Source organism: Amblyomma americanum, chromosome 1, assembly GCF_052857255.1.
Source record: "Amblyomma americanum isolate KBUSLIRL-KWMA chromosome 1, ASM5285725v1, whole genome shotgun sequence".
Lineage (NCBI taxonomy): Eukaryota > Metazoa > Arthropoda > Arachnida > Ixodida > Ixodidae > Amblyomma > Amblyomma americanum.
Window position 1 is genome coordinate 183799159 of NC_135497.1, and position 71516 is coordinate 183870674.

At 47.6% G+C, this 71516-nt stretch overlaps 1 protein-coding gene, 2 long non-coding RNA genes and 1 pseudogene across 3 annotated transcripts in view; 3 read left to right on the top strand and 1 right to left on the bottom strand.

Annotated features, from left to right (window-relative positions):
- Positions 1-14371, top strand: part of LOC144094052 (uncharacterized) — a 15691-nt gene extending 1320 nt beyond the window's left edge. The window contains exons 2-3 of the long non-coding RNA XR_013306395.1: positions 7195-7330; positions 14287-14371. This is a non-coding gene — a long non-coding RNA (uncharacterized LOC144094052). The remainder of the gene's footprint in view (positions 1-7194; positions 7331-14286) is intronic.
- Positions 14372-32560: 18189 nt separating this feature from the next.
- Positions 32561-54077, bottom strand: LOC144094056 (uncharacterized). The gene is made up of 4 exons (XM_077627925.1): positions 53859-54077; positions 47900-48035; positions 36515-36562; positions 32561-34491 (listed from the first exon to the last, which is right to left on the bottom strand). The coding sequence occupies exons 2-4, from the start codon at positions 48009-48011 to the stop codon at positions 32681-32683; spliced, it is 1971 nt and encodes a 656-aa protein (XP_077484051.1). The 5' UTR covers positions 48012-48035; positions 53859-54077; the 3' UTR covers positions 32561-32680.
- Positions 54078-59585: 5508 nt separating this feature from the next.
- Positions 59586-59683, top strand: LOC144116703 (U2 spliceosomal RNA; annotated as a pseudogene).
- Positions 59684-61178: 1495 nt separating this feature from the next.
- LOC144114325 (uncharacterized) overlaps positions 61179-71516 on the top strand; it is a 13017-nt gene continuing 2679 nt past the window's right edge. The window contains exons 1-3 of the long non-coding RNA XR_013311015.1: positions 61179-61247; positions 61363-61441; positions 61836-61958. This is a non-coding gene — a long non-coding RNA (uncharacterized LOC144114325). The remainder of the gene's footprint in view (positions 61248-61362; positions 61442-61835; positions 61959-71516) is intronic.

A 71516-nucleotide genomic window follows, 5' to 3' on the forward strand; every position in this document is an offset into this window, starting at 1 on the left:
TTGGTCAGTAAGCAAGCGTTTTGTTACATTTTTTCAACCACCACTAGTCGCGAATTGCTATGCGCGCCGTGCACAGCCGGACACAGCGTTTCGGTGGCGGGCAAAAGCGATGAAGCGCCCAAAGGCGCTACGCCATGCAGGGCCGGATTGAGAAAAATGGAGGCCCTGGGCTAATGCGCATGCAGGCCCCCTTTCCCTATACTGACCCCCCCTCCCCCATATCTGCTACGCTACTGGAAATATGCCATGTTTCATTTTAATTCCACGAAATTAAAAATAACGAAGTGCGATCAACGTGATTATTATTATTATTATCATGATTATTATTATAAGGGAAACAACAAAACTTGCTTGAAACGCGATTTTTAGGAGCCCTGCACTACGGCACCCCTTTCTTCCTTTCTACTTTCACTCCCTCTTTCATCCCATCCCTTAAGGCGCGGTTCAGGTGTCCGCCAATATGTGAGACAAATACTGCGCCATTTCCTTTCCCGAAAAAACCAACCAACCAACCTTGCTTGAAACGCGTGATGTTGTAAACACCAACACACATGTTCAGTTTGCGATTAATCTGCATTCTGTTTTCAGTAAAAGCTAGGCTTTAACGAAAAGTTTAGTGCACTCAAGACGGATAAGAACGTAGAAAAGACAACACAGCTCAGATATCGATCCTTCTGAAGCTAGGCTTTGTTTGCATCACTAAGTGTAATCCAGTGAGGAGACGCATGGTTGTATCCAAAACATTCTTTAATAAAATTCAGTATCAGACTCCAGTAATCGTGATACACGTTACTCTATAAATATGCAATAGATATATACTATACTTAAGGCAATACAAACACCATAAAATGCACTAGAATACAGATGAAAATTACCAACTGTAATTACAAAACTTTATTTCAAAATGTTTTCGTTAAAGGTAAGACATGCAAGGACGACACCAAATAAACGTGGCACTATCAAAAACAAGAAGCATACAGTTCTTTATAAGCACGCTAAATATCACATGAACAAACAAGAGACGAACAACGAAGATTTGTATATCTTACACTGCTCAGCGTTTCATTGGCAACGTGGCGGCTGGGAGGCGACACAACGAATTTATTGGAACTATTCACGTATAGCGCAAACAGTCCTCTTTTAAAATGGCATCTTTAATAAATAATAGTAATAAATTGGTTTTGAGGGAAAGGAAATGGCGCAGTATCTGTCTCGCATATCCTTGGACACCTGAACCGCGCCGTAAGGGAAGGGATGAAGGAGGGAGTGAAAGAAGAAAGGGAGAGGTGCCGTAGTGGAGGGCTCCGAAATAATTTCGACCACCTGGGGATCTTTAACGTCCACTGACATCGCACAGCACACGGGCGCCTTAGCGTTTTTCCTCCATAAAAACGCAGCCGCCGCGGTCGGGTTCGAACCCGGGAACTCCGGATCAGTAGTCGAGCGCCCTAACCACTGAGCCACCGCGGCGGGTCAGTGGCATGTTTCGCGCCTTCGCTTTGGCGAAATCAGATATAGTCTGTTCGAAGGATAGATCGCGGAGGAGGTCACTTTCAATGGACATGATAGCAAGCGAGTTCACCTTGTCGTCAAGGAGGATCGAACGAAGGCTGATTTTTTTTATCAGCGACAGCTTGGAAAACGATCGTTCGGTCTCACGGTTGGCCACGGGTATGCTAAGCGCATTCGCAAAGCAATAGAAAGGTTCGGAAACACATCAATCGGCTTTCTTTCATGCAGCAACTTCATTATTTTCAGGGGCTGGCGTCCTGGCACACAGAGTTGTGCAGAAAGTTCGCAAACCGAATGATTTCAGCGGAAAATGCTGGCTACAAATCACTTTTGTAGGTTTTCACCAGCTTCCTGCTTTGCCAGAGAGGCCTCGCTCCCAACTTCTGTCAGAAATTTTAAGAATCCGAACCTTTCGCAGGGTTCAGTGTAGGCAGCCTTTCGCACTCGCGAAGCAGAGACTAGACTGTTAAGTTTAACATTGTAGGTCTCTACGACAAACTTTTTTCTACCTTGTAGCGCGCTATCGCTTTTTCCGTCCGGGTGCTTACTCAAAACGATGCGTTTGCCCTCATCCTCATAACATTGATAGGTACTTAGCGTGCGTGCTCTCTTCGAAGACATCAACGAGAGGTCGCAAAGAATTAGCCTTCTAGAGAGCTCAGCAGGTCTACAGCAGTTGAAATGTCTAGGCCATGTTTCTGAAGTGCTACGCTCGTTTTATCAAAGCGCTCCAAGATTTCTCTCCAGAAAATCGCCATGAAAGCAGTCTCTAGTTTCTTCATTTTCTTGAAGAGAGTGCGCTTCGTTCCTAGTGTCACCGTTTTCTTCCTAGTTCTATGATATAGCTTCAAGGCAACACAAGACTACATTGAAATTTTTCAGAATGGCCTTATATGATTCAGCGTGTCTTGACCACCTGGTCTCAGATACTTTTCAAAACAAGCTGCTGGCCAGTTCCGCCCATGCTGTCCAAACGATACCTCCATCGCTTAGGTGAGGCAGCAAAGGACACATAGTCTCTGAATTACAGTGAAAAAATTTGACTGCCTCAAGGCAACTGTCAACGCTACACATGCCAACTAAGTTTAGTGAATGACCAGCACACGGGACGTAGACTGCCAATTCGTTCAGGTGTTTCATTTTAGCTTGCAGTCCTTCGTATTTTCTTCACATATTACTCGCATTATCATAAGCTTGGCCCCTACAATCATCACTTGAAATGCCATTGGTCGTCAAGAGGGACATCGCGGTATCGAAACGATACAAGCCGGTATGCGATTAGATTGGAACATATCCAAGAAAGCGTTCGTACACTTTCTCATTTAAATAGTATCGTAAAACAACTGACAGCTGATCAACGTGAGTAACGTCTGGAGTCGAATTAACAATTAGAGAATAATTTTTTTTGCGCGTTTCACTTCAACGAGATGTTCCTTGGCAGCCTTTGCCATATGCTCTATAAATTCATCACAAATGGTTTTTGACAGATACGATGGGTGACCTTTTCCTTTGTTCCCGTAGCGTTCGATGTGCTCCTCTAGAAAGGGATTAAACTTGGCAATGGCCTCAGGCACTCCCATATAATTGCCATTTCTCGGTGAACCAAAAATCTCACTGCCCCTAAACACTAAGTTGCGCTCAGCTAGAAGTTTAACTACAACGACTACGCGCTTCAACACCTCTGTCCAGTGAGCGGTCTCTGTGACAAGATGCTTAACCAGCTCCTTGTCAATTGTGCTGCTCGAGTTAGAGCTGGCGAGCCTTGCTGCCACGCAGTTCAGCTGCTCGACGCTATTTTCATGTGCTCAAACCTTTTCTTCTGCTCTTTTCCAATCAGAAAAGCCTTGCGGGGTGAGAGCACTGGTGTTGCTTGAAATAGAAAATAGTTTGCCCATGAAACAGTAAACGGAATCTTTGGACTCGAAGTACATTAACCAGTGCCGCTCGTACGCCTCCACATTTACAGCCTTTTGCACGAAAAGATGAGGTGGCATATAGCGTTTCTGAGTTTTGTACTGCCTTTCGGAAGACGGAAAATTTTCTGCCCAATTTTGAAAATAAAATGGCCCTTTCTCAAGGCGTACACTCCGAATGCTGTCAGTAATAACGTCCGGCCACTTAGCAGGGCCACTTCGGAGAATCTCGCAACGTACCTCTTGCTGCGGGGGTGTCTCTACTTCTCTGTTTCCGCAACGAGAAGCCGTCTCATTCGTCCTCACGAGGTACACATGTGGGTGGGAACATGATTATTTGAAGCCAAACTAACAGGAGACAAGTGAGTCGGTTCTTGGAGTGGTGTTTCCTGGCGCTCGTCAGTAGAAGGAGGCTCATCGGGGAGGTTTGGCACCTGTTGATCAGCAGTAGTAGAAATCTGGCGTGGCGGACCGGACACCTGGAGCTCTGTGGCAGTGACCCGGCAGAGTAACATAGACGTTGCAGACTCAAGAACAGGGCAGGGCTCGGTTAGCGTCGGTTGCTCAGAAATATGGACGGCCGAGGTTGGCACCGTTTTCACAGAATCCGGACAACCAAGATGAGTCAAACCTTGCTTCTTGCCATGAAACCGTGATGATGGAGTTGGCAAGTCCTCCACAGAAGCATAGTCGGTACTATTGGGAGTTTGACACTGACACTATGTAGACCGATCATACTGCTCCGCGGAAGCTGCATTCAGTAGGTACTTTGTCATCTTTGGTAGGTTTTTTCGCCCTCTTCTCTTTCTAACTTCGCCTTTCGTTGATGCTTCCGACCGAGCATTTTTGCATGAATGGATGCTAATTGTTCACCGCACCGGGCACTTCGTCAGTCCGACCCGACCGCAGGTGTCCAATGGTGGCCGTCCCGATGACTGGCGCACGCTGCCTAATTGGTCCGTGGCTGGCCGGGAGTGGTGCGTCCCTGGGGAGCTCCTCAGCGGGCGGGCTTATGCAAGCTGAATCGCAGGCCGCGATCAACTTCCTTTCATAGACGCGCGCCGCGTCTGTCTGTTACTAGCGCCAAAGCAGGCGGTCACACACAGATCCTTGTACAAATTCCCTCATTCTCAGTACAAACTCACTTCTCCCGTTCCGGTCTCGTCTTTCTATTGGCTAGGAGCAATCGTCTGTTCTGGGAGGTTCTCGATTTTTCTTTCGTCCCGTCGACGCCAAGGGCGAGAACGAAGGGAAGAGTGCGAATCCTAGCGCGGGCGAAGTTACGCGCCCTCCATCGCCTCTGAGTCATCTTTTTCTACTTCTTTCTGGAAAGTTCGGCGGCCAGTCTGACCTACTTTTTCCGTCGAGCGCGCGCGAGGGTGCGCAGCCACTAGGCAGGAATGGGCCCTGGGGACAGGCCTCTGTCCAGCTCTCCAACTTCCCCAACTTCCCCCTTCACTCTTCCACAACCCTAGCCCGAACAGTGAACATTCCATGCCCCACGGCACGCGGACCAAAGCACGTGTGATGTCTTCTTTCCTTTCCTGCCTAGACTCTGCCATCAGACTCATCTGCTATCGGACTCATCCTACCCCGCCCAAATTACCATCACTGTAAAGAAAAGTCGAATGGTAGGCACTGTTGGGTACTGCAGCACATCCTTTCTATGAGAAGGACAGCGACGGAACTATTTGAGAGGTGGACGGTGGCGTGGTGGTGATGAGGGGCAAAGCAGATTTAGGTCCTCATCCCACATTACATGTTTTAGGTGTTTCCCCTTGCCCCTCCTCTCCAGACAGCACTGGACAGACGGACTGACAGGGAACCACGAAAACTCTCCCAAACAAACGCACCTCACTTTGTAAGAAAGAGGGCCCCGCCGGCTTGGTGTGGGATTCCTCTTTTTGCAGCTCAAGCTCTCCCCAAATGATCAGTCTAAACGCATGCTCTTACATTAGGCGGGGGGCCCCGTCTGCTCGTTCTGGCTTTCTTGCTTCATACATGTCGCTCGAAGTTCCGTTGCCCATGGTTCCATATACTAAGCAAGTTAGAATAAATGGGCCCCCTTCTACTGTCCGAGGTGAGGCCCTGGGTTGCAGCCCCCTTAGTCCCCCCCCCGTTCCCTTAATCCACCGCTGACGCCATGCCTGCTGCCTGCTTCGTGATAAGTAGGCCGAGTGCACCTCCGGCAGCGATCTGCATGCGCAAACAGCAGCTGGCGACCAGTGGCAGTCGAAAGAATACGACACGATCGCCATGTGCTCGGAAACAAGCTATTTCAATCCCAGAAGCCAAAGCAAACGTAGATGTCACTAATGCAGGACAGGTAGCCGCGCGAGCGGAGCCTCGTGCGGCTTCCACACTTGTCTACAGCTGTAGCAAGTGTTGACCATCGTCGTTAGCTTAATTATCACTTCGTTCGCAGCAGAAGTTTCCTTGTACTCTTGATAGGCCGTAGTGCTTACAAAAAAGTTTGTAAATCCTTGTCACTTGAATAGAAGGCGGCTCGTAGTGGCTTGAAGAGCCCTAGTCACGATGGTCAATAAAAAAACGCGTCGTCGGACGATCATAATTAAGTTCAGAATATTTGCAGCCCGAGACAGTCTTGTGATTATCTTGGACAAATTTTCTTCACGGCGCTACATGCGCACGTTGGCGTAGTCCTGCCATTTTCCGTGCACACAAGATATAATAATAATAATAATGGGTTTTGGGGGGAAAGGAAATGGTGCTGTATCTGTCTCATATATCGTTGGACACCTGAACCGCGCTGTAAGCGAAGGGTAAAGGAGGGAGGGAAAGAAGAAAGGAAGAGAGAGGTGCCGTATTGGAGGGCTCCGGAATAATTTCGACCACCTGGGGATCTTTAACGTGCACTGACATCGCACAGCACACGAGCGCCTTAGCGTTTTTCCTCCATAAAAACGCAGCCGCCGCGGCTAAGGCGCTAAGGCGCCCGCTAAGGCGCCCGTGTGCTGTGTGCCGGTGATGGGTTTTTCCTTTGGTATAATCGAATTGCCTTTAAAGATAGTCAGCCCGCCTTCGTGTCACCCACAGCTCTCGGTATACTACAGTGTGTAGGCACAGCTCGAATACTCTGCCAGAGGCATAATGGTATGAACCGTACAAAGATTCTGAGGCTATAAAATTCAGGAAACGTACGCTACACATTCCAGCAACACTAATTCCTCGAGCCAGACATGGACTGGCGGCCGTGACAAGCTCATCCTTTATGAGCGATCGAACACCTCTTATGTCTGACCTCCTCTTCAAACAGTGGTCCTCACGCATTTAGAAGACACTTCACTTAATTATTAGGCTAAGCCTAAGTCGCGCATTTTTGCAGCATGCTGTCTGTTAGCACTAGAGTCCACGTCTTGGACGTTTCACAAAGCTCTTCAATAGGCTCGCGAAAAGTTGCGAAAAAGCTAGTAATAGCTTGCCAGTTTCGTAGAAAGCTGCAGCTATTTTTACTGGCTATAAGAAGGTAAAATATATTAGCAAGGCAGTATAGGAAATACTGAATAGCTACACAGCTACACTGCTTTTGCCTGTATTCGAGTATCGCCGAGTCTTCAGCCTCGCGTTGTTCCAGGTTTCTGCGAGCCACACGCGAGCTCCAGCTTCCTTCTTTTGGTATTTCAATTTGTCACTGTTGGCGCCATGATGTGTCCAACAGTTGTGTTGGCATATTAGTTTGCGTGAGCTCGTATCCTGGCATGTACCTCTGTCAATCGGAGACAAAAGAACTTTGATACCGCTACCGCAGGCTCCCAGGAAGCGTATCCGGGACATGGACAGTGATTCGTCTGAAGAGGAGCAGTCCTCCACCGACCAAAAGGCGGCAACCAGCAGGAAGGCGCCTAAGATGATCGACAAGATCGTAGATGCTGTTAACAACTGCGGTGAGTGCGCGCCCTCTTTGTCTGCCTAGTTTGCACTTAAAAGTGAAATAATGGATTTTTCTTCAATACATTGTGCAATGATACTTGCTCGGCTTAATTGCAAAGCTCCATCATACTCTTCTATATATGGGCACTGAGGGCAACACAATCACTTTTTTTCTCGGCTAGAACCTGTTCTGTGCCGCCGCCGCCGCGGTGACTGAGTGGTTATGGCGCTCGGCTGCCAGCCCGAAAGACGCGGGTTCGATCCCGGCCGCGGCGGTCGAATTTCGGTGGAGGCGAAATTCTAGAGGCCAGTGTACTGTGCGGTGTCAGTGCACGTTAAAGAACCCCAGGTGGTCGAATTTCCCGGAGCCCTTCACTACGGAGTCCCTCATAGCCTGACAGAAGTACTTGCTGTTGGGCTAGTTGGTTCATCATAAAGTTGAATGACGCAAGGGAACGAACACAGGAAGACACAGGGCCACTTTACAACTTTATTATAAATTTTTTATTATTTATGCGCTTTATTATTTAGGCGCTCTTTATGTCTATGTGTCTTCCTGTGTTCGTTCCCTTGCGCCATTAAGCTTTATCGTCGCCTGAGTCGCTTTGGGACGTTAAAACCCCATAATCAAATCAGACAGAACGTCGGAAGCGCTGCTTCCTGGTATTTTTTTTTCGTAGCGTGGAAAGAAGCACCGCCTCACTGTAGCCCCGGGGCTTACTAGAAGCAGTGCACGCGTGTATATATAGTCAACAGCAGAAATCGGGACTCGACACAAGTCGTTTTCTAACCTTCCCACGGGACCAGACATTGCCGGTGCCCGCGCCTTTTACTCGCGCACCGGATCTGCCGGCGGTAGACGATCGTTCTCGGGACACTGAGAGTAAGCGCAGACCGGATGCACTCTCGGCCAGCGAAGTGCAAGGCGCAGTACGCTCTGGCTCGGTGGTTTTTATTCCTCCTGATAACTCGCTATCGGCGATTTACGTAAATACACGTGTTACCTGCACACCGGCGCACGACTGTTCTACCCTGACTATCGTTCACATTTTCAAGTGCAATAGCTTTGTTTTTCCAGCTCAAGCCCGAGCAAACTGCGGTTGCGCCCTCACTTCGTAGGCGCGTCCGAAGTCGAATATGCGAGTCACGGGCGCTGTACGATCACTTTTTTTCCGCATGCGCACGCGTCCTTGCGGCCATGCGCACGGCCGCGTGAGGGTGCGTTGCGGATGAGGTGTTGTACGATCAAGTTTGCTGCATGCGACCGAGCGGACGACTCCGGCGTTCTGATTGGCGCGCTCGTCAGTGCCGCCCATGCGGCAGCACAGGCATGTGCCGTAGCAAAACACGAAAATATCTTGCCGTACGAATACACACACATCGATATGGTGGCTCACTCGAGACATGTTTACCGGTGAGATTTTTCGTAGCAGGTAAAACCGCGATCGGCTGTGATAGCCATGAATCTTGGCGCGGCCGATTCTGACGTCCACGAACGAAGTTGCAACAAATTTTGCAACACCGCAGGCGAGGTTCTAAAACAGCGCCGCGGGAAACGATTAACGTTTGCGCTATTTCTACTTCAGAAAGTGATAACAGGCATCACACCGCGATCGCGACACAACTCGTTCGACCGCTAGTTGACTAGACTCCGCTGAAGACCGGAAAAATCGGAATTTATTCAAATTAGACCTAAAAACACCCAGCAGACGCGCTCCCCCATCCTCAACCTGGGGATCAACGGAAGCCAGGTCAAACAAGGAGCTCAGGGTGCTAGGCATGCTAATTCAGGAGACGGGCAGCGTGTCGTCAACGCTAAACACTCAAACACACGGCCAGGAGTGTATCGAGACACTCGTAAGAATCGCCGCAGTAAGGACGGCATGAAGGAGGACGACACTAGGAGACTGGTACAAGCCTTCGTCATCAGCCGTATTACGTAGGCTCTGCGATACCAGCTTTCACGCAGATGTGAAGCAGAGCAGGCCAACGTACTCATACGCACTGCCTACAAAGCTGCACTGGGCCTCCCTGACTGCACTGGCACAAAGCGTCTGGAGAGTCTGGGTATTTACATTACATACGATGAACACGACGCAGCAGTCTTGATCGCGCAGAGAGAAGCTCGACTCGACAACCCAAGGTAGAGCTTTACTACAGAGACTTCACTACCCCTGGACACCCCAATTCTGCGTGGAGGAGACACACCAAATACCCAGACGAGACAGGGAACGCATACACGTGGACCCAATACCCAAGAACATGCACCCCATGTTTAACGCCGGCCGCAGACGAGCGAGAGCGGTGGCACTCGAACGGTTACGCAACGACCCAAACACTCACTACACAGACGCAACTCCCTACCCCTTGAGGCTGAGAGCATTTGCTACGGTTGTCACTAGAGGGAACCGAGCAATCGCGTCGGCGACAATCCGCACCAAGAGCATGGCCGTGGCCTAAGCGGGCCTAAGCCTAAGCTAGCGATGACCAAACAACAAAATACAAGTGTTACCATGGCCAGCCGGTTTAGCAACTGTGCGTGTCTACAGTTAATTTTTGGCGGGGATAGCAGAGGCTTTGCTACACCGCCATTCACCTGAGAACGGCGGCAACCAGTCTTTGGGTGTGTACGTCAGGAGTTTGAATCGAGTATTTGGATCACGAGTTTGAATTAAGCATTAGGAAATATTAAAATTCAATTACTTCAGTCTTATATTGGTTCTGGCTGCCTTACAAGCGTTAATGTGCTCAGAAAGAGCCAGAGAGTGTACCAATAACACTAATTAGATTCTAATTAGCATGACTGGGCAGCAGTGAGGTTTAGGAATCCGTCACTCCACTCCAAATGTCCCACATATTGCGCTCGACCATCTCCGGTTTGTTGAAGCAAATTCATTAAAACTGAACCCAGCGTGCGTTATCTAAGCTAAAATTTTTTTGCCGAAAAAAGTTTATTTGGGAGGTGATCTCAGTTTGAACACTTTTGAAAGGCGTGAAACCAGGCACTGCTCAATAATGATTAAAAATCTAAATTTTTAGAAAACGCTACACAAACTTTTAAGGACATTTGTGCATATTCTGGCTTTCAATATGATTCAGATCGTGTATTTTTGGACGGTATAAGTAGTTTTAAGTTCAAATAAAATTAAAAAGTTTACTATTTTGACATTTAAAAAGAATATCAACTTCCTCTCAGAATGGCCTTTTTGCCTACCTAGATTTCTATTGCCAATAAAAAATGTTACAGGTGATGCAACTGAATGCGTCGAAGTGAATTAAAATACTGAAGTCGCAGAAAAGTGTTTCGGAACATAAGTAAACACTTTTTTATTTCACCCTGTAGTGGTCCAAATCAAAATTCAGACGATGGCGGGTTTAGTAAAACAACTTATTGGCTTTCATTTCTGAAGTTCTAATTCAGGTGCTTTTTGTTCAAAGCGAGAAAAAGATTTTTAAAGTCGAGCTCTCATGCTGCAAGTTGCGTCATCTCTTAGCGCTCCATCGAGTAACACAGCAGCTGTCATGACACATTTATGGCCACATAACCACTTCAGTTTACTCTCACTCACTGTAGTGCATGTTTAGGGCTGGAGCGAAGGCAGGTATCGCATGACATTCGACGGGTGGTGGGCGATAAGCGAGTTCATTTTCTCTCTTGAAGTTCAAACGAACCCACTATGGCATAAGGCAGCCAAAAGCAGCAAAATTATGGCTTTCAGTGTGCTGTCTCGCTTGAGCCACAAGGAAGGAACAACCACCCGGCACAGCTATCGTAACACCAGTCCTTTTAATGTCCGAATAAGATCACGGAAAGCATGTGCCTCGGAGCGCACGTGACGGTACGAAGTCCTCACCACGGCTTCTGGTAACGCGAGGCACGCTGGCGCGGCCCGATCGAGTGGAGCTGCCTTGCTCTCGAGTGATCAAACATACTGCGACCGCGGCACCGGCACCCAGTCGCCTCCTCCTTGAATCCTGTATACTCTTTTTTTGAATAGCAGGCAACGCTGCCAAAGCCAGCACGCCTTTTTGCAAAGGTCAAGTCCGTGCTCAAAACGTAGTTCACCATACAAGCACAGTGACCACATGCATATTTCGTGCTGCAAATCTCAATTTCCGTGAGTGACTGCCTCCTGCCCTTCGTTTTACCTCTTGCCACATTTTGTCCAGCGGCTCATCGAGACTTCGAGAAATAAAAATGGCATGTGGTGATACGATATGCATCTCATAGGGCGAATCGCATATACACCATCCGTGCCTAAAAGTAGTCCTCACTCAGTGAAAATTATAGCCAGAGGTCCTGAACACTAAGCACCTCACAGCTTTGAGCGTGTTTTTCAGTGATACCAGTTCATTTTATAGCGCTTTGTTTTCGTTCAACCACTGAGTGAGGCTTTGAGAAGAACAGATATGTGGTGGAGTAAAATGGTTTTGCGGACACACTATATCCGCAGCGTTGCCGAGTATGTGTCTGTCATGTCTCTGAAAACAATGACGTAGTGTGGCATGAACCCACTGAATAACAATCTCACTGGTGCACGTGCCATCCGGCAGCTCAAAGAAAATCTTTTCCCACGATTATCTGTTCGTCTACAGAATATTCTGATGCCTGTCCGCTGTAGAAACTTCACTTACGGTTGAGAGCAGTGCTGTGCTCTGTGATGAAGAGGCGCAAAAAAACGACGCAGATCGCGGCGGACGAGCTCAACTTCAAGCATTTTATTCTCGCTTTAAACAAAAATCACCTCGATTAAATCTTCAGAAATGAAACACAATAGACTGTTCTACTAAACCTGTTATCGCTGGTATTTTTACTTGGACCACCTCTTAGTGAAATGAACGAGTTTTTATGGTCCCAAACGCACTTTTCTGCAACTTCAGCATTTTCACTTGGACTCATTCAGTTGCATGAGCTGTAACATGTTTAGGGGTAATAGACTTCTAGGGAAGCAAGATGGCTGTTTCTTAATTTCCAAAGAGGAGTTGATATTTTTTAAATGTCAAAGTAGTAGAATTTTACAGTTTATTTAAATTAAAAAATTATTATACCGTTCAAAAATACAAGACCTGAACCATATCAAAAGCCAGAATCTTTGCAAATGTCAGTAAAACATTTGTGGAGTATCTTCTAAAAATCTGGATTTTTGGTCGATCATTGAGCGGTGCCGGTTTCACACGTTTTCTAATTGTTCAAATTGCGCTCACCTTGATTAAATTTTTTCGGCATCTCGCTTAGATTTCACACATTGCAAAAATTTTACATGAATTTTTTTAAGAAATCAGATATGGTTGAGATTAACTCTGGGACGTTTGGCTTGGAATGACTCATCATTGACCGAGTGAAGGTATGATGTTTTGGGTGAACTCTGATTTTTTTCACACTTAGCTTTCTTGACTGTGACCAATGTTCCCACAATGCTCCTTTCTCTTGGCGTGGTTATTTGCGTTTGAATTTTATTCCCGCTAAGCCATAATACCAGCCATATTTTTTTCCCCAAAAAAACCGGCATTTCTGGTTAACCAAAGCTTTGGCACTGTTACTCTAAAGTCATCACTGTAAAGAGACACATAGTACCTTGGTTGTGACAGTGACCAGTGCGACTGACTGCAGGGGCCAGAGAGAATAATGAATATTGCAAAGTTAAAAAATAAAAAGTGAGAGCAGTAGCTTTGTATAGCCCCTGCCCCCATTGAGTGCACCCACCCTGTCACACTTTCTAAAGCTACCCCCCCCCCCTGCTGCATATAGCTTAGGCCCACGTGCTTTGCACTAACATTGGACAGTAGGTAAGTGCTGGCATTATCAACTGAAGGCCTTAACCCTTGTAGAGGTGGAGTTCCAAGTGTGGGCTCACCGAGCAAAGAAGTGCACTACAAAAAATTCGCCATAATGCTGATTTTTTTGTGCGGCGTATGAAACTGAAGTAACACAGCACTGCTACATCAAAGTAAGCTAGCTACGTGGTGGCACTAAGGCGGGGTAAAAGCCCTTGTGCAGTCATTTCACTGCTGATGGCGGCCCAGGCATATGCAGACGTTCTTCAGTGTGGCAAGCGCACCAAAAAAAAAGCCTCTGATTGCCGTTTGATGCTGATTTTATCATGTAATCTGGCTCATCACTACCTCCTTTTTTGCAGCCCGTAGTTGGATATGACCCGAAAACAAGGCGGCAAATGCCCGCTAAAGGACGCCCTCAAACCAATGGCATCGATCGATTCTCACCACGTCCTGGTTTATCGCCTTAGACCTGCTAGTGTGACATCGCCATGGGGTGGCTGCTGAAGGGGGATAAGCCAGGGCTCAATCAGACTAACCATGACATCATAAGAAGCGGTCAGTGCAATTGGTTGAAGGGCCTTTTTTGAGCGGTCGCTTTGTTTTTTAGTTGTTTCTGACTGTAGCATGCTGTGATGGCACTCATGTCATTTTTGCGTCTTCATGGCACACATGCTCACGCACCATATTAATTGCAATACAGGAAGCCCCCATTTAGCTGTCATCTAAAATGATTAAATTTAATTCTATGTAGCTATTGCAAGAAGGTTACGGTATATAGAGGCATCTGAAAATGCTCTTCTCGAGGCGGTGCCATTGTTACATTATATAGCCCTAGTTAAGTTATTAGTGCACACATCTAGTAGACTCAGAGCATGAAATGGTATTCACCTACTTTTAGCGGTTGATGCCATTTTGTGATGGAACCTTAATTTGGCATAATGTTGTGGCACATGGACCTATCTTCCCTAGTTTTTGCAAGAAACGAGGGATTGTGAGAACTAAATATTTTGTGTCGGTTTATTTCTTCCTTGCTTTCATGTAAAAACTTGAGCACAGGTAGTTTCATGAATTTTGTAACTGAACAACTTCAGTTCTTTTACGTTACTGTAATACAAAATTTCTCGTCTTTCTATGCCTCTTTATGTGTTGTCTAAGTGTATTAAGTGATTGTGTATTTTTGTCTGCTGCCCAGGTCTGTCCTGCTGTCTGGTCCTCCAGGATAAGAAATAGGTGGACTTGTGAGCAGTTTGGCTGCAACCTTATTTAGAATAACGGCCATTTGTGGTATGTTTTATTTTCAGTTGTGAAAGATCTTGTTCTGTTATTGCACTGTGCCTAAACCAAAATATGCAACTACTACACATTATACATGCCTGCTCCTTGTGTACACATTGCACCACTACTCTGCATGGTTAGAAGACCAGCCATTGCATTCTGGGAAGAAATATTAACCCATGTTTAAGAATTAAGTTTAAGCCAGACCTGATCATGCATACCCTTTTGCAGCTGGCTTAAGCTTTCACTTGTAAGGGGCGAAAGTGGTCTTCATAAATTAAAGTTGGTTTATGCCTTAGGGGTAGTACATTACCCATATTAATGGAAAAGAAGGTTCCACTAAGGCAATGTAATGCATAGCTTGTTATTTGTGGGATGACACTAAGCTTTGAGAGGATATCTTTATCCTTACAAATGTACCCTAACTTTACCTGTTAGGAGGTCAAATTTGCAATTTTGGCCAAGTATAACATTGCACCCTTTAAAAGATATCAAATAGGCTTCTCAAAGGTGTAGCATCACTCTTAGGTGTCTTGAACTCGCACTGGTCTTAAAGGGACCCAGAAAGGGGATCTCAATAAAGGTGCGATGTGTCTGGGACGTTAAAAAACGATGGCTCATAATTATCCCCCAGCAAGGATTATTTTAATGCGTTTTGTGGAAGCTGAGTTATTTGCGATGAAATTTGAACTTCCGCGTCTTCGCGCCTTTCCCTCTCTCGCACGCCAAAACGGCGGCCCTCCTTTGTCGGCCCCACTCTCGTCCCCTCCCTACCTCCGCCGGCTGCGGCGCGCGCGGAGTGGCCGCGGCCGCAGTAGCGCGTGACGTCTGAAAGAATTTGGCGCTGTGAACCAATGATAACCCCCGGCTACTGACGTCATGCACGATGTGACGTCATCTGCCAGGTTTTCGCCCGAAAGCCCGGCACCGCGCGTCGCCGCGAGGTGAGAAAGCGGGTATTTTTAAAAATGTATTGTAAATTTCCCGCTCGCGTCTCAGATATTGTACGCGGCATGGACGCTCGGTGGCCTGTACTCTACATAGTGCAAGCATTTTAAAGCCAAGCTCAAACACCCCTTTCTGTGGCCCTTTAAAAGCATAGCTTTATGCTGCTGTGGAATTAAGTTACGCTGTCTGGAATAAACATAGTCCTCAAAAAATGCATAAATACTCCAAACAGCCTGGTATTGATGGCATAAATTTACACAACTGTGGGAGTAAGAGTTAACCTCTTTTGACTAATATTTTCTTCCTGAAAAGGTGTAACTATAATCTTCGGCAGCATACCTCTCTGGACTAAAATATTTCCTTCCTGAAAAGGTGTAACTAATCTTCGGCAGCATAAACTTACACTGCCGTTCAAGACGTAACTTTACCCTACAGAGAGTGCAAGTTTTATACTGTTTGTCGTGGACTAAAACAGTCTTTCTGAAACGGTGTAACTATAGTTCTGGGCAGCATAAACTGGGCCACCATCTTGAATTCCTCGGACTTCGAATATTTCACGCCGAAGGGAGGTGGTATAGCAGGCCCCAAGAAATTGTGAAACGTGATGAATAAGAGCTAACGCTCATAAAATAAAACTGTTACTCTCGCTACCAGCCAAAGCATTTGGACGAGCAGCCATGTTTTTTAATAGCCTTGCCCGTACCAATTCCCGTATTCAGCCAATGACCCAAGCAGCACAGGTAATGGGCCCAATATTGCGACAGGATGGTCCCATCCTGGTCCTTTGTAGGGCCGGCCTTTGCAGTACGGTTCCAATGTTGGGCCAATTACCTGTGCTGCTTGGGGAGCCAGCCGTATGTTAACGCTGCGGCAGGCGCGTTGTGTTGCTGGAGTGCTGTCTGTGCCTGTTGTGGCAGTTGTGCGCGCGGACTTGTTTAGTCTATTATGCTGCGTTAAACGGCTTCTGTACTGAGCCAGCCTGCCGCGGCTTTGTGCTCGCGAGCATAAAATCACAGCAATCGCTTCCCGCTGCAGTGAGCCCAATTAACAAAGCGACGTCCGCCATTTGCCTGCCGCCGCTGGCTGAACTTTGGCTCGGCTTAGAATCGTGGATAACAGTGATAAACACGTTATTGAAATAAGGATTAAGATTCCTAAATCGGTTTTCAATTGCAAAGCAATACTTTTGGCGTCGTATTGAAGCGTACATCGAAATTTTTGTATGCTGCGCTTTCGCTCCATCGCAATCGCCATCATTTACAAATGGCATTAGTTTTGGCTGTGTTACGGTGGCTAGAAGGGGAGGTGAGAGCATCGGCCGGCGCGGAGTGTAGCAAGAGATCATGCTTGCAGCGGCGGCGCTGCTGTCGACACTTTAGATCGCGCTCGGCGGCTCGCTTCCGCTGCTCGCGTGCTCCGTGAGCAGGGGTAGTGTTGCGTTGTTTTATCGTTGAGGAGCATGTGTTGGCTATGTGACTTGCCCACCACAGGAACATAAAATGCTAATTGGCGGACGTGGCCAGTCATTCTAAACAGGAAGATAACAAGCCTAACATTACACGCAAACGTACTAGACGCGCGAGTAACGCCTACGGGTAGGAGACTCTCGCCAAAAACTTTCTTTAGCTATTTTTAGCTATTTTTGCCCGTGAAAGAAACCAACAAGTTGTTGCCGAAAAAAGCGCTGGATATATATTTCTCTCGGCTGTGAGCCAGTGTTTCGTTCTCAAGCCACAAAAAGCAACAGGGCCCTTGCAGTACAACACAGTTTTATTGCAGGGATGGACAAGTATGCGGGCAAAGCCAGCCAGTAAGAGCAAACAAGTTATGCAGCCAAAGACAGAACACAAAAATTAAAGCACTATGCAAAGGACAACACACCCTCAGGTAACATGCCTCAGATTAAGGTGCCGCATTTTTTGCCTCTTTCCCTCTGTAGCCTTGTTCTATGCTTGTGCTAGAAAATGTAGCCTTGTTAGTGCACAAAACTTCACATGATTTTTCACTTCTGTGCTGTGTTTGTCGCAGCGAACTGCACTTAGCCTGTGACTTGCCAAAGAAGAAATCAAATGCATCACACTCTTGGCCTTGAGCATATTTACACTAAAGCAATGTGAGAATTAATCCTCTAGCTTCACAATCAATATCTGAGGCTCCTGAGATGGATACAGCAACCCTCCATTATCAACCTCTTGTGTGAGGCAAGCTTCCTTTGGAAGTTCACAGCCAGCTGGAAGGAGCAGTGCTCTAGAGCAGTCATGGCACTTTGTTTTGCTGAGCATCTTCCGAGCAACATATCCGGCGACATAGTAGGAAATCCGAGAGTCACTCCTTACTGCAACAGTCGCACCATGCTCAGGAAGTAGGTCGCATGATGCAAGCACCTCATTAACTTCGTTCAGGCGCCCAATATCCATCACCTGATCAAGCTTTCCTTCAATGTTTTCTGGCCTTTCACTGGTTGCCGAGAGCAGGCTCTTCATCAATGAGGGCGACACATTTCATTTGTCGGGGCCTTCGCTAAGCTACAAAATGACAAACAGTTCACTGATATCAAGAACTGTGACAATGTGGGGTGATAATTGTTGCCTGACATTTGCCTAAGGATACAGAATAAATTTTCTAAGCGATCTTGACTCAAACGAGAGGTCATTAGATACTTGTAATCAAGCTCTTCTGTGAGGTATTCAAGAAGGGACATTGTGGTTGTCAGCGTAACGCGAAGCCCTTCAGCTGTGCCTTGCGTAAGAAAGCCTACTTTCCTTATTTGTGCTTCCCAGGCGTCTATGTAGGCTCAGAAAGCCTTCACCTCGGTGTGACTTTGTGAACCAATGCGCATAGCGCCACGACTGCCCCTAGATATCATAGCTGCTGTAAGCTTAGACATCTGCCTTACAAATGATGCTGTTGCTGCACTCGAGCCAGCACCGCGCACCCGTTCAATGTGATCTTGGTACGCATAGAGCCCTCTCAGTACCTCGTCCCTAAATAGTGAAAAAGCAAAGTTGACCTTCATTTTCTCAAATTCATTCGGCTCAATGACTGCCCTAGTTACATGTGGCATTGCTTTTAGCCGTACAGCATCCCTGTTGTCGCATTTCCAGGCTTCTATTACCACATCCATCCTAACGTATCCTTCAGGTGTGTGAAACCCTTTGGACACAACAGAATTACGTACACATTTAACCAGATGAGGAAAGTCCGACAAAAAGTGCAAACTTATTTTGTCATCTGCAGGGTGCTTTACCTTGCAGACTGCCTTCTTGGCGATCCCTTCGATGCCGAAAGCACGCCACATGCTCCTGTTCCATGATGCATCATATTTTGTAACAAAATCAACGAACAGGTTGGACTTTTCAGCTGCTAAATGTCATGTTAATCACAATCTTTGAAAGAAAATCTGCTTTCACATTGCTATGTGAACCAAAGGAGGCAAGGATCTGCTGTAAGTTGCCAGAAAATGGCTGAAATAATACCACTAGACAATGGTCACAGGTCTCCTTGCTTTAGTCTGGAGAAGTGTAAGCACGCAGATCAACGAAGCCCTCAATAAAACCACTGTTTGTCACTTTCAGGCTTTCTGAAAGCTTCTTTTCATCGATCAGAATGCCTCCATGCCTCTCAAACTCATCCATGCCCTTAGTTTTTTCGGCGATTGCGGCAAACATATTCTCATTGAGGCCAAAAGAGCTCTTATAGCCCTTCATATATTTGTTCAGGCCACTCTTGCTAGGGAGTACCATCACATTTTGCTTACGAATGTACTCGTATAGCTTGAGGCTTCTTATTTCCATTAAGATTCTCTCCAATACCCATTCTTGGCTATACGTCATTCCCTGCGTGCCTTTTCTTTTTGACGCTTGAAAGCATGCTTGAACTTGCTGCCGCTGCTTTTCAGGCAGTCCAGAGAGGCTCTTCTCCTGCTTCCCCTCCGAAATAGCGGCATTTTCTTCTTTCATTGCTGTCATCATTGTTTGCAGCTTAGCAACCTTCGCCTCTTCGCGACGCAGCTGTAGTTTGCACGTCACAAGTTTCTTTTATGCGTTGGAAACAGGAGCCGCCCTCGCCTTCCTCTTCTTATAGCAAGCTTGATTTACTAAAAGCTTCCGCAGGTACTTGCACTGAATGCATGGCTTCTCACCTTGGGAGACTCCTCGACAGCCTTTGCTGTGCAGCTTATTTCCGTGCAGTCTGTAGTTTACTCGGCTGCGGCTTTGATGAAGTTCACTCGGCGCCAAGCTCTGCTCAAATCCAGGACACACACTCATTTCATCAACCAACTGAAGCAGGTTATCCACACCTTCGGGGTCAAGCACGTCGACTTGTTTCAACGTCGCGCCTTGGACGAACACGGCACAGTGATAGTGTGTATTTTCCGCCGAGCACAACACTAGCTTTTTAAAGCACACGCTGTCACCTGCCTGAGAAAAAAACACTGAATACAAGTGACTTGGGCGCGTCCGCGACAACGTTCCTCGACCATAATTCACGTGGAAGGTTTTCACCTGTTAACTTGTCCAGTTTTTCCCGGCTGCACGCGTAATGAATCGCTATGCCATCCGCTTCTGCGTCGTCGTCAGTTGCCAAGTGGTCCCGGGTGCTGTCAGCCACGAATGAAGCAACCTTGCATGACGAGCCGTCGCTCCCTTTTCTTCGTTTCCCGAGCACCTCGCCTCTCGATGTTCTTTACTTCCTCTTCACGGGCAGCCTCTTCGAAAGATACGCTGGAGTGTTAGGAAACAGCGTGGGAACGGCGTCCTCAGACAGGCATGGCCGGCTGCGGGGAATCCTTACGGTCTCCCCATTCACAACGTGGATGTAGTCTCGCACGATGAACCTTTGCTCGAAGCGCAATTCACAGAGCACAGATGTTTTCTCCAGGGGTCTGTCTGCACGTGGTACCGCCCGTTGCCACACTTTCATCCTTTGTTCATCGCTCGGGGCAGCAAAAGTGGAGACTTTCTTGCCCTTGTTTCTGGCTGAGACGTATCTTGACGTGCACCCGGGAGCAAAGCAATGCGTTTTACAGTTGACACGTCTCTCCATTGTTACCTGTGTGCTCAGGTCACGTTAAGGTTACAATGGGTAAACGTAATCAGAAAAAAAACTGACTGCTAGCAACGCAGCAGGAAAACGTACAGCAGCACAGAGGCGCATGCACCTCACAAACGTTCGCCAGCCGAACAGAGGCATCTAAGACGCGACGCGCGCGCCACCTGTCAACAGTATGAATAACTACGACACACGCTTGCATGCACGGCCCGCTGCGAAACTCTCACCTCCCCTTCTAGCCACCGTAGCCGTATAGCAGCGCGCAGAAAAATGACATGAAGTCGAACAAATGTCATTCGATGAGATTGGCATTAAGTTTGCCGTATGGCAGGGGTAGGCCGTGCCTGTCAGCGCCGTCTGGAGATATATAACTGCTTGGATTTTAAAGCGATGGTGTTAAGGATCCCGTTGTGCAGAAAATCCCGCACAGCCATCGGCGCCGCCGGCGGCGGCGTTGTGTGTAAAAAATTCTCGGAGAAGTAATCTAGGTGGGCCACCTAGGTCACGTGACCTTGTGGCGTCAGCACACCTGCCCACCGGATGGTGAGCAAACTGACCACCATGGTAGGTGGCAATTAAATCAATGACTGGTCGCGAGAGGTTGCTCGGGAAGAGCAACCTGGGCCGCCTAAGCCCCACCGGTGGTAGCACTTGCCATCGCAGAGCAGAGGCGCATCGCTTAGCCGCTGCACCACTGAGCTAGCAGTGGTACGGGGACTTCCAGGGAACTGTGAATGCAAAGCCGAGAATGACGAATTCCGCATATATGGTCGTCAACACATTAACGCTGTCGCTTTGTACCGTTAAGGCGAAGATTAAGTGCACCCCCTCTAATTTTTTATGTGCTTAGGCCTAGATTTTGCCTAGGTACGCAAAGATGCCGACTGACTAATGCAACGTGCGAAAAAACACAGAAAAGTCTGTCCGCCCGTCCTGTGTCCTTGTGTCATCGCGCTGCGGATTTTTCGCAAAGTATTTGTGTTTATGTATTTATGGGTGTTTAACGTCCCAAAGCGACTCATGCTATGAGGGACACCGTAGTTCAGGGCTCTGGAAATTTCTACCACGTGGGGTTCTTTCACGTGCACTGACATCGCACAGTACACGGGCCTCTAGAATTTCGCCTCCATCGAAATTCGAACGCCGCGGCCGGGATCGAACCCGCGTCTTTCGGGCCAGCAGTCGAGCACCATAACCACTCAGCCACCGCGGCGGCTGATTTTTCGCAAAGATCAATAAGGCGCGAAACTTCGCGCCAGCTCTGCCCAGCTTTCGCGGTCACATTGCGAGGGAAGTTTCAAAAGCATACTGGCAATTTTCATGATCTAGAAGTGGCGCCACAACGAGTTCAGTATGGCGGCGTTACGAAGGACTCATTCTGCGGCAGCCTAGGCAGAATAACGTTTGTTTTAGACTCATGATATTTGTATATGGTCGCAATCTCGTGTTATGCAGTATTTAGTTTCTCGAGGGCGAGAAAGAATAGCCGATAGAAGAGAAATCGCCCTCTGGCGTTTGAAAATGGCTGGCGTGAAATCGAAGCGGAAGATGGTAGGCGCGCTTTGGAGATAATTTAAAATCAATGACGTCGACGATAAATATTCTTGTACAGCGGCCGGTGAACTACAAAACCAGAAGTGCGATTGTTTGCATTTAGTCCTACGGATAAGAAAGACCCAGCGATTGTCATGCTGCTGGCACAGGAAACAAGACAAGAAAGTTAGGCAGTCACTGTCGCTGGAGTTTTAACTGCGAATGCTACCTCCTTTGGTTTTCTTTCTTTAGAGCGCAGCTCTTAAGCGCCCGTTCGTGCGTTGAGCGGCGTCCCGCGCCGTCGGCTTGTGCGTAACCTGCAGATCGAATGAGCAGCAAAGCGGAGGATGAAAGAACGAGCGCGGTGGAAGCGAACAGAGCGCGAAGAGAAAAGCGGAGGAGGAGGGTACGGATCCCCGTTATACTAACTTGCTCCTCTGCTGACGACCAAACGCGTGGGTGTACTGAGTCCGAGACTCCAGCGCTTCAGCCTTCTTAAATATGATTACACAATTCCTCACACACCAGGGCACAAGCTATTCACAGCCGACCTGTTGCCTCAAAAGCCGCAAAGGGGCACTGTTAAAGACAGTCACAGAGACCTCAAGAGCGCAGTGGAAGAGTTTGAAGCGCTAACCCTGGAGCACCTGCCAGCATCACGTCAGATGCTAGACACAATCAAGTTAATCATCTAAGCAGACCCTACGCTAAGCCCAGTGACGACCTTAGAAACCACAGCATGGCCTACGGTACATGGTCTAGCACCAGACCTCGAGCGTTATGCAGAAGGGGCAAGTGAATTTTCACTAGTTGAAGGCAGGGACCCCGGAACAGGGGGGGGGGGGGGGCAAGGGGGGCAAGGGGGCGGCCGCCCCCACCCAGTCCCCAATTGCTTGCACTTGGATCAGATTTGTGACAATTGCAAAACTTCAGTTCTAGGACTATTTTAATGCAAAGCGCAGTAGAGCTGAGCTACTTGGCTTCGTAGCCAGATGTAAAGCATTTCGTATATGAGTAGCCTAAACCAGTCATGTCCCAACAGGAGTCGACTGTCTGGCCCGTGTACATCATCATGATTACCAGAATTTAAACTATGCACAAACTTCTTTAATCAATTGATCACTTCTCGTGATCACATTCTCGTGATCACTTCTCGTGAGCACATTTATAAGCTGCCCATTTCAGTTCGTTTTATATTGCCGTGAATCGTTGCCCCGTTTGATAGTTCGCATTCAAAACCGCCAGCACACGGCTTTATCATTTTGTTTTGTAATGCTAGATGCAACCAGACTTGCCTGTATTGATCGTGGCCACGTGCAAATGCTTCCGCATTTTTCCAGTTTGTTGTAGTTTCAGTTGGTTATCTCGAAGGCTCCTTGTCAGCTTTAAATTGGGCGCGGCCATGAACTGCAGGCATTCAGTTCGATGACCGCCCACCGCGCTTGTGACTATTGCCACCGCCGAGTCATTCAATTCTTAGCGGGCGAGAGTCAGTCCCTTAAATAGTTTCCTTTGGAAGCCTTTTCGTTGTCTTCCTGACTGCTGGAGTGTGGTCACCACGAAGTGACAGTTTGCATCAACCTTTGGACATTGAAAAAAAAATAATAAAAATATTAAATTGATTATGTAAATGAGCACTAATTAAATAAATAAATAACAAAATAAGCTCGAAGTGTTGCCCTCCCGCTCAGATAAAGTTCCGGAGTCCCTGGTTGAAGGTCTACTTTTCAAAAGTGACAGACTTATTCCACCAAGCCTCAGGCTTCATGAAGCTCACATGGACACAACTCAGTGTCTTGCAAGAGCAAGGCAATCTGTATGGTTGCCCGGCATTGGAGAAGAGAAGATTATGTGCTGAAATGTCAGGTGTGCCAAGAACACAGGAAGCTTCCCACTGAACCTCTTCTCCAAACACCACTGCCTGCGTATCTGTGGGATACCGTCTGCATCGATCTTATTTCAATGGAAGGGAAAGAATACATCGTAGTTGCGGATTGCTATTCAAGATTCTTTGAGCTCGAGAAACTGAATGGTACAACTACAAGAGATGTTATCCGCGTTCTGGAACCAATCATGACACGATGTGTAGCGCCAAGAACAGTTCGCATGGACAATGGTCCGCAGTTTACCTCATTTCAGTTCAAGCAATTGATGAAACGATTGGGCTCAGACCACATAACCTCAAGTCCATATTATGCCCAAAGTAACGGCATGGCTAAACGCTCAGTACAAACAGCCAAGCAGCTCCTGAAGAAACCTCCAAACATAAATATGACACTGCTGTTCCACAGAGCCACCCCAGCAGCGGAAGGCTTCTCGCGAGCAGAACTTCAATGGGACGCCGCATCAACACAACTCTGCCATCCACCACCAAAATGCTTGTGCCGAAGTGGGATGACAGTGAGTTCAGAAGCAAGAACGCAGCGTACAATTCCCAAGTTCACCGCACCTACAGTATGCGGCATAGGACACGAAGTAAGGAACGCATCTCTCCGAAGACAGCCGTGCGAATCCGAAGTGGAGCAGTATCCTACGGGACCTTAACACAACCAGCGTGTCAACCAAGGTCGTATCTGGTACAGACATCGACAGGGCTGACACGGCGCACAGGCAAGCACGTGCAGCCCGTGACAGCCACAAGAAGCGGACGTCAGTGCCGTCCTCCAAGCCGTCTTGACCTGTAGCCTGCTTTTCCGAAGAAATGGGGGTGCCGTGGACTATCGAACACCGACCATGGCGACACCACATGGCAAGTGGTCGTGTCAACAGTCGTACGCGCGGGTGGGGCTACAGACACGCTGGAGCTAATGAGTAGGGAACGACCGTATGTATTGTTCCTCTGTCACCGTCTGACCGCGCCGGAATAAATGGTTGTTGTGAACTCTGTGCCATCGCGTGCATAGCAACACTCGGCTACGGCAGTATGCGAGCACAAGGGACCAGAAATATGGGTTCAGTAAAGGTTTCAGTCACCTGCGTGCGACCATTGTGTGTAGGGAGACCGCTCTGTGCCTGCCATCGGAGCGATGCTCGCCACCACAACGTTAACTTATCTTCACACAAGAGCGTCGTATGTCTGTGCAGATTATGTGACCGTTGCCGAACCGTTTAATTCTGTTTCGATTATTATCTTGCCGCTATAATCGACAAGCCCGAAAGTCAGAGACTGCCAGAATTACTAGTTACCGAGCATATTAGCATGTGTGAGAGGGAAATAGCGGAGAAAGACCTATTTCTATTTCCGAAGCTTGCGTTGAGGGCTGTGCGAGAGAAAACTATTCAACGCCGCATGTCCGGCCCAAACAAAACGCACGTACGACGGAATTTTTTGTCGCGCATCTGTAGCACGACACAATCTTGTGTCGCAAGACAAGCTGTCTTGTGCCTTCTGTCGTGCGACAGAGGTTCGTGTCGTGGGTTCTTTCGCGCGACAAAGGTGTTTGTAGTAGGTTCTGCCGCACAACATACATCTTTCCTGTATTTCGTTGTGCGAAGAAGGTCTCTGTGGCAGCATTTGTCGCGCGATACGTTTCTGTCGCAGGTACTGTCGTGCGACAGCGGAAGTCGTGCCGCGCGAGAGACTGCGTGCCTCAACAGAGTTGCCTGTCGTGGGTTCAGTCGCGCGACAGACTTCTAGCAAGCCTATTTTCTTGCGACAAAAGTGCATGTCGTGCGGCCTGTCACGCGACACGACAGCTTGTCGTGGGATGTGCCGCACGACAGATGACTGTCGTGGGATGTGTCGCGCGAAAGATACCTGTCGAGGATTGGGTCGCGCGACAGATACCTATCGTGGGATGTGTCGTATACGACAGATTCCTGGTGAGGGTAATTGTTTTACTGCAGAATTATAGAAATACTGTCGTGCCGTCGTGTGCGTGACAGCGATAAGATCAGATTGACCAAAGATGCGTTAGAGCGCGTTTATTGTGGCGAGACGCGAAGTGGTTGCGAGGGGCTCTGGTTTGTTGGTGACGGGCACCGAGCGAAATGAAGTGCTATTTCACATTGGCGAGTCGAGTTTACAACTCGTCTCCCGCGATCTGGCTCTCTCTCCGAACGAGAATTGGCGTAGAGGAGAGGCACTGCTCGAGCACCCACTTGATTCCCTTCTGTTCCCACATGACAGAGTGACGAAAGTAGTGCATGCTCAAGAGTAATGCGGCTTTGAAAGCCAAGAAAGCTGCAATGCACAAGGGACGAAGCCAGCGGTGCCTGCCTATCTGCATGTGCTTGCGGTGGCGGCATGTAGCCAGCCACGACAGCGCCTGCACACCAATCGCCGTGCGCAAGTCGAATGGTGCTACTAAAAGTCAGTGTCCTCCTGGCTGCTGTGACGTGTTCGTCAAGCCATGCAACATACTGTACTGCTACTACTACATGCGCAGAAAAGGCCAAGGACACAATGCCTGGATGTTGTGCTCCTCAGTGATCCAACCATTCGATAAATGGTTAGAGGATGTTCCATTTTTATTTTTATTTATTTTTTATTTTCAACATGCTGTCAACCCCAACCGGGATTTTTACAGGGGTGGGCGGATGTCAAAAAAATACCCATCTTCCAGATAAAAACAATTACAGAACCGTAAGCAGTTGTACAATAATAAGGATGGGTCTACTTAAATCAAGACAAGAACAAACAAATTCGGGGTAATCAGTTATACAGAACACAGTATATATCACGAACATTTTAAGAATATTTAGTCAGTTTTGTGGCAGCATACTCAGCTCGGCAAGATTTACTAAAAATTTGAGGACTGTCGGCTGCATTACAATCGAAGCGTAAAGGGTATTCCATTCGCGCACTGCTCGCGGAAAAAAAGAAAAAATAGAATGTGTTATTGCAACAAAAAAATTCTTCAAGTGTAAGAGGGTGTTTTTGGCGGGTGATTCTGGAGTGGCTTATATGGACGAAGTCTTCAGAGTTAAGCTTAAATGAATTGTGCAGAAGTAAGTATAGGAATTTCAAGCGGTGCAGTTTCGATCGGTTAGATAAAGGCTGAAGTCCTGCGCGATGCAAATGTTCACTAGGTGAATCTGTGCGCCTGTACTGGTTATAGATAAATCACGCAGCTTTTCGCTGCACACTTTCCAGTGCGGCTACGCTAGTGCCTGTATACGGGAACCATGTAATGTTAGCATATTCTAATACCGGGCGTATAAGTGTAGTGTATGCCAGAAGCTTTATCTCGGGAGGCGAGTTTTTCAAGGCACGTTTGAGGAAAAACAGCTTGTTCATTTCCTTATTTGCTACATACTGAACGCGCGTTGTCCAGTTCAGGTCGGATGAGATAAGGATGACATAAAGGAGGCTTCTGTGGCTGGTGCGGATCAAGCGCGAGAAGTGACAACCGACGAACTCCTCATGTGTCTGTAGTGTACGTGCCGCATTTTTTTGCAGTGCTGTTTTTGTTGCGAATTACCGCTTTTGCGTTTAGCCAGCTATGTGCAGAACCTTTGTATTGGTCAGATGTCATTTCCACACTATTCGTCTTGCTCGGTGTAAAAAAACGCACGCTTCAGCGCCGAACCGGCCATAGCCTGCCGCTTGCCTGTTTGCACCCGAAATTGCATGACACGATGTTTCCGCTCGTGAATGCTTACCAAACGTGCTTTCGCCGCTTCTGTTCATTAGAAAATAATTCCCTTTACGAGGCCCTTGTCAGCGAACCGCGGCCGGCACGAATCAAGGCACAGAGTACGAGAACAAGCGAGGGCACATATGTAAGCTGTGGCAATTACTGTACATCTGGGTCGTCTAGGAACCAAGAGGGATCAATTTACGTACGTTTTTTTAGTTTTTGACACTTGTGCCGCGTTGGGTAGCTTGCGCTGCCTGTTAGCCCGATGCTTCGTCCAACGACGCCGCTTTAAGTCAGTAAATGAGAAAACAGAATATGTTGTTATGTGCAGATTGGGGCGCTCATTCGAGTAATTCGACTGATATATTTGGAGTAATTTGTTTTCTTGTGTGCTGTGTTCATTGTTTTCATTCTCGAGTAGGAAATGTGGGGCTAATTCCAATAACAAATTCATCTCCAGGCTCATTTCGAAGACAAGAGCTTAGAACAAAACTGCGCGGACAGATGGAAGAAGCAAAACTTGTGCTGGAGTTCCGCGAATGTTTTGCTTCGAAGCCTGAATTCGGCATCTATGTATATACGCAATCGCAACTGTTTTGTCAATTATACAGTCATCTATTTAACATAGATGTCTATACTTTCAAAAAGTGCAATAATGTTCACGTTCCCATAAAGAGAAATATTGGCAACTTTGTGTGTTTTCACAATCACTGAATAAGTGATTCCATGTTTGTTCGGCTAACAGTTTATGTGTTCATCTAGGTATACCTAGACGAACAGGCGAGTGCTTGTATTTCATTACTGGTGCTGATAATCTTTGTTTCTTCAAAACGTGCGACAAAAGACGCTCTGTAGTTGACCGCGTCTGCTCAATTTTCTTACCCATCCATTGCACTCACTTGTATTGGGACATTCATAGCTAAAAATTTAAAAAAAGAACGCCAATCAAGATTGGACAGAAATCACCCAATGCGTTTCAGCAATTCTAATCAACTTGGTAGTTTGAAATTAACTACAAAAGAAGTGAAGAGAATTGAATGCCTTCAACTGAGGGAGGCGTGGTCTAAAATAAATTTTCAAACTCCCCCAACGCAGTGGATTGTAGCATTTTTCAAGCATTTTGTTCGCCCGGAGATTAAACATGCGTAAGACGGACAAAACCAATGGGTCTGCCAACACCCGCGGTGGTTTTCAGAGTATGCCTTTACATAACCGTCATCGAGATTTAACTCATCTTAAAAGCGACTCGAAACTTTTTGTTGCATGCTCTTCTGCTTAGTAACGCTTCCCTTTATTGTAATCTATCGCAAACCTCGGTAAATAAACGTTTTCAGGAATTTTTCTTCCTCTGGTTCTCTAGGAGGATGGTCGCTTGACGCGAGTAAGCTAGTTGACGACACAAATTTATGTTGGGGTGGAGTGCTGCTTCGATGCACCAATGGGGTCAGTGCATAAGGCATACGTTTTGAACTATAACGAGAAATTCTAGAGAAGCTTCACTGACATAATGGCGCATATCTTGCATACCCGCTTTCCTTGTTACCGTCGACGCCTTGACGTTCGCTGCTTGTCCCGTTTTTAAAAGCAGAAGGCTCTCCTACGAAATTTAGTATTCTATTCCCATGTAAAACAAAAGCGCACCACAAGACGCGCAGGCAAAGTATGCGGGACGTGCGTGCTGCGCTGTGCTTGGTATGAATAACCTTTTATGCGAAGCATAATAGGGACACTACTTAGCTCAACCATAGCCCAGCCTGGCGCGGCCACGACCACCAAGGCTAACTCCCGCTCCTCTCGCTAGGGGCGCTGCAGCCGAGCACGTGGTCTGACGTCACGACAGCTGAGGAGAGACGGGACTCAACTCGCGCGGTCGCCGCGCGGCCGCGACCACCAAGGCTAACCCCGCTCCTCCCGCTAGGGGCACTGCAGCCGAGCACGTGGTCTGACGTCACACCAGCTGAGGAGAGACTGGGCTCAACTCGCGCGGTCGCCGCGCGGTTGCGACCACCAAGGCTAACTCCCGCTCCTCCCGCTAGGGGCACTGCAGCCGAGCACGTGGTCTGACGTCACGCCAGCTGTGGAGAAATGGGGCTCAACTCGCGCGGTCGCCGCGCGGCCGCGACCACCAAGGCTAACTCCCGCTCCTCCCGCTAGGGGGCGATTGTCGTCGCGGCATTGTATAAAAGAGCCCAGCTCCTCACGCCGAGGCAGTCATACAGCGAGATGCCGCCTACAGACAGGGATGCTTCGCATCCTAGGCTTAACCTTAGCTAAGCCAGGCCATTTTTTTTTACCACGTCAGCGCTATATAAGCATGGACTGGTCACCGCTACGGCCGTCGGGGTATAAAGCTCTCACCAGGGGCCAGATTACATAACTGTCAATTGGGAAAATTGTCAAAAACTTGTCACAAAGGTGTCAAAAAGCTTCACTCCTATTGGTCGGTCGTGGCCGGAGGTCATATTGCTTTTTTACGTCATGGGTGGCTTCAGATGACATCACGGATACGGCAGAAGTGATGACGTTGCACAACTAATTATGCAGCCGCTATTTGACCATTGCCTTTGTGACATAAAATGGCGGCGGTGTACGCGGCGATACGACTGAGGCGGCTCGCTGGCGCGAGCAACGGCGAAGGAGGGCTCACGCAGACGCGTTTGGCTTGCCGGACGAGTTGTTTCGACGCCTTTTTCGACTGGAGAAGCAGACTGTGGAGTGGCTACGCGACGAAGTCGCCGATGAACTGGGAGGTGCGCGTGCGAGCGCGCTTTCGGCGCGGCGGCAGGTGCTATGTGGACTGCGGTTCTTTTCCACGGGATGATTTCAGGCTGCCGTTGGTAATGAGGCGTACATCTGCATCGCACAACCGACGGTGAGCAAATGTGTACAGCGGGTGTTGGAGGCAATTTGTAAAGTTAGTGCGCAGAAGAGGTGGATGCCGTCGTCAGCTGTGACACACCGCTACATATAAATAAGACACGCGTATGCGGGCAAAGCACTTTATTTTTCCCAGCAAATGGCACTTCATGGTCGTCTTCTGTTTCCCAAGGGGAAAGAAACAAACAGCCACTCGTCACATACTGCAACACCTCACCTTTTGGAATTTTTGTCATCGATCGAAAGAGCCGAACAACACAGACTTCAGCAAGTTGTCTTCGTCGATTTCGTTCCGTGCGCTCCTTGCAAGTTGCTCGGTAGTCACGTAGCCTTCACTGCATTCGTTGAAATTTTTCTGCGCACTTAGGTCAACCGCACGGTAGCTCTATTCCAGACGCCGCGCAAAAAAAAAACACAATAACGGCGTGAAACAGCTGCTTTCGTGCGAAGCGGCCCTTTTACTGCCGTCAGCACACCCCCGAGGCACCGAAAGTTACCCACCAGCCAATTTAATAGCACAATTTCGAACGCTTTTTGTTTTGCTTAATATTTTCAAACTTCAAACACAATGTTTGGGCAAAATAAAATATTAGTTATTTTCATCGTTGCCCATTTCTTATTTCCTTTTACAAAAAATTAAGCAGACGGTCCCTCGAATGCTCTCGGGGCGCTGCCCTGCTGTAATTGGCTGATTCCTCGTTGCGTCACGTGGTGACGTCTCATCGTTTCGTCATTTTGACGTCACTGTCAATAACTTGTGACAATTTGTCACAGTTGCGTAATCTGGCCCCAGAAGTCGATGGACAGCCTTCCCAGAGCTATAAAAAATGAAGCAACTATGGAAAAAAAATGGGGCTACATTACGTGGCTGGAAGAGAGCAGATTTGAGTACGGAACAAATTAGATATCCTAGCGACAGTGGCGTTAGGCGGAGGGCAGCAGGTATAGGAGGGGAGGGGAGCTATAGACCAGTAAGAAATGCACATGGCAGGACACGTAATGCAGGGAACAGGCAGTGGACGGTCCTTAAAGGTAACGGACTGTGTTCCAAGGGAAGGCAAGCTTAGCAAGGAGCGGCAGAAAATTAGATGCGTAGATAGTTTGCGGGTATGGGGTAGTCGCAGATAGCACAGGGCAGGATTAATAAAAGGCCCGTGCACAAGAGGACTTTGTTGATGATGTAGAGGATGCACCATATTTCGAAGTACTACATGTGCGGCAAGGCAACGCTAGAATGCATGGCATGCATAAGTGGAGGGCTCCGAATGAAGGCATTGACCTCGGGGTCGGTGTTTTTAAACGTAAATCGCAGCCTTCATGAGAAAGCGTTAAGATCCCCGTTCATCGGAAAGCCCGCGGTGTCGTCCAAGCAGCGTTTTGTCTAGAAAGTCAGGTCACGCGTATTTCTGGAATGAAAATGATTGAAAGGACTGCTGTTAATGTGAAATAACGGTCGGCGCATGTTTGCAAAGCCTGAACTTAACAGATTTATTTTATTTAAAGACAAGTTTAGTTTGTGGGGGTTCTATGGCGCCTGATGTTTGGTTTATGGTTTATTGGGGTGTAATGTCCCAAAGCGACTTAGGCTATGAGGGACGCAGTAGCGAAGGGCTCCGGAAATTTCGACCACCTGGGTTCTTGAGCGTGCACTGACATCGCACAGTACAGGGGCCTCTGGAATTTCGCCTCCATCGAAATTCGACCGCCGCGGCCGGGATCGAACCCGCGCCTTTCGGGTCAGCAGCAGAGAACCATAACCACTGCGCCACCACGGCGGCTCACCCAAAGAAAAGTTGTCAAATTTCGGCCGGCATTCGAACCCTCGACCCTTCGGTCGTCAGACAGGCACGATACATGTTAAGCCACGTAGGCACGATGACGTTTACCAGGGACAACGGAGGGGGTGATGTTTGTGTGGCGTTAGCTTATTTGGAAGACTGCGGTAATCTGAAGTGGACTAGAGGCGTGCTAATCAGCGAGATACTAATTGGAGTACCATCATGCGTGCCAACAGCAGTGTGGCAGAACTGCAACTGACCGAAAGTGTGGGCTCGCGTTCGGCAGCCAAACTTAGCCGCTATGCCACCAATTTGCGGCTGATACCAATAGAGCTTTTTGAAAATCCGGCGCCCGCACATGCCATCGCTCGACGGCACGCGATGCGTAGTTTATCGCAGCAACGCAAGAATAACAAAAAAGTAGGAGTCCGACATGCAGTTTAATTTTCCAACAGTCATGTGCACTTGGTAGCTACAAGAATAAAATGCAGCACAGAAATAAAAAAACTGCATGCACATTAAAAGCTTGTCACTTTGCCATTCAGTTCTTGGCCCGACGTGCTGGCTTCGGGCGCTGCTTCTTAGCTTTGGGTTCCTCGTCATGCTCAACGGAGTCACCAGTGGGACCATCCTGAGGTGGCGCAGACAGCTTTGCAGAAGACGCTGAAGAGTCAGGCTCTCCAGTGCCAGAGAAGTCGTCTTGGCGGGCGCTATTAGACTCGGCGGTTTTCTTAAGCCCCGTAAGCTTTTTTGAAGCAATTTTTTTGCCAGGTTCTTTTTTCATGCGGATCGTGTTCAAGGGCTCATCAGATTCACCAGATGTGTCTTCGCTCTCAGAGCTCTCTGTGCCGACATCCTGAGGTGGCACAGAGAGCTTTGAAATCTTTAACGCAGAAGACGCTGAAGAATCAAGCTCTCCAGTGCCAGAGAAGTCGTCTTGGCGGGCGGTATTAGACTCGGCGGTTTTCTTAAGCCCCATAAGCTTTTTTGAAGCAATTTTTTTGCCAGGTTCCTTTTTCATGTGGATCGTGCTCAAGGGTTCATCAGATTCGCCGGATGTGTCTTCGCTCTCGGAGGAAGAATTCCCACACTCTGCACGCTTTTCCGTTGCCGTGTTCTCACCTTTGCTCCCCTGCATGTTTTCTTCAACAGAATTTCCTATGTCGCCTAAGCGGACAGCGTCCTCAGCAAAGCCCTTGTCGCGTTGGGGTTCAGCGGCCGTGTTTTCTTCTTCACTCTGGAGTTCAGCGGCCGAGCTCTCATCTTCACTCTGGGGCTCAGCGGATGAGCTCTCACCATCACTTAGGGGCTCAGCGGACGAGTTCTCACCATCACTCTCGGGTTCAGCGACCGAGTTCTTGCCTTCACTCCGGGGTTCAGCGACCGAGGTCCCGTTTTCACTGGAGAGTTCCAAATCGAGAAACTTGTTCTCGTCATCGAAAGCTTTGTCCTTTACCCTTTTAGCTGGTACGCCTCTTCTCTTCCCCACCTTCACTTCTACGGCATTCCCCTCGTCTTCCTTCCCTTCTACGGCATTTTCCTCGTCTTCCTTCCCTTCTACGGCATTTTCCTCGTCTGCCTTCCCTTCTACGGCATTACCCTTCTCTACCGTGACTGCTGTGCCGCTTGACTTTAAAGATTTAGTTGCTGCGCCCCTGCTCTTTCCAGCTTTGGTTGCCGCGCCCCTGCTCTTTCCAGCTTTGGTTGCCGCGCCACTGCTCCTTCCAGCTTTAGCTGCTGCGCCAGTGCTCCTTCCAGCTTTAGCTGCTGCGCCAGTGCTCCTTCCAGCTTTAGCTGCTGCGCCAGGGCTCGTTCCAGCTTTAGCTGTTGAGCCAGTGCTCCTTCCAGCTCTGGCTGCTGCGCCAGTACTCCTTCCAGCTTTAGCGGCTGCGCCAGTGATCTTTTCATCTTTAGCTGCTACGCCAGTGCTCTTTCTGGCTTTAGCTTCTGCGCCAGTGCTCGCGGCCTTTTTTCCAGTCGTGTTTTTACTTTTAATGTCTGCTACAGCAGGCTTTGCATTTTCACCAGCCTTTTCCTCTAATCCGGGAGGCTTCCTTGCCTTGGTGCTTTTGGCTCGGCCCTCGGTGGCTACGGCTTCGCTACTCTTAGACTTCTTGGAGGCGGTCTTGGTAGATGGTCTCCGGTTTTTAGATCGATCCGACTCGGGTTGGGCGGCTGGAGCCGCAGCCCTCTCTTTACGTTTCGCCTTGGTCGCGAGCTTGACGCGTCCGCTCACGCCCTCCGCGGCCTCTGTTGCTTTCGTACGAACCAGTACTTTTTTTTCGATGGCCGATATGAAGGCCTTTTTGAAGCTTGTCTTGAAACGTGCTCCATACACGTCGGGGTACTTTCCTGTGGCAAAGTAAACACAGAAGGCAGTTTCAAAAGTTTGATCGCGCATGCATGCGCCGCACAGAACCATGCGCGCTGCCTCCACCAGCCGTTATTTTTACCGATGTACTATAAAGCGCTCCAAGAAAAGCCAGTTTTTAGCATATTTCACACCAGCAAAGCGAATTCACCTTAACCTAAACCGTAAAATGGAACTATTCCTTTAATGCACCAGCGGCTGCTGCCACTTTCACAGCATTACCCCACTAAAGGTGTGTGGTTCGAGAGGCGACAACCGAATAATCCGTGCCCAAGAACAGCTATCAGTGGTTTGGTGTCAATAAACTTTTAATCACGAAAGCAGCTTTACTGACATGAAGAAAGCGAAGAATAAAAGGCGCTGTGTGAGATATACAGAGTACGTAATTTTCGTCGCAGTTCTCGGAGGGAGGAATTGGCGGACTTTCAGCGCAGATGTGAATGAACAAGTACTGTGATTTTCATCTGAATACATTTCTTAAATACGTCACCAGCTTCGCAACAGACTGCTCGTCTTCGCCGCGATTTTGCTCATCCAGCCCACAAGATTTACGCTGAGCCTCGTAAAGGGACCCTGAGGGCTAGATGAAATGCGCCTGCATCAATAGATTGCCGCGTCGTAATAAGGCCACTTCCATTGAAAAAGGTTTAAGCTAGAAAGTATGAAGAATTGAAATGAAGGTGTCGCCACCATCGGCAGTTTTTGCGAGTAAACCGCGGTCACGTCGAGACAGTTCTTTAGCGCGCGGATCTAAGAGGCCAGGCTACACCGCCGTCCACTTTAGTGTTATATAATCACTGTGTCCAGTTCGGTTTCGAGGTAACGCACTTGAATCGAGTGGCGAGAAATTTTTACATCCAATTTTCTCTGAAATAAACGAGTCTTTCCGAACAATCACCTGCACAGACCGAGAGAGCCATAGGGTTGATTTTTACTAAGACCAAAAACTGGACGAAGTTATTCTCAATGTCCCTGCAATGCAGCTGAAACTTTCCCGCACGCACAGGCGCAGCCTAGAGTTTCTGTTCACACTGAAAATGCGTTTCATCTTTGTCATGCCAATGATGGAGAATTTATGACAAATTCTAACGCGCTTGACAATAAAATTTCGCCGCAAGGTTTCTCCTCCTGCACAAGCCTTTACCTGAAAGAAGCCATTTTCACGCTATGCAAAATTTTTACTTGTACGTGCAACCAGCATCTTGCACCGCCCGCATACGTTGCCGACGTGTTCATCAGGAGCGCATAGCATTTCAACAGGTATATTTATTTCTGCGTTAAGGCGGAGACATGGCAAGTTGGTACATCATACTTAAGGAAGAACAGCGCATAAAAACGGGACGAAAAAAAAACGACGGCGCAACGCGCTGACTAGCAACTCGTTTTCAATCCGCCAGAAGCGAAATATAGCTGGAAAAACATCTAACAAAATCGCAAAATATTAGACAACCCTGACAACTCCAGTTTAGGCCCCATAGGTGAGTAATGACGGGTACACCTACTAACTCTTTCAAGGGATACGCGAAGAGTAAACCGCCAGGCAGGGGCTATCCCCACTACCCGAAATATTCTGTTTATCATATGCAACAATGTCAATAGCGACATGTGCAGTCTATTGGAAAAAAAATGGGGGGGGGGGGGGGGGGTCCCGGCCTTGTACTTTTTTTAATACTTCAGTACATGGTACATGCCCATCTACACCTATGTGCGCAATTTTCTACATCTTTTGAGCTAGTAGGAAGAAACTCCAACCAATGTCCTACCAATGCGTGTTACGAATGCCTCTTATGATTTTACAGAACCCAAGCGGGTACGTGCGTACATAAATCAAGCTCTATTCTATGACATACTTCAGCCTTTCAATGAGTGCATTGCGCTGTGTCGTTTGCCCCACATCAAGCGCAGGTCACATGACAGCCATGCATGACTCATCACTTCCCACGTCGGTGCTTGCACAGAGAGACAAAGACACGGGCGTGAATATTGGCTTGAAATACAGCTTACCGAAAATGAAGTTTCGGATGAACGCAGCGCTCGCGCCTTTAGGGTCAGCTGCAAGAGAACAGCAAAAAGGAAATGAACAATCGGTACAGGTACGTCCATTCCCGTATCAATAAATGACAAACGTGACAAAAGAGGCATAGCTAGTATTATGCTGAAGCACTAAGGCAAGTACGTGCCGCGACAGTTCGCTGCGCGAATACGGTAGATTTGTTCGACTCCAATTTACGCGCGCGAATTTTCCACGCAGCTTACGCTCCGATCACCAGCTGAAAAGGTTCGAAAGAACATCGCAACACTCCTGCCGTGACAATCTATAGTACGAACCAAGGTACGAACACCCGAAGTCAAATGTTCGCGGACCGCTCAGCACACACACGCAGCTTCAGAGCAAAACGCTGCAGGGCACTCGCTATTCGCGAGCTGAACGCCCAGGTCGTGAGGAGACTAATGGCGCTGTACGATCACTTTGGTTCCGCAGTTGGTTCAACTTCTACTTTTTTCCGCACTAGCGGATGGTCGCATCACGCTATTGGCTGCTGTCCCGTGATGTAGCAGCGCACCGGCACCAGGCCACGCCTCCTCAGTAAGATGGCCGCCCGCGAAGCGGAGTGAAACCGGGCCTAGTCGGTGGTACCTCTGCCGAGAAACACATTGGCTGCGCGTGACTATTACGAGCGTTGACAGCGACTTCGAGCTTCACTGCGTGCAACACCGGCAAGCGGCAGTTTCCCCCAAGTTGTTTTGTCGTCGTCTATACTGAGTCGACCGAGCAGATACGCCAGACGTAACAGTGCCGGTGTCGCGAAGTGTTTATTTGGAGCCGTTTGTGACAGCTTCAAGTGTTCTTTATTCACGCGACATCTTCACGAACAGCAGAGAGAAGCAGCTACCCAGGATGAAGTTCCTGTGCATACAGCAAGCTTCACAGCGCAGTGACAAGAGTCTGTGTAGTGAAAGTGATTGCAGTCGGGACGGGTGCTTTTGCGTCAGTCAGTGATATCGCCTGCAAGTATAATTACGTTTGAAAAGCTTGCTACGCACGCCTTGTTTGCCGAGTGCTGAAATGAACCAGGCTACAGCCGATCCTGGTTCGGGTGCACGCGTGTGTGCTGAGTTTGAGAACTGCCGTGAGTGCGACGTGACGAAGTGCTTACCAACTTCGAGCTCTGCAGCGAGTCGCATTAGTTGCAGCGGTTGCAGTGATCGCGAGCACAAGGCGTCGTGCTGCGGCGTATCCATCACCGATATCGATCGTAGTTCGTGTGTACTGCGTTAAGCGTGGCCCGCATAGAGCGTTTTTCCGGGCGATTCGTCGGCGTCGACGGCAGAGGAGCGTTTTTGTTTTTTTTTGCCGCAGGAGAGGACGTTTTTGTCAAATCGCGTTATGGCGGAACAGATAAAATCGCCGACGCCGGGAGAGGGCAGCGACAGAGGGCCAATGAGATCCGGGGCGGGCGTCACGTGATTCTGGACGGGGCCGCGCCGGTGAACCCGGCTACAATTACCCGGCCGAAGGAGACTCTCTCGCATGGTGGATGCGTGCTCGCGAGCATTTCGCGCGCGACTGCCAGCGGCTTCACTTCGCTTCGCTTCCTGCGCATCCGTCTGCTTTCAGTATGAATGGGGGCGCGCGCATCGCACAACTGGGCAGCAAAAATAAAAATGCCGCTCGGCTACTGACCATGCAGGAGTGAATTCGTCGGCGCCGGCGTCGGGCGCGCGACGCGATTTCGCCGGCAAAAAACGCTCCATGCGGGCCACGCTTTAGACAACCGCCGTGAGTGCAACGAGACCATTCTGAAATATGTGTTTTGCGTATGCGAAACGACCTCGGCTGCACAGCCGTTGGGCTGTTTTCTGCCGGGACTACAGAAGCTTCGCCAGCATTCTGTGGCATTGTGCTCCATGAAGTGCAATTTGCGACTATGAGTGGCCGGATTACGATGGTATGCCGGCGGCACTGTGAAATCTGTGTGAAAACATCGGTGTACATAGCAGCTCTCACCTATGGAGAGTTTTTTATTTCCTGCTGGCTGTGCGGGCCCATATCTGAAGTAAATATTTGCGTAACAAATTGAATGAATCCAGCTTCCCCTGCATGTGATATCATGGTCTGAGCCGAAGCATTAGTGTTAAGTTTGGGTTGTAACATATCACCAGATCAGGAACACACATGTACAAACAAAAACCATTGTCACAACTCATTCACCGGTGTTTCACGATGCAGAAGTCTCTAATATGGGCCCACTAGTGCAGCTCTTTTTCATGAGCATTTCATTTTATCTGATGACAAAAAAAGACCAACATCAAAATTCATAATCAACCACAACAGATGCTTAAGCTTCTCAAAAAAAGTAACCCATATACAGTTGTGCCTTATTAATATGACCACTTTGGTTCTGGATCAGAACTGTTCATACGGAGTTTTCCATAATAGTGAATCGTGATGAAAAATGAAACATTTTCAGTGAACTGCTGTGATTACAATTTATTTTTTGCTTAGCAGCATGCAGTGAAGTTGCATTTCAGACAAATGCTTGCAATATTAAGTCCATTATCATGGTTACCATGGCTATTGGTAAAACGCAGCGATCTCGAAGTACTCCGTGAGCCATGACAATCAGGATAAAAACTGTACTCTTAATAAGCACCTGATCCCATATTTATTGTTGCTTTCACTACACTGCTGTCTCCGAGGTGCTCAACAACTTGGCTTTATTGGTGTCGAACACAGGTTAACTAGCGCTTCCTAAGTAAGCTCTACCAGCTTGTGTGAGATATTCTCGAAGCCTTTAGAAGCATATGTCATCAATGAACATGCATCTGCCGAGTTTATTTACCTGTGACTGCCTGCAGTGAACATTATTTGCCTGCTGGATGAAGACGATGGTGGGCCTGTGGGAATTGGTCACAAATGTAGATTGCTTCCTAGAATTCTTTCGCCTTCCTTGCATTTGCTGCATTTCTAAATTTCTTTGCCTGAATGTAGATGCTTGTTTGCACCTTCCACAATGCTCAGCTATAAGTTTTCATAGACACACATATGTTCACATTTGGTTTTGGTTTATGGTGTTTAACGTCCCAAAGCGACTCAGGCTATGAGGGACGCCGTAGTGAAGGGCACCGGAAATTTCGACCACCTGGGGTTCTTTTACGTGCACTGACATCGCACAGCATACGGGCCTCTAGAATTTTGCCTCCATCGAAATTCGACCACCGCATCTGTTCACATTTGTCGTACGGTCGTGACAGGGCCACATTTGTGCATATTGCCAAAACCACGTTAACAAGGTTTATTTTGATTTTTAAAAACGTGTTTTGCGCTAATGCACTGTGGTTGGCCCTGCAATGCTGACATTAAGCCGTTTCTGAAAGCCCTACAGTGCCGGTGCAGCCATCGACCTGTCAAGATTGAGATCACATTTAATTTCAACCCATTTCCTTACTGCTTGAATTGTATTTGAAGATTCCCAGCTTTACACTTGTGCTGAGTTCTCCTCGGGGCTAACATGCTTTAACTCGAGTAGTTTTTGTTCTTGCCATGTGCTCTGTTTAAAAAAAAACATTAAATTAGTGTTGCAAGTAAACATCTGTGAGATTATAACAAAAAGGTTACACAGACAGCGAGCGGCCTAATTAATTTGTGCAGTGAACAAAGTGTGCCAGGAAATTAGTCGCCGAGCCTTTCAGTGCCATTTATTTTGACACCAGAAAGGGAAGTGCTTCGTCAGTCAGAAAGTGCAAGCGGAGACAGTCGGCGTGCCTGGCAGTTCAATGTTTAACGAAAACTGCACGCTACGCTGCAAGTGGTATGAGGGCAATTCCAGGGTGCAACAGCCATATGATTCAGTCTGTATTTGTCGCCAAACACTTCTAACAGTCCTTGCACTATGTTATAGTATCTGGTTACCACAGTCCAGACGTTCGCATTTCAGTCTATATTACACGACAAAAATATGCCGGTCCCAATTGGCTTTGTGCATTTCAGCTCTGTCATTTGTCCAAACAGCTAGTTTCCATGCTAAGGCATGCGTGATTTGATCAAGTTTCATCCCAAAGAAACTGTCCATAATTCAAGCCATCATATCACAGGGTGGATATTAACGAGGATTTGCTGCATACAGCAGAATGTAGTAAATGTTTTAGTTCTGATAATATCACAAGCACCAAATCATCGCACCATTTCTATGACTAGCATGGGTACCTAATCGTGAAAAACACTATATACTCTCACACACTGCTAAACTGTTGTAGCCCATTAAATTGTCTCTTCCTGATCGGTACGCTTTTTGAAAAGCATTCCTGTGATAGCCAACTTTTAGTTCTTCGTGACGTACACTTGCTCCTTAGTCTCTTTGAGAAAGCATGCGGTAAAATCCTTTATAAAATAATTTCTTGCATCGTACTGTTCCGTGTGGGATTTAAGTGATCCTAGGTAGTTAACAGCACTTAGCCCATGCTAACTCTTGGTCATCCTGCCTTTTTTTGGAATCTCGAGCAAACTCAAAGGTGTTGTACTTGGCCCTTCCCTTTTTCTTACATTCATTAATGACATTCCTTTCACTTGATGGGAATAATGCGCTACACACGGAGAAAAACCGACAGCTGAAACGACGGACACAGGACAAGCTCCACCCTTCCCCCATGCCCCCCATTGCGCAAATCCCAAATGTTCACCTTACTTTGAACAGACTACAATTTTATCTCGTGCAAGGGACAAGAAAAAAAGAAGCCTTTGAGATACGGGAAGCCGGTGAAGATGAGTGCGTAAGCACACCCTCGGTGTTGTTATCAAGTGAGGAGTTAGATCTAATCAAGAAACGAAGGAGCGTGGGACACAGCCGGTGGCAACGAATTTGTTTTGAACATGTGCATGAAATGCATTTATGTGCCCTCGTACCAGGATAGATTTTAGTTGTTAGTGCACACCTGTCCTGTGTCCGCCGTTTTTAGTTGTCTGTTCATGTCTGTGTGCAGCACGTTATTCCCATTAAATGTGCAACCAACTAGCCCACATTGTTGCCTTGCTTCCTTCCACTGTTTCATTTAACTAGTCTTCATTGATTGCTGTATGGTCTGCCATCCCACTATCAATATCAACATTCCAACCCTCCAGAACAACCGTCTGCGTGCTCGGGAATGCCCTGTTTGGCAATGTTAAAAGGACTACATTAACAGTTTTTGCTGTCAGCGATACCTGTCTACTGCGAGCTGATGTGTCAGTATTTGCTTTCTGCTTGTATCCTACACTGTTTCAAGCGAAGCAAAGCGGAGATTTCGATCGTGTGATGTGGTTAAAATGCTAGGCGCATGTGTTTACTCGTGTGACTTTTATGTGCGTGTGTCGTTTGATCCTTATCCTCATCTGGAATGCCAAGCCAGGTATGTTATGGGGCCAGCATTTACAATGTTTATAAAATGGTGCCTCCTCCTCCTCCTCCTCTACAATAAAGCTAAATTCCACATATAGTTCTATTGTCATGAATGGAGTCAGGTTACAGCTGCTGTGAATTTTGCGTGTGAATGTGATTTTCTTACATTGACGGCAGTGAAACACATGGAAAGGCACAAACCTCTACTCAATTTTAACTCAGTCATACAGTTGCTGTTTCCTTTACCTTTGTAACAAGAGTTTTCATATAAGGCCCTAAGGAGGATTATCATTTTGGTGCATTATTTTGAAAAAAGAGGCCACAAAACAAGACATTTGTTTGCCTAATACATGCAGCCCTTCTAGGACTGTTTAAGTTCACATACACTCATTGTATGAAGCCGAAAAGTAGGCATAGCCTAGGCAAAGATCTTCAAGCAGTTAAGTTTATGACTAAGTCATTTTCACATAAGGTATGCCTAAAGAGAACTTTGCCAGTTTGAAAACTAAACTGGCAGTGAAATAAGCTTTGCTTTGCAGAAGATTGTGCTAATAACAGCTAGCACGGTCAAAAATTTTATACATGACAAGTTGTGCAGAAAATGCTCACATTTATTGGCTGTTTTTGGAACCAGAATCACTGTTACGATCACTTTTTTTCTGCCCAGAAAAGGTCTTAAACATTACTGCGAAGCTATATGAGAGGATATACGTATTTATGCCCTGCACACACTTATATGCTTATTTTTTATTTCATTGTGTTTTTCAAGGACGCAGCTTTCACATTGTAAATATATTTCTACAAATTCTGCTTGAGACAACCACTCTGCATGGTCAGTGCATCCTGTTTCCCTGAATATATGAAGTATTCTTTCCCAACCTCAACCAGGAGCCGTCCAGATGTAAGCCAGTTTACCAACTCCCACATCATGTTATGTTTACACTGAAGGAAAAGACATGTATGACCTTTTACTAAGTACTAATCAACCACTTTGTTTTCGTTCACATGGGCACTTTCAGAATTTTTTGCAGTTGTACAGTTAACGTGCCAGCTTGTTTCTGCATGTGTCGCCATTGACTGGCTCTGAGCACAATTCTCCAGGCTTGTTTGCACTGCTGCATTCTAGCTTGTGCAATTGTCATTGCAATATGAGCTAAGGAATTGCTAAAATAAAACTGGTCGCCCGCTGTCTCTGCAGAGAACAAAGTTGTGCATTTCAGCGCAGTGATAGATGGCTTAGCCCCTTTGTCACCACACTGTGCTATTTCAATTTTGCCTTTTCTAACGGACCGAACAACATTACAGAGAGAAAGCAGTACTGTTGCACGGTCACTCTTCTGTGAAATGCACAACTGCTGCAGTTACATCTGATTTTACATATTCCAAATTACTGGGAATGATATAATTTTCTTGTATATTTGGGTTCGTGTTCGACGGCATAGTACTAAAATATGGAATTTTTAATACATGCACAATTCAGATACACAATACATATATTGACTAATAAATAAGTGTATTTTACAATAACAGTTAATTGGGGAGACAGCAAGGAGGCCTGTTTACTTGACATTGTTACTGTCAACTAAAGTGTGCATGAATTAATGGAAAAGATACAAAATAAAGGCAATTAAAATACATGTATAAAGACTGCAGTGTGCTAGTTTGAATAACTGATGATTTAACCTCTGTCTGGTCTCAGCTATGTGAATTTCCCTGTCATAATGACAAACGATCGAATATGTACTGCTAACCTATAGCTTGTTCTAGTCCCATATCCTTGGCTCCGAGAATTCGTGATACGAATCGCGTCGTCGTTCTGAAATCGTTATTGCATGTTAGGGTATAGTGTAACTTTCAATGAGGGCTCTCTTCAAATGTTAGGAGGCAAAAACCTTAGATCGTGGTTGGAACGGAGGCATATATGGGTGGTCTTCAGCGGAGGAGGAGGAGGAATAAACATTTTATTAAAATAGCAGACAGGTTCTTGCGGGTGAAGCCCCTATTCCAGGGCCCCACTGGCTCTAGCGGCTCGTTCGGCTGGGTGCAAGGTTGCCTGCTGGCTTCCCAGGTCCTGCCGGGCGAGTCGCGCCTCCCACGACCTTTCAAGTTCGTTGCGTGTGACGAGGGATGAGTTTCCCTCTGCTGGTCTTTGTTTGCAATACCAAGTGATAAGTTTGAGGGTTGGTGTGTCGCCGTACCAAGGACAGCAGTCATCGTATTAGGACGGGTGTATTTTGCCGAGTGTGTGTACGTTGGGATATGTGTTGGTTTGTAGGAGTCTCCAGTCCCTAGATTGTCAGCGTGTAAGTTTAGGATGGGGTTGTGCCATTGTCTGCCTGGCGCGTCTCTGGCTGTCGAGGATATCTTGCGGCAGCGTAGGTGTGAGGTATTCCTCCCAGGTCGATTTGTCCGCGTCTCAGAAAATTAGTCCTAGAGCCAGGCGGTCCGCCCGTTCGTTCCCTGTACACCTTCGTGAGCGGGCACCATGTGATGTGATCTTCTCGAAGGCTGGTTCCTAGTATGCCTAGGACGCTCCGAGGGAGGACGCCTCTGATAAACAATCGGCAAGCTTCTTGCGAATCCGTGAGAACACGTGAAGATTGCCCCTTGCCCTCTGCCGCTCGTATGACTAGTGCTATGGCTGCCGCTTAGGCCACGGCCATGCTCTTGGTGCGGATTGTCGCCGACGCGATTGCTCGGTTCCCTCTAGTGACAACCGTAGCAAATGCTCTCAGCCTCAAGGGGTAGGGAGTTGCGTCTGTGTAGTGAGTGTTTGGGTCGTTGCGTAACCGTTCGAGTGCCACCGCTCTCGCTCGTCTGCGGCCGGCGTTAAACATGGGGTGCATGTTCTTGGGTATTGGGTCCACGTGTATGCGTTCCCTGTCTCGTCTGGGTATTTGGTGTGTCTCCTCCACGCAGAATTGGGGTGTCCAGGGGTAGTGAAGTCTCTGTAGTAAAGCTCTACCTTGGGTTGTCGAGTCGAGTTTCTCTCTGCGCGATCAAGACTGCTGCGTCATGTTCATCGTATGCAATGTAAATACCCAGACTCTCCAGACGCTCTGTGCCAGTGCAGTCAGGGAGGCCCAGTGCAGCTTTGTAGGCAGTGCGTATGAGTACGTTGGCCTGCTCTGCTTCACATCTGCGTGAAAGCTGGTATCGCAGAGCGTACGTAATGCGGCTGATGACGAAGGCTTGTACCAGTCTCCTAGTGTCGTCCTCCTTCATGCCGTCCTTACTGCGGGCGATTCTTACGAGTCTCGATACACTCCTGGCCGTGTGTTTGAGTGTTTAGCGTTGACGATACGCTGCCCGTCTCCTGAATTAGCATGTCTAGCACCCCGAGCTCCTTGTTTGACCTGGCTTCTGTTGATCCCCAGGTTGAGGATGGGGGAGCGCGTCTGCTGAGTGTTTTTAGGTCTAATTTGTATAAATTCCGATTTTTCCGGTCTTCAGCGGAGTCTAGCCAACTAGCAGTCGAACGAGTTGTGTCGCGATCGCGGTGTGATGCCTGTTATCACTTTCTGAAGTAGAAATAGCGCAAACGTTAATCGTTTCCCGCAGCGCTGTTTTAGAACCTCGCCTGCGGTGTTGCAAAATTTGTTGCAACTTCGTTCGTGGACGTCAGAATCGGCCGCGCCAAGATTCATGGCTATCACAGCCGATCGCGGTTTTACCTGCTACGAAAAATCTCACTGCTAAACATGTCTCGGGTGAGCCACCATATCGATGTGTGTGTATTCGTACGGCAAGATATTTTCGTGTTTTGCTACGGCACATGCCTGTGCTGCCGCACGGGCGGCACTGACGAGCGCGCCAATCAGAACGCCGGAGTCGTCCGCTCGGTCGCATGCAGCAAACTTGATCGTACAACACCTCATCCGCAACGCACCCTCACGCGGCCGTGCGCATGGCCGCAAGGACGCGTGCGTATGCGGAAAAAAAGTGATCGTACAGCGCCCGTGACTCGCATATTCGACTTCGGACGCGCCTACGAAGTGAGGGCGCAACCGCAGTTTGCTCGGGCTTGAGCTGGAAAAACAAAGCTATTGCACTTGAAAATGTGAACGATAGTCAGGGTAGAACAGTCGTTCGCCGGTGTGCAGGTAACACGTGTATTTACGTAAATCGCCGATAGCGAGTTATCAGGAGGAATAAAAACCACCGAGCCAGAGCGTACTGCGCCTTGCACTTCGCTGGCCGAGAGTGCATCCGGTCTGCGCTTACTGCGAGTGTCCCGAGAACGACCGTCTACCGCCGGCAGATCCGGTGCGCGAGAAAAAGGCGCAGGCACCGGCAATGTCTGGTCCCGTGGGAAGGTTAGAAAACGACTTGTGTCGAGTCCCGATTTCTGCTGGTGACTATATATACACGCGTGCACTGCTTCTAGTAAGCCCCGGGGCTACAGTGAGGCGGTGCTTCTTTCCACGCTACAAAAAAAAAATACCAGGAAGCAGCACTTCCGACGTTCTGTCTGATTTGATTATGGGGTTTTAACGTCCCAAAGCGACTCAGGCTATGATAAAGCTGAATGGCGCAAGGGAACGAACACAGGAAGACACATAGACATAAAGAGCGCCTAAATAATAAAGCGCATAAATAATAAAAAATTTATAATAAAGTTGTAAAGTGGCCCTGTGTCTTCCTGTGTTCGTTCCCTTGCGTCATTCAACTTTATGATGAACCAACTAGCCCAACAGCAAGTACTTCTGTCAGGCTATGAGGGACTCCGTAGTGAAGGGCTCCAGAACTTTACACCACCGGGGGTTCTTTAACGTGCACTGACATCGCACAGTACACGGGCCTCTAGAATTTCGCCTCCATCGAAATTCGATCGCCGCGGCTGGGATCGAACCCGCGTCTTTCGGGCCAGCAGCCAAGCGCCATAACCACTCAGCCACCACGGCGGCCCCCGACGTTCTGTCTACCGGAAGTTTTGGAATCGGGAAGGATAAAGGCAGAACAATGAATACAAATATCGAGAATAGCTGGCTCTCGAAGTTAAATCGCTTAGCTTGCCACGATGACCTCTGCCAAACCGCGACTGCAACAAAACAGTTTGCTTGATCCAGCCAACTGGATAAAGCGTATCGATACCCTTCATCGACATCTGAAATTCAATGCGACGCACATAAGGATAAAATCGTTTGCCTTCACAATGGCCTCGCTTGCGCTGAAATATCGCTCAGTGTTGGCTATCTGCAAACGCACAGCGTGCCGCTGCCTTGTTTGTAACGCTTGATTCGTTCGTCTAAAAACGCAGTTGCTTACAGGCGCCTGGAAGACGGACTGTGGCGCCTCAAACACTTGAGCTCGACGAGCCTCCTCGCGTTCACAGCGTTTAACTGTATTTAAAGGGGCACTGAAAAGAAATGGAAGTCTTGTACCTACAGACATCGTCGTGGCCCATTATTCGCAGGTGAGAATTACCGCAGAGGATCCCCGAGGCCAGGTTACAGTCACGTTTGCCAAAAGCAGTGATCACAGAGTCCCTTTTGGTCTCGAAGACAAATTTGAGAGTAGTGGGAAAATACGTGCGGTGTCTGCTGCCAAACAAACGGCATCACTGCCACAGAAGAGCCACAGAACAGGTTCTGGTTTGGTTTATGGGTGTTTAACGTCCCAAAGCGACCCAGGCTATGAGAGACGCCGTAGTGAAGGGCTCCGGGAAATTCGACCACCTGGGGTTCTTTAACGTGCACTGACACCGCACAGTACACTGGCCTCTAGAATTTCGCCTCCATCGAAATTCGACCGCCGCGGCCGGGATCGAACCCGCGTCTTTCGGGCTGGCAGCCGAGAGCCATAACCACTCAGTCACCGCGGCGGCGGCGGCACAGAACAGGTTCCAGCCGAGAAAAAAAGTGATTATGTTGCCCTCAGTGCCCATATATAGAAGAGTATGATGGAGCTTTGCAATTCAGCCGAGCAAGTATCATTGCACAATGTATTGAAGAACAATCCATTATTTCACATTTAAGTGCAAACTAGGCAGACAAAGAGGGCGCGCACTCACCGCAGTTGTTAACAGCATCTACGATCTTGTCGATCATCTTAGGCGTCTTCCTGCTGGTTGCCGCCTTTTGGTCGGTGGAGGACTGCTCCTCTTCAGACGAATCACTGTCCATGTCCCGGATACGCTTCCTGGGAGCCTGCAGTAGCGGTATCAAAGTTCTTTTGTCTCCGATTGACAGAGGTACATGCCAGGATACGAGCTCACGCAAACAAAAATGCCAACACAACTGTTGGACGCATCATGGCGCCAACAGTGACAAATTGAAATACCAAAAGAAGGAAGCTGGAGCTCGCGTGTGGCTCGCAGAAACCTGGAACAACACGAGGCTGAAGACTCGGCGATACTCGAATACAGGCAAAAGCAGTGTAGCTGTGTAGCTATTCACTATTTCCTATACTGCCTTGCTACTATATTTATTTTACCTTCTTATAGCCAGTAAAAATAGCTGTAGCTTTCTACGAAACTGGCAAGCTATTACTAGCTTTTTCGCAACTTTTCGCGAGCCTATTGAAGAGCTTTGTGAAACGTCCAAGACGTGGACTCTAGTGCTAACAGACAGCATGCTGCAAAAATGCGCGACTTAGGCTTAGCCTAATAATGAAGTGAAGTGTCTTCTAAATGCGTGAGGAGCACTGTTTGAAGAGGAGGTCAGACATAAGAGGTGTTCGATCGCTCATAAAGGATGAGCTTGTCACGGCCGCCAGTCCATGTCTGGCTCGAGGAATTAGTGTTGCTGGAATGTGTAGCGTACGTTTCCTGAATTTTATAGCCTCAGAATCTTAGTACGGTTCATACCATTATGCCTCTGGCAGAGTATTCGAGCTGTGCCTACACACTGTAGTATACCGAGAGCTGTGGGTGACACGAAGGCGGGCTGACTATCTTTAAAGGCAATTCGATTATACCAAAGGAAAAACCTATCACCGGCACACAGCACACGGGCGCCTTAGCGTTTTTCCTCCATAAAAACGCAGCCGCGGCGGCTGCGTTTTTATGGAGGAAAAACGCTAAGGCGCTCGTGTGCTGTGCGATGTCAGTGCACGTTAAAGATCCCCAGGTTTTCGAAATTATTCCGGAGCCCTCCACTACGGCACCTCTTCTTCCTTTCTTCTTTCACTCCCTCCTTTATCCCTTCCCTTACGGCGCGGTTCAGGTGTCCAACGATATATGAGACAGATACTGCGCCATTTCCTTTCCCCCCAAAACCAATTATTATTATTATATCTTGTGTGCACGGAAAATGGCAGGACTACGCAAACGTGCGCATGTAGCGCCCTGAAGAAAATTTGTCCAAGATAATCACAAGACTGTCTCCGGCTATAGAGAGCTCAGAAACGCTATATGCCACCTCATCTTTTCGTGCGAAAGGCTGTAAATGTGGAGGCGTACGAGCGGCACTGGTTAATGTACTTCGAGTCCAAAGATTCCGTTTACTGTTTCATGGGCAAACTATTTTCTATTTCAAGCAACACCAGTGATCTCACCCCGCAAGGCTTTTCTGATTGGAAAAGAGCAGAAGAAAAGGTTTGCGCACAGGAAAATAGCGTCGAGCAGCTGAACTGCGTGGCAGCAAGGCTCGCCAGCTCTAACTCGAGCAGCACAATTGACAAGGAGCTGGTTAAGCATCTTGTCACAGAGACCGCTCACTGGACAGAGGTGTTGAAGCGCGTAGTCGTTGTAGTTAAACTTCTAGCTGAGCGCAACCTAGCGTTTAGGGGCAGTGAGATTTTTGGTTCAGCGAGAAATGGCAATTATATGGGAGTGCTTGAGGCCATTGCCAAGTTTAATCCCTTTCTAGAAGAGCACATAAAACGCTACGGGAACAAAGGAAAAGGTCACCCATCGTATCTGTCAAAAACCATTTGTGATGAATTTATTGAGCATATGGCAAAGGCTGCCAAGGAACATCTCGTTGAAGTGAAACGCGCAAAAAAAATTATTCTCTAATTGTTAATTCGACTCCAGACGCTACTCACGTTGATCAGCTGTCAGTTGTTTTACGATACTATTTAAATGAGAAAGTGTACGAACGCTTTCTTGGAATTGTTCCAATCTAATCGCATACCGGCTTGTATCTTTTCGATACCGCGATGTCCCTCTTGACGACCAATGGCATCTCAAGTGATGATTGTAGGGGCCAAGCTTATGATAATGCGAGTAATATGTCAAGAAAATACAAAGGACTACAAGCTAAAATGAAACACCTGAACGAATTGGCAGTCTACGTCCCGTGTGCTGGTCATTCACTAAACTTAGTTGGCGTGTGTAGCGTTGACAGTTGCCTTGAGGCAGTCAAATTTTTTCACTGTAATTCAGAGACTATGTGTCCTTTGCTGCCTCACCTAAGCGATGGAGGTATCGTTTGGACAGCATGGGCGGAACTGGCCAGCAGCTTGTTTTGAAAAGTATCTGAGACCAGGTGGTCAAGACACGCTGAATCATATAAGGCCATTCTGAAAAATTTCAATGTAGTCTTGTGTTGCCTTGAAGCTATATCATAGAACTAGGAAGAAAACGGTGATGAAGAAACTAGAGACTGCTTTCATGGCGATTTTCTGGAGAGAAATCTTGGAGCGCTTTGATAAAACGAGCGTAGCACTTCAGAAACATGGCCTAGACATTTCAACTGCTGTAGACCTGCTGAGCTCTCTAGAAGGCTAATTCTTTGCGACCTCTCGTTGATGTCTTCGAAGAGAGCACGCACGCTAAGTACCTATCAATGTTATGAGGATGAGGGCAAACGCATCGTTTTGAGTAAGCACCCGGACGGAAAAAGCGACAGCGCGCTACGAGGTAGAAAAAAGTTTGTCGTAGAGACCTACAATGTTAAACTTGACAGTCTAGTCTGTGCTTCGCGAGTGCGAAAGGCTGCCTACACTGAACCCTGCGAAAGGTTCGGATTCTTAAAATTACTGACAGAAGTTGGGAGCGAGGCCTCTCTGGCAAAGCAGGAAGCTGGTGAGAACCTACAAAAATGATTTGTAGCCAGCATTTTCCGCTGAAATCGTTCGGTTTGCGAACTTTCTGCACAACTCTGTGTGCCAGGACGCCCGCCCCTGAAAATAATGAAGTTGCTGCATGAAAGAAAGCTGATTTATGAGTTTCCGAACCTTTCTAATGCTTTGCAAATGTGCTTAGCATACCCGTGGCAAACCGTGAGACCGAACGATCGTTTTCCAAGCTGTCGCTGATAAAAAATCGGCCTTCGTTCGATCCTCCTTGACGACAAGGTGAACTCGCTTGCTATCATGTCCATTGAAAGTGACCTCCTCCGCGATCTATCCTTCGAACAGACTATATCTGATTTCGCCAAAGCGAAGACGCGACACATGCCACTGACCCGCCGCGGTGGCTCAGTGGTTAGGGCGCTCGACTACTGATCCGGAGTTCCCGGGTTCGAACCCGACCGCGGCGGCTGCGTTTTTATGGAGGAAAAACGCTAAGGCGCCCGTGTGCTGTGCGATGTCAGTGGACGTTAAAGATCCCCAGGTGGTCGAAATTATTTCGGAGCCCTCCACTACGGCACCTCTCCCTTTCTTCTTTCACTCCCTCCTTCATCCCTTCCCTTACGGCGCGGTTCAGGTGTCCAAGGATATGCGAGACAGATACTGCGCCATTTCCTTTCCCTCAAAACCAATTTATTACTATTATTTATTAAAGATGCCATTTTAAAAGAGGGCTGTTTGCGCTATACGTGAATAGTTCCAATAAATTCGTTGTGTCGCCTCCCAGCCGCCACGTTGCCAATGAAACGCTGAGCAGTGTAAGATATACAAATCTTCGTTGTTCGTCTCTTGTTTGTTCATGTGATATTTAGCGTGCTTATAAAGAACTGTATGCTTGTTGTTTTTGATAGTGCCACGTTTATTTGGTGTCGTCCTTGCATGTCTTACCTTTAACGAAAACATTTTGAAATAAAGTTGGTAATTTTCATCTGTATTCTAGTGCATTTTATGGTGTTTGTATTGCCTTAAGTATAGTATATATCTATTGCATATTTATAGAGTAACGTGTATGACGATTACTGCAGTCTGATACTGAATTTTAATAAAGAATGTTTTGGATACAACCATGCGTCTCCTCACTGGATTACACTTAGTGATGCAAACAAAGCCTAGCTTCAGAAGGATCGATATCTGAGCTGTGTTGTCTTTTCTACGTTCTTGTCCGTCTTGAGTGCACTAAACTTTTCCTTAAAGCCTAGCTTTTACTGAAAACAGAATGCAGATTAATCGCAAACTGAACATGTGTGTTGGTGTTTACAACAGCACGCGTTTCAAGCAAGGTTGGTTGGTTGGTTTTTTCGGGAAAGGAAATGGCGCAGTATTTGTCTCACATATTGGCGGACACCTGAACCGCGCCGTAAGGGATGGGATGAAAGAGGGAGCGAAAGTAGAAAGGGAGAAAGGGGTGCCGTAGTGCAGGGCTCCGAAAAATCGCGTTTCAAGCAAGTTTTATTGTTTCCCTTATAATAATAATCTTAATAATAATAATAATAATAACGTTGATCGCACTTCGTTCTTTTTAATTTCGTGGAATTAAAATGAAACATGGCATGTTTCCAGTAGCGTAGCAGACATGGGGGAGGGGGGGGGGGGTCAGTATAGGGAAAGGGGGCCTGCATGCGCATTAGCCCAGGGCCTCCATTTTTCTTAATCCGGCCCTGCATGGCGATGCGCCTTTGGGCGCTTCATCGCTTTTGCCCGCCACCGAAACGCTGTGTCCGGCTGTGCACGGCGCGCATAGCAATTCGCGACTAGTGGTGGTTGAAAAAAATATAACAAAACGCTTGCTTACTGACCAATCAAGTTTCAAACCACGAAACACATCTCTCCTTCGCTCTAGACGCCTGTGAACAACGAAACAATGATATGCTTTTACATAGTTATGACCACTCGTTTACGCACACGCACGCAGTTCGTCAACAATCCTGCACGCATCGTGACCCCTTGGGGCGCCGTAGTGGAAGGCTATAGGTAAATCTCGACCACCTGGGGTTCTTTAACGTGCACTACATCGCATAGTATACGGGCGTTTTTGTATTTCTCCTCCATCTGAGTGCGACCGACGCGGCTGAGGTTCGACCCCGCGAGGCTCCATGACCGAATGCTATAGCCACTGAGTCATTGCAGGGGATAGTTACTGAAAAAAAAAAAGCCCTTCGCTAAAGTAGTCCTCTATGCAGTCGAATAGGCGTGCCATGGACGCTGGTGCGCGGCTATCAAATCAACCCTCGAGAAAGCGCCAGTCATGCTCACCATGAAATACGTAGGCACTGCGACACCTGCTGCCAACGAAATGGTACCTTCAGAAGAGTATACAGTTGAAAAAGAACGCTATATAAAAGACGCAGGGCCAGGAAAAGCTATTTCTCCCAACCGTCTCGGAGCCTGCTACGGTGGATAAGAGCACGTAGGAAAAGTACAATTGCTTTCTGTCAGCGAAATTAGATTACAGAAAGACGCGTACGAAAATGCTCGGAACAATGCTTCGTTCATCTGGCGAAACTCCCCAAAACGAGTACAGCGCCGCAAGGCTTAAAGCTATAAAAATAGATGAAGACAGGTAAGGTGACGGGTTACCGTATAGCAACCCGCGCTAAGCAGTCGATATCAGAGCGCCAGTCAGCGGTTGGCGGCGTTTGGCGTCCGAGCGGAAAAACTAAAAACAAGCACGCCCACCAGCGCGAAAGAACAGACTCGGTGAATAATCAACTCGCGCAACGCTTGACCCTTTCCTTCAAGGCCGCCTCTGCCACGGCCGAAGTTCAAACGAGCAAAACAAACGCGGCACACGGTGTCTACCAGAAGGCACCTGGCAGCAGTAAGGTTGCCTAATTCAGACTTCGGTTTCCCTCGCTGCTCTCGAATGAGGCACGGCGAGCGGCTATGCGGTGCTATGTGGTAATGCGTAGGCCTACGTCGGCGCTTCCAGTAGGGCGAAAAGAAAACCCACTTACCAAGAGGCCTAAGGGATAGCACCCTACTCGCAGAGGGTCAGTTCCAACGGTTCCGCTGCTCGCGGAAGGTCAAGCCCGAGAGTGCCGGCGTTCACTCAAGGTCAGCCCGAGAGGCCCGGTGCTCGTGTGGATAGCTGTCCAAGTAGACCGATCTCGCAGTGCTGTCCCCTCGCGGCAGCAGGCCAGCTCCGACTGAGCTGCAGGGTCCGGCTGCGTGCACGCGAGCCCGAACGCGCATATGGAACGCGCATTGTGCTCTTCCTCCTTGATTCACAGTGGCGCCCTCTAGGTGGCGTACGCAGCTGTGCAGTGTGACCTGCACTTTTTCCCGTCGCACGCAGTGAAGCGCAAGGGCCTCCCACTTGCGTTTTTTCCGTTGTTCATTTTTACATCTTATACTAAACCGAAAAGTAGGAAGACAAAATGAAGGGGCATTTTGACGGACACTTTTTTTTTTCTTTTCTCGAAAAAAAAAAATGGCTTATGAAGGTTTGACGTCCTAAAACGACTCTGGCTAGGTGGGACGCGGTAGTGAAAGGCTTCGGAATTTTTGCCCTCCTGAGGTTGTTTAATGTGCACTGACATCGCACAGCACACGGGTCTCTAGAATTTCTCCTCCATTGGAATGCGACCGGCGTGGCCGGGATCGAACCCGCGTCTTTCGGATCAGCAGCCGAGCGCTATAACCACTTAGCCACGGCGGCGGCTCTCGGAAAAGAAATTGCGACCTGACTCGTGCACAGCCTTTCCGTTGTTTTGCAACGGAGAGGATATAGACCTCCTTCATGTTTGCAAACAAACGAGGTGGCGCTCCAGTCGCTAGCGGGCTCGCTGTAGGCAAAAGGCCAGGGAGTGGCGTCGCGGAAAGGCGTTGAGCGCGGGGTATCAGTGCTTATAGGCGCGTTGTCAGTTTCTGCGAATCACAGCAATGGTTGATGCTTTCAACTTAGTAATTTCTCGAAGTACACGAGATTACACACAAGGCGCCCGTGTGCTGTGCGATTTCAGTCCACGTTAAAGATCCCCAGGTGGTCGAAATTATTCCGGAGCCCTCCACTACGGCACCTCTCTCTTCCTTTCTTCTTTCACTCCCTCCTTTACCCTTCCCTTACGGCGCGGTTCAGGTGCCCAACGATATATGAGACAGATACTGCGCCATTTCCTTTCCCCACAAAAACCAATTATTATTATGTTCCATGGACTCCTTGGCAGCGCTGCAACGTGCTGTCGCGTCTCACTCTTAAAGACGAAGCTTAAGCGTCCTCCAAATTTTTCTTCTCTAATTCCCTCCTTTATTCCTTCCCTTACAGCGCGGTTCAGGTGCTTGCCGATATGTGAGGCAGACACTGCGCCATTTCTTTTCCACAAAAACGAATTTTTCCTTACCGCCGACTACTGATCCGGCTACTGATCCGAAGTTCCCGGGTTTGAACCCGACCACGGCGGCTGCGTTTCGATGGAGTCCAACAGGTAAGGAGACGTGTGCTGTGTGAAGTCAGTCCACGTTATAGATCCCAAGGTGGTCGAAATAATTCCGGAGCCCACCATTACGGCACCTCTTTCTTATTTTATTTTCGTATTCCGTCCTTTTATCCCTTCCCTTACGGCGTGGTTCAGGTTTCCGCCGACATATGAGACATAATGTGCCATTTTCTTTCCCCAAAAACGAATTTTCCTGCTGTGCGACTCCCGCGGCGCCCTCAGCCGCCGGCAATCCAACGGCCTCGGTACGCCAATAGTGCGGGACATTTGCTCGCGCATCGAGCGCCTCGCGTGTAGAGGATGCGCCGTGCGTGCACAGTGGGGGCCCGGACACTGCGGCATCGCCGGCAACGAAGAAGCTGACGACCTACGACCGCCGCACATCAACTACCTCTTCGCGACCTGCCCCTTGCGCAGGAGGATGTCCGTGCGGTCATCCAGGACCATCTCCGAAAGCAGCACCCCGGTCCACGCATCGCAGCAGGTGAGCGCATCGACAAGCGTCACCGGATGTCGCGCGCTCACGCCGTCGCAACGTGTAATGATCCTCTGCGCGCATTGGCTGTGTGTGGCCCGGGGAACGACGGGAGCGTCACGGAATCGCGACCAGTGACGTGTGTCACGGATGCGGTGCAGTGGAAACACTACAGTACCTGCTCCTTCACTGTGCCGCGTTCACCGATGCTCGTCACAATATACTTGCGGCCTATAGGGCGCTGGGCATACTACCAGACTCCCTCAAGACGCATTGTGGCCGCGGGACAGTGCGCGCACCCGTGAGCGAACCTTGGAGTGCCTCTGTGTATTCCTCGAAGAGACGGGCTTGACGTCTCGCCTGTTCTCCACCAGGTAGTTACACGCAACAGCAGCAGCAGCGACGGCGGCGGCAGCAGCAGCAGCAGCAGCAGCAGGAGCAGGAGCAGCAGCAGCGTGACCTATACACTGGCCGAGGTTGACCAGTTTCGCGTAATTCCTGGAGAGCCGTGCTACGCAAGCGCGTGGATTTTGGGGAAAGGAAACGGCGCAGTATCTTCCTCACATATCTCGGCGGACACCGGATCCGCGGCGCAAGGAAAGGGATAAAGAAGGGCGTGAATGAAGAAAGGGAGAATGAGGAGCCGAAGTGGAGGGCGTATATATCGGTGGACACCCGAACCGCGGCGCAAGGGAAGGGATAAAGGAGGGCGTGAAAGAAGAAAGGGGGAATGAGGAGCCGAAGTGGAGGGCGTATATCTCGGTGGACACCCGAACCGCGGCGCAAGGGAAGGGATAAAGGAGGGCGTGAAAGAAGAAAGGAAGAATGAGGAGCCGTAGTGGAGGGCTCGGGAATAATTTCGACCACCTTGGGGTCTTTAACATGCACTGACATCGCACAGCACACGGGCACCTTTGCGTTTCAATGGAGGTGAAACGCAGCCGCCACGGTCGGATTCGAACCCGGGAACTCCGTCCGGATCAGTAGCCGAGCGCCCTAACCACTAAGTCACCGCGGCGGGTATTGTGAGACAAACAAATTATAATAAAAAGCAACAGGAGGCCAGGGTGCAGGAATTAGCGTAACCTCGGTCCTGATACAATTAAGTCTGACGCAGCGTCGGGAGTCACTTGATAGCGCCTCTCAGTTTGTGCGCATGCGCAGAGGTATCAGGGGGTATACATATAGCGGGGCGTTTGCCATGATGTGGTATAGCCATGGAGAAGGAGAGCGAAAATGCTGCTCAGCTGCAATTGATGCTCTGCAGCTCAGCGTAGCTCACGCTACGTATATCCTGGCATAGCCAAGCTAATCCACTGCAAAGTTTTTCCTTGCTTAACAGCCCAATTCCCCAACAAACGGCCGTCAGCCTCCCTTTATAAATAAACAGCTTATTCATTCATTCATTAAAAGGGTTGGTCTCAGGAACCTTCGCCCCTCTTAAACATGACAATAGAACAAAGAACGACTATTGCTGCCAAACCGCGCAGTGGCACAGGGACTCAGCTGGGTCTAAAACTCACTGGCTGAATAAATAAAGTTTTTCTGTCAGTCTGTAAGGGCCGCAAACAGTATTTATGCAATGAATTACCCACGACACAGTGTTTAAATAGATCAAGTAGATACTCGCCTCATACCTTCATGCACTACTGCCGAACGGTCGTACAAGCACTGGTTGATCTTAAGCTTTCGCTTCTAGAACTGCACACAATCAGTGAGATGTCAGCGCACACTCCATAGTCTTCAATTATTGCGCCCCTTCCGAAATTCTTTTAACCCAATCTTATTTTATCAGAGTAGCCTGACGGGTAAGCTTACTTTCTGTCTGCATTCGCTACCTTATTCATCACTGCTTTCATGGCACCGGTGAGTGGTCCACCCAGTGTGGGGCAGTTGCGCGTTTCCTTCCCTTATAAAAACGAACGCAGTCATTGTCGTTTGAAGGCGGGCGTGCACTTGTACGAGCCTGCACGGTAGCAAGGGAGTAAGTAGCTCAAGAGCACTGCAAGATAACAAAAAAATATACATTTGTTTCAGGGAAAGAAAAAACGCAGTAATTTTCTCACTCCCGCAGTACACTACATTCGATTATGTTGTTGTTTTTTTTTGAGCAAATGAAAGGTGCCGTAACTGCCTCGTTTATCGGTGGGCCCCTCAACCGCGTCCTGAGGGAAACTCTTCTCTACTTTGCGTTTCTACCCGCCGCGGTGGCTCAGTGGTTAGCACCCTCGGCTACTGATCCGGAGTTCTCGGGTGCGAACCCGACCGCGGCGGCTGCTTTTTTATGGAGGCAAAAACGCTAAGGAGCCCGTGTGCTGTACGATGTCAGTGCATGTTAAAGATCCCCTGATGGTCGAAATTATTCCGAAGCCCTCCACTACGGCACCTCTTTCTTCCCTTCTTCATTCACTCCCTCCTTCATCTCTTACGGCGCTGTTCAGGTGTGCAACGATCTGAGACAGATACTGCGCCAATTCGTTTCCCCCGAAACCAGTTATTATTATTATTATTATTATTATTATTATTATTATTATTATTATTATTATTATTATTATTATTATTATTATTATTATTATTATTATTATTTTATATTAATATTATTATTATTATTATTATTATTATTATTATTATTATTATTATTATTATTATTATTATTATTATTATTATTATTATTATTATTATTATTATTATAGTTGAGGGCCCCCGGAATAATTTCAACACAGCACTCGGGACCATACTCCAGGAATGTGCTCGAATAGCAGTCAAAATCAAATCAAGCTTGAAATATTAGGCGTCCTGAACGCGCCCCCATACGACCTGGGGGTATACAAAGGACACCAGAAAAGGCACCTCCCTGTTGGCAGCAGTGGACAGGGAAGGCCTCAGGCTAGCCACGGACTTTACGACACCTACCAGAATCGGCAACAGCGTATGCAGACACCAGTCCCGATCTATCTTTTACAAAGAACGCTACTAACGTCACATGGACAAACCTCGGTGAGACCCTAGGGGAGTGATCCATTACATCCTGAGTACAGCAATCTCCGCTCCCAAGCACAGACGTTTCATTGCAGATTCGAAGATCACTAATTGGAAAGCATTTTGTAAATTCCCCCAACTTGAAGGAAGGATCACGAGTAAAAGAGTGGGCACGACACATACAAGATACTCATGTTTCCGCTACTCAAACCGGGTTCGAACCCGACCGCGGCGGCTGCGTTTTTATGGAGAAAAAACGCTAAGGCGCCGTGTGCTGTGCGATGTCAGTGCACGTTAAAGATCCCCAGGTGGTCGAAATTATTCCGGAGCCCTCCACTACGGCACCTCTTCTTCCTTTCTTCTTTCACTCCCTCCTTTATCCCTTCCCTTACGGGCGCGGTTCAGGTGTCCAACGATATATGAGACAGATACTGCGCCATTTCCTTTCCCCCCAAAACCAATTATTATTATTATTATTATTATTATTATTATTATTATTATTATTATTATTATTATTATTATTATTAATACTCAAACCATAAATCGCAATGCCGCCACTCCGGAAATTGATCGACATCTTCTACAGCTGTGGGAGACGAGAAAGAAAGTCATAAGACGTTGGAAACAGCAGAGACTCAATAAACAACTCCGCCTGCGCATTGCTTCCACCACGAAGGAAGCTCAGCAATATTCCATCCAACTTGCCCAACATAATTGGGTACAGTTCGAATTCTGTGCCGCCTTGAAAGGAACCCTCAGTACTGCTCAAACCTGGTCCATTTGGACCCCAGATATTAAACTTATTTTTGGAAATATGGCGGAGTGCTTGAAGCTTGCTTCACCCCTGCCACAGGTTGGTCCAGTATTGCACTGCCTCGGGGATCGGCCTGGGACATTATAGCGCGCTTCTTTTCTATCCTATCTTTCAACTGTCCTACTTTCAGCACGTCGTAGCAATTGTGGCTCAGCTTGAGCCAGTGGGCAGGCCTTTGCACTTCTCTTTTCATTCTTCCTGACAACAACAGCAAGCAAGCAAGCAAACCTGGTCCATCCTCCGCAGTCTCATTGAACCTGACAAAGCCAAATCGGCCACAAATCGTACACTCTAAACAATAGTTCAACAATTCAATCGGACCGACAAGGAATTCACGGACGTTTTGCGGTCGCGTTACATTGCCGGCCCTCCAATACCACCTTGTCCAACCACCTACAACGACCTTCCAAACCCCACGCTTGATGCCCCAATAACAATAGCCGAGGTACAACCCGCAGCCCATGCATCGCCGCGAAACACCGCTCCTGGAGCGGATAAAATCACAAACGTTATTCTTCGTAACCTCAGTCATGCGCATATCCTAAGTCATCACTGACTACTTTAATGATAAACTCTGGTAGAAGGGTATTGTACCTCAGGATTTACGTCATGCCAAAATTATCCCGACGAGCGGCGAGCGGCACTGTCGTGCGGCTTGCCTCGCCAATAGGTCCTATGCGCAGGCACCGCATGAAAGCACATCTTCGCACGCACATCGCGTACGTATGTCGCCGTAGCTAGCATCAGGTACAATAAGTTTTGAAATTCTGAAGTTTATAGAATGTCATACCAACTATAGTGCCCCACAACACTCTGCCAGTTCCCACTAAGTTCACTCCTTACACTACTGCAATACGGGGTTGTTGGTCGTGCTGGCGTCGTCGTCGCTCTAGCTTGACAGACCAGTGCATCAGCGACGGCATCTGCACATCGACCAGCCAACCTACCGTCGATCGCCGTCGCATCGGCCTAGTGTAACCGGACCCTACCTATACCGAAGGATAACTGCGTTACTGTTATTAACGCTTTTGCGGCACCAGTCACTCACATATAAGGAAAGACTGCTACTTCGATCGCCTGTGGAAGTAGGACAAGAGACCTCGCTGCGCACATTGCAGCAACGAGAGCAGACGACGTTGATCTGCGTATGCTGGTGTATGCCCTATATATGGTGTATGGTGTGTATATAGTGAGAATGTGTTTAAAGTGGGACCGTCAACATGCGCGGCGTGGGACGAACAAAATGATAAAAAAATCGGTAATTACTGCCACTACTACTGCCAGAAACTCTGCCTGAAAAATATGGTTGAAATCCGGAAGGCGCATGTTATGTCGTTATAATTGTGTTAGTTGCGTCAGGTTTAAAGATGTGGCGGCACGAAGCCGCGAGTGACAGATGGATGGATGGATGGATGGATGGATGGATGGATGAATACGGCTGAACCCTTGGCACTGACTGCTGCAAGCAAGTCAAAATAACGCAAGCCTTATTTCAACCCATGACGTCAAATCCGGTTTGAAGCAAAGACGTCACGTCTGGCAAATTTTTTGCTGTTTGAGCCATGTTTGAGCCGAGCCGAGCATTGCTTTCAGTAGCATTATGGCCGGTCGACGGAAAGTGCGCGCGATCGTGTTGCACGTGAGTAATTTGTTCTTGCTATCTTTTGGTATGCACATACTGAGTGATTGCCCGTTATCTGACACTCAGCATTCCGTTGTCAACTTCCTTGCGCCCGAATATTTTGTGTTAGCAGATAAACCAGGACTAGCGCTGAGCCCGCTTGCCCGGCAGTGGACCCAAAGGCTCGGAAGGAAAGACTCATCTGTTTTTTCGTAAGTTCTGCTCAAAAGCTCTGTGCAGTTCAACAGAAAAGAGCTTGCGCTGAGCGTGTTTTATACCTTTTGTCAATCCAGCCCAACGTAACTCATGGTCATGTAAAACACGCATAATTACCAGCTTTTGCGTGCTCCCGAAAAAGGCGGGAAACTTGACAACAGTCCAGTTGAACTCACCGTTTGTGCGATGAGTTTTGTACGCGGTCCGATTTTTTGTGGCCCCGCGGCTGGGAAAGTCTGTAGAGTGTTGAATTAATGCTGCCCTTTACAGTTGTGTTCTGCTGTTACTATTCGCTTTCTAAAACAGGTGCAAAAATTGCGGCGAGATAAGCGATTACGCTTTGGTGCCTACAGCGCGAAACATGTTCTTTTAAATTCATATTTATTTCAGGAAACTGGACTTTAAAAACTGACTGGAAGTTTTGTGGTATGCACGGACCTTCCCGATTCCTGGTTCGAGTCCACAAATTGGACGTTAAATGCTGAGGCAGCAAAGGCTCTAAGGCGCCACAAGGTGAGCCCTCAACCTTCTGTGAGAATTTTAAAATGAGTGCTGTGGCACCTGCGCCGAGCATCGGTTTTACGTGGAGAGGTGCTTGGACCTAGGTAGCCAACTAGAATGGAGCGCATGAGGCAGCTGGAGAAGCAAGCTTAATTTTAAAGGCTCTAAGCTTAAGACCTTTTTACAGCTAATGGTGTAAATAGCCCTTAAAGAGATGAACATTGTGGGCAAAGTGCTTAATGTCCTTTGACTGTTTGGAAGCTTGTGAGGTGCATAAAGCTCATAAGGCACTGTTGCAGTGTATGACAGGTCATTGTGGTGATATTAGAAGAAGACATAGTGCAGCGCAATGGGACAGAGAAAAGGAGCACACAGGATAAGCGCTTGTCCTGTGTGCTTTTCTCTGTCCCATTGTGCTGCGTTATGTCTTCTAATATGCTATACGAAGAAGCCCAAACTACAACTTTGTTGAGATTGGTCATGATAGGTTTCTTTGATTTGGCTGCACTCTCTGCACTAGTTCTGTGAAGTTCTGCGGTGGTGCCGGCAGCGTGCAACAACAGCTCAGGCAGTTCAAATGCAGCTTGGCACTGGCCGCTTCCAAAACGAATGGTCGAGTGCAGGCCCGATTGTCCAATAGCCTTGCTGTCGTCACGAAATTGCAACCAACTGCATGCCGCCGACACCATCAAAATCCTGAAACACTTGGAAGAATTTTCAAGCAGTAAATTGCAATGAAGTTTTACCACAAACCTGCTCTAGGAAATGGTCGTTTCACAGAAAGAAAAAAAATCGTTGCATGTATACACACAGGCGACTTACGAATTAGCGCTGAAATGCTGCCCATGCGACTCGACTTGACCGCTCAGGTTTTCATTATGACTCCTCAAACAGTCACTCACCTCCTCTATGTGTAGGTCGAAGAAGCAGAGAACGTATGGTACAAGCTATTTAATGAAATTGTGACAGTTATTTGCTGAAAGGTTATGGCTTATGGGGGTTTAACGTCCCAAACCAACTCAGGCTATGAGGGACGCCGTAGTGAAGGGCTCCGGAAATTTTGACCACCTGGTGTTCTTAAGGGAGCATAGACACCTAACTTTTGGGTGCGTGGTTTCTTCTTTTTAATGTAATGATGCCACTGTGGTGGCTCAGTGGTTATGGGGCTTGGCTGCTGACCCAAAAGACGTGGGTTCGATCCCGGCCCCGGGGTTGAATTTTGATGGAGGCGAAATTCTAGAGGCCCATGTACTGTGTGATGTCAGTGCACGTTAAAGAACCCCAGGTGGTCGAAATTTCCAGAGCCCTTTACTACAGTGTCCCTCATAGCCTGAGTCGCTTTGGGACATTAAACCCCCATAAACCAAGCCAATCTTTTTTTGTAATGAGGTGTAAGGCATTATTATACATGGATTACCATGTGGTATGCTCCTATGGCTGCTAAATAATTTATAACTGAATTTTTTTCTTGTGCTGTTTCAGTTTCACTAGCTGAAAGATGACTGTGACCTTAAAGAGAGGTTGTAGGTCATGTGAGGCGTGAAAAACTGCAATATAATTGGTGCTTCTACATTTGTTGTCATTCCTGCTCTTGAGGAAGGCTGGCTTCAGTACTGCAGTAAATTAAAACGATTAAGCAGCAATTATATCGCAGTTTTTCTCTGCCTCATATGACCTAAAACCTCTCTTTGACGTCACAGCTCTCATTCGGCTGTTGAAACCGAAACAGCATGACAGAAATATTCTATTATAAATTATTTAGCGGTTGTAGGCGAATACCACATGGTGATTCATGCATAGTAGTGTCTTTTGCATCATTATAAAGAAGAAAATATGCCACCAAAATTAGGTCTCTATGCTCCCTTAACGTGCATTGGCATCGCACAGTACACGGGCCCCTAGAATTTCGCCTCCATCGAAATTCGACCACCGCGGCCAGGATGAAACCCGTGACCCGAAAGACGCGGGTTCGATACTGGCCGCGGCAGTCGAATTTTGATGGAGGCGAAATTCTAGAGTCCCGTGTATTGTGATGTCAGTGCATGGTAAAGAACCCCAGGTGGTCGAAATTTCCAGAGCCCTTAGCTATGGCATCCCTCACAGCCTGAGTCACTTTGGGACGGTAAACCCCCATAAACCATAAAGCTTTCAACAAAGAACAGTCATCATTTCATTAAATAACTAGTGCCATACCTTTCCCGCTTCTTCGACCTACACATGGGCACCGCCGTATTGCTGCACCGCAGCTGCGCTTCCATTTCGGCAAGTGCAAGCCAGCCTAGAACTCGTGCTGCACTTCTTGAACTTGTGCAGAAAGTGCAGCCAAATGGAAGAGACCTTATGATTATGTGGCTATTTCCTTTGCATTGGGTGGGCGACAGTTTTTGTCCTAGCCATTACATAGAAAGAAGAAACAAAAAGGAAACATGGAAGCATTCACTATTAAGACAACAGCTTTCACCTGCAGACCCCAAATGAACAAAGCCTGCCTGTATAGTGAACAAAACAACTAGGCTGTCACAGATCTAGCAAATTATAATTTTGAAAGTGGGCCTCCTGCTGTGAAACTGGCAACGTTTGTGCCCCTAGAGACAAGCAGAGGCGAGAAGCCACAGACGAATGTATGTAGGACAGGGAGCTGAACGAGGAAGTAGTTCCCATAATTGAAGAATACATGGAAAGACAAGGACGAGACACGTTTATGTTCTTCCTTCTGTGTTCGTCGTTTTGTTTTCACAAGTTAGGAGTAGATGTTTGTTGTAGTTTCACTTTTTTAGGAAAATGGGGAGAGGATTGTTCATCTTGAGACATGTAGCCCAAAAGACAGAGCACAGGAGTGACTCACACAACATTAGTCTTTGCATTTTGTTCCTACTGTTCTGTGTGCTTGCACCCCTTGTACCCAAATGAGGCATTGACATGATCTTACGTGGTGCTATGCTGGTAAAAGGATGTGTGCTGCATGCATATGGGTGTGTGGCATTCAGATTCAAGCACCAACACACAGCTTCTAGTGCAGTAGGAATTACGGGAGGAAAAAAAGCCTCAAGGATGTAGATGAATAGTTTAGTTCTTCAGTTTGCCTTTTCTGAAAAATTCTCTGGCAGGATGTTTTAATACATGTCAGCCCACCCCTCATGTAATACTCCCTTGTGGGCCTTTGAGGTACAAATAAATAAAAAAAAGTAATGACCTTTCAAACAGTATAATTTGCAGCTTTGGTGCAAGATTTTTGGTGGCCACTTCAGGGAGTGTTTGCCCAGAGCTTGTAGTGATTGCTTAATGGCGCTTGGTCCCAAGAACCGTACAGTTAACCAATTGCCCTCGTGCCTCTTGGTGAGAAAATCTGAGGTCAAAATGACAATTTACCATAGCTGTGAACAGTAATGAGCTGGATGTATTGCCTAAGAGAAACGAGGTCATCTGCTTGACAGTAGTAAGAATTTTGAGTTGGTTAGAGTATAGATGACTTAACACCATCTTCCATATCTTAATAGATGTGGCATTGTTGGCATGTGTAATTAAAAATTTGTTTCGATGTGTGTGGCTGGTGAGCTGTCAGCTCTGTCATGACGAAGTTGTAAGCTCAACCAGAAGTACCTGTGCTGTTTGAGCTCAGGGCAAGAGCTTTGAGCGAGGCCGCTGCACTACGTCCTTGTTGTACATTTGGCTTTCATGGTACTCCAACTTCCTCCTTCCCCCACCTGTGTTAGGAATGTCGCCATGGGGCCGAGCGAAAGTGGTGGGGTGTAATTAGAGCAGTGGCATGGCCATAAGGTCCATCCGAACAGCACTGCGTAAGACTTGTTTGCTGGATTGGCCCCGCAGTCAGAACTGGGGTGAGTTATGAGTGGGCCACTGTGGAAAGAGACAGTAGAGCAGCGGAAAACATGCCACGAATGGTGGAGAGCTATAATTTGGAAGCAACCTTTGATGCCTTTGTTGCCATTGTGGTCAAAGTTATCTGTGCGACCATCAAGGGCAGCACCTGTTCTGAATGCATCGCATAGCAATAGATCAGAGCTTCAATTTTATAGTTAGATCATGGGCCTTACTGCAGGAGGTGTATGAATCGGTTCAGATTTCACATTGACATGCATCAAATTCAGCAACGTTAGTACTCACAGGTACAGTAAAACCTCGTTAAGGCATACCTCGCGGCACTGTGGAAAAACTGTGTGCAAAGCGGCAATATTGTCACGAAGACGACGAAGCTGGCAGTGGTATGGGAACGGAAAGGTCACGTTATAGGCGAGCGGCCATTAAAATCATCTCACTGCCATCATTCATCGCCGCTTATTATTCGGCTGGTCACCACTTAACATTTGGTGTGAGATGCGGGGTATCATCCCCATCCTGGTCCTGGATCTTCAGAGTCCTCCGCCTGCCGTTATCATCGGCCGTGTGCACCTGGTTCGCCCTGCTGTGCCCCAGCCCGCCGAACCTGAATCGACCTCGCCGCTCATCCCAGTCCCGTCCCCCGCCCTGACCACAAGGCATGTTGACATGACAACGCTGCCGCGACCCGAGACACCGCCCACACGTGAGGACACCGCCCCCCTGCCCATGCCATTCGGTGCATTCAAGGGCTTCGTCCGTCGGCTACTGGCGACCTGTGTCCCGGAAGCTTCGTCGACCAGGATTCATTCACACATATCTTTCATCGTGGCGGCCAGCACTTCCCCCCATGCCATGTACCATCCTCCTCTGAACCCATCTCCACTGAGCCGTCTCTCCATCGGTGTCTTCTATTCACTATCGGGACAATCGCTCGGCAGCCCCGGGTAGTCTCACTAAAACGACGAAGCTGGCAGTGGCGCGGGAACAAAAAGTTCGCGCTATAGGCGAACGGCCATTAGAATGATCTCACTGCCATCGTTCATCGCCGCTTATTATTCGGCTGGTCGCCACTTAACAATATGCCCAAACTGAAAGCAGCCTGAGTATATCCGTTGACCTGGTAAAAGATGATACCTGAGGCATTTCAAAGAATGCGCAGGTGAAACCTTTTAATCGCATAGCTACGAGTGCAGCCCTCAAAGGTATGTAAGCCAGGTCCCGTGTCCCAGCTGCTCTATTAGGCCGTATTTGAGCGAGCAAGCAAGTATCTAGCACGCATGCAGTTTTTTCCAACAGTACAAGTTTAGCTGTCTTCAGCTTCCATGTAGGCGTTACTTTCATTGGATGGTGTTTTGCCAATGATGGAAGCAACAGTGTCAATACCAAACTATGCTGAAGAAGTCTTGGACTGCAGTGTCTAATACATCACCAATCGTGCAAAAAAAAATGACTCTCCGCAATGCGTCCTCTGCAACAAAATACCTCCTGTAAACAGGAGGTATTTAGGAATACCTGCTCTATTCCGAGGCCTGGATTCAGAACAGTTGGGGATAAGAGTTAATGGAGAATATTTTAGTAATCTGCAATTCTCAGGTGATATCTCTAAGTCGCTCAGCAGATGAACTGCAAAGCAAGATCAGTAAGCAGAATGGTGGGTCTAAAGAGTTAAAGGAGTATAGACACCTAACTTTTGGGTGCGTGTTTTTTGTTTGTAATGATGCGTAAGGTGTTGTTATACATGAATTACCACCTGGTATTCTCCTATAACCACTAAATAATTTATAATAGCATTTCTTTCTCGTGCTGTTTTGGTCTCAGTTTCAACAGCCGAATGAGGACTTTGATGCCAACGTGTGCCTACAGGTCACGTGAGGCATAAAAATGCAATATAATCGCTGCTTCCACATTAGTTGTCATTCCAGCCCTTGAGCAAGGCTGGCTTCAGCCCTGCAGTAAATTATATCGGCGTTTTTCTATGCCTCACATGACACAAAAGTACTCTTTGACGTCACAGCCATTGTTCGGCTGTTGAAACCGAAACAGCATGACAGAAAAAATTATAAATTATTTAGCGGCCGTGGGCAAATATCACATGGTGATGCATGCGTAGTAGTATTTTATGCATCATTGTAAAGAAGAAAACATGCCACCAAAGTTACGTGTATATATTCCTTTAACACGCAGAAAACCAAATGGAAAATGCTCTTGGCCATTCCCTTCAATGCAAATGCTGTGTGGTGTATAATATTGTTATGTGGTGGCCGTCCAAAGAGTAAGGCGCGATGAACGATGGCAGAGTTATAATTTAATGGCCGTTGGCCTAGCGCGACTGCTCTGTAATGCACCACAGCCAGCTTCGTCGTCTTTGTCACAATATTCCTTTTTCTCATGGACATTGTCACATGTAGGGAACTGGGTGGTGTGTCATTGTTTGCGTAAGTACTTAAGGACACTGAGAAGTTCCCTAGGCAGCCGCTGACCACACACCATGCGTGGCAAAATTACTTTCGAAAAGTAATTAAATTCTATTACGAATTCATTTCCTAGAAATCACAGAAGTAATTAAATTACATTACAAATTACTGGTCTCAAAAAGTAACGACATTACATTACAATTACCTGCCTTAAGTAATGAAAATTACTTAGTTTTGATGCTAAAATGTTGCGCATTGGTCATGGTTTGTGCAAAATTTCTAGTTTTTTGTTTGCACTGCCACTGAGCTTGAAAATGGGTGTTGGAAATTTTGCCCCTCTTTACTCAATTTGAACAGCCACTTTGCTGATGTAGATGGTCTTTCTCATATCACTCTTCAATCAGAAGTACACCATTCAATGTGTAATATCGTCCCACCATCCTGATTTTGAAGAATTTGTCATCCGCATAAACAGCCGGAGTACATTGACTGCTTATCCACGCATCATCCCAGAAGTGCACAGGGGTGCAGAGAAGCTGCCAGTTCTGCTGATGTTCAATTGATTTGTTCTGCAGGCAAGTTGGTGGAAATAAATTGCATGTCAGTGGGACGCTGTTGTTTTTGTTGCCCTTGAGTTAGAAATAGGGCCTCAAATGAGGCCATAAAAAACCGACAACTCACGACTAACTTTCTTAGACGTGTCAGTTGAGACTTCTTGTCAGTGCGGCGATGTCAAAGTACTTGCTCAAGCACTCGCAGTGCATCTGTGCGAAGGTGCCATATGGCATGCCTTGGTCATGGCGCTCTTCTGGTGGCCATGCAGTGCGTTTGTATGTGAGACCGTATGCAGTGCAGGAAGATGCGTAGCAGTCCTGTGACTGATATGCAGACTTTTCACAAAGGCAGTGCTGGCGCCTGCGCACACATCAGCTCTCGTCTGCGTACGCCGCTTCCCTGGGGAGCTGGCTATTACTGGTTGCGCACTTTTAAGGCAAGAGCCTTAAGTGGCACTTTAATGCGATACCCGGCTATGTTGTCGATGTCCAGGAAAAGTGGTTCACAACCCCCAGTGACATCATCAGCAAAGAGAAAAATTTCTTCCGAGGGTGCAGGGAATTGAACCAAGGGCCTTCAGACTGTGAGGTGATCGCGCAACCCATTGGCCACAAAACAGCGTTGCTTCGTGGCGAGTAATGATTCATTTAATGTGTTGCCCTATGACTGTATGCTAATGAGTAGGTGTGTCACTAAAAAGGAAGGAAACAATATAAATTAAAAAATGAATGTTTTTCGCCTTCAAAGCATGGAAGTAGTCTCTAGTGCCTTTGTAATTTATTTTATCTATGGGAGTCCCCGCTGTGGCTCATTGGTTATATGGTGCTCGGCTGCTGACCCGAAAGACTGGTTTGATCCCGACCTCAGCAGTCTCATTTCGGTGGAGGTGTACTGCTATAGGCCCCTGTACTGTGCGATATCAGTGCACTTTAAAGAACCCCAGGTGGTCAAAATTCCTGGAGCCCTTCACTATGGCATCCCTCATAGCCTAAGTTGCTTTGGGACGTTAAACCTCATAAACCAAACTAAACCAAAGCAAATCTTTGTAGCATTTTTTAGGACATGTTCAGAAAATTTGGGACATTATACCCCCATATACCCTACCTTTGCTTTGTATATGCTCATCTCCACAAACATGAGGCCAAAGCATGGCAGATGCGAGGAGAAGCATGGACTCAATATGCAGCAAAAGTAATATTGCTAGTAATTAATTACTTTTCCGTGAAATTACTGCTTGAAAGTAGTTCACTACATTACTAAATTTCCAGGCTACAAAAGTAATGAATTACATTAGAAATTACCGAGAAAAGTAATTTAATTACTGTAATTATATTACAGTAATTTAATTGCTGGCTAGTCTGCCACGCACTGATTTCAAGGTGATTGCACACTGCTTTTCAATGAATGCGAAATCCTGACATGATAGCTTCTGCAAATGGTACGAAACAAGGCCTTTTGCATTTTTAAGGCAAAGGTTTGTGCCACCTTCCCTTTTATTTTTTTGTCTCGCCCCCCCCCCCCCCCCCCCTCCCTCCTTTTCTCCCTTCATATTTTTTTTGGATGTTATGAATGCAATGTTTTAGCAACAAGCTTGAATTAGCCCCTATGAAAAATTTTTTTGCTGGTCTGCACGTGACTGTCTCTATGTCCAGGTTTTGAGCCATTTCCTAGTCCCTGGCATTTATTGGCACTTTCACTTCATTAAAACCTTTGTGAATGTGCTGGCACAAATTTTGAAAAGTTCCTTTTCTAGCGCTTGCAAGTTGTTTCCATATTTTTGTTTTCCATGGGGGTGAAGTTTCATGGCATGTCCAGTCCGTCAAATATTTCTTACCGTTCTCAGATACTTTGTCCCATTACACTTGTGCATTGTGGAAGAGCCGCAGCTGCTCTTAAGATGCTTTGTGTCTTTGCCTTTGTGCAGGACAGCAGCGGCGTCTTCTCCGCAATGCTCAAATGCATGTGGGCAAAGCATCCAAAAATGATGACTAGCTTGGCTGGCATTTTCTCTTGGTATCTGAATGCATCATATGGTCAGAATTTGGCAAAATTATGGACATATATGCCAGGGAATCATTTCAAAAAGTTATCCAGGACTTGTATTGTGAATAAAAATAGCACAACACGCATAATTTTTGGTTTTGTGATACTGCAGATTACACGAATCAAGAACAGAACAGCAAGGTTATACTGTATTTCTTGGAAGGGCTGTGACGTTTTTAAAGGGTGTCTAGCAATCTAGAATTGTCAAGAGGAATTTCGTTTACCTGGAAAAATCGGGGAGTTGTGAGGGATACCATCAAGAAAGTGGTCAAGTCTAGGAAAACGACGGGCTGAAATTAACGCAGAGGTCTGCTGCGAGTTTTAACGATACTGTGAGTGTCCAGCACATGGTCCGTTGTTATTGACATGACATATTTTTGCTTCTAATGAGTATTAGGCATGGCAGCCTGTCTGTTTTAGCTGTCTTTTTCTTGTCTTCAATTAAGTGAGCATTGTATATACTGGTTGGTTCTGTACAGGTTGCCACACTCCTCATTAAATTTGGTCTGGTGCATATGAATAGACACAGCTACGTTCAAAAGTATTTTCTGTGGAATAAGCCGTAGTCATAGTAATGTGCAGAATTCATGCACTTTCAGTATGCTGATGCGAGGTGCCACGTCACCCCAGTGTGGCATCAAAATCGATCTGTAAATCTTGCTCTCAGGCCTCGTCAATCTTGTAGGCTATTGCAGAAACAAATAAATAGAGGCTAGTT

Excerpts from the sequence above, each read along its gene's own strand:
- LOC144094056 (XM_077627925.1), bottom strand. The coding sequence starts at position 48,011 with ATGGACAGTGATTCGTCTGAAGAGGAGCAGTCCTCCACCGACCAAAAG. Across the intron at positions 36,563-47,899 it reads AGATGCTGTTAACAACTGCG|CTGACCCTAAAGGCGCGAGC; the intron begins GTGAGTGCGCGC and ends GTTCTCTTGCAG. Across the intron at positions 34,492-36,514 it reads CATCCGAAACTTCATTTTCG|GAAAGTACCCCGACGTGTAT; the intron begins GTAAGCTGTATT and ends ACTTTGCCACAG.